Raw genomic sequence first — 72,089 nt, forward strand, 5'->3', positions numbered from 1 at the left:
GTCAGTTTTCTCCATCCCAATGTGCTCTGATACCACCAGCCACCATGTCAACAGATTTAAGGCTGTAATACAACAACAACAACAACAACAACAACAACAACAACAACAACAATTAGTCACTTTATTTTGCCCAAGGCAACTCAAGGCAACTTACAATCAAATAATCAGACATACACCCCACCAGATACATGAAAACCAATAGGAAAAAGAAATGCATTAAAAACACCTCACCTACTTCTAAAAGGTAATGGATAGTTAAAGGCCAAAGATTTTGTTTGGCACCTAAAATATATGTAATGATGAGCCTCCCACATGCATGGGTCCCACTCAGTAGGACTCACTGCAAAGTAGACATGTATAGGATTGCACCATAAAGGTAATTTCCATGTGATTGTTGTAGATGAAAATATAGGTTGGTCTTTAGCAGGAGAAGCAGAGTGGACACAGCCTCTGATGTAACTAGCCCTCTTCCTCACACCTGCATACCTTTGATCACCTCCCTACCAACCACCATAGGAATGGCGGTCCCACTCCCATCCCTTGTCTTATCCCAGCCAAGACCCACAATTTCCCTGACACACCTCTAGTAAACTGAATACATACAGTAGAGGATACTGTCAGGGGACTACAACTACGACACACACAAAGAAATTATATCGGATGTGACTCACGCTCCAGCTCTCACCTGGGATAAAAACTCAGCATTCCCCATTCCCATCCTGTAAGGGCACAGTTCCACGCAGGATTGGACTTGCACTCCGGGGACATGAAATCCATTTCCAATAACACACACAACTCCAGACCACTTCCAGCTCCTCGCATTAGAAATGGTAGACTCTAGAGAAAAACTTGACAAGATGAATTTTAACGGGGGGAAATGTAAAGTACTACACTTGGGCAAAAAATAATAATGAAAGGCACAAATACAGGATCGGTGACACCTGGCTTGAGAGCAGTACATGTGAAAAGGATCTAGGAGTCTTGGTAGACCACAAACTTGACATGAGTCAACAGTGTGATGTAGCAGCTAAAAAAGCCAATGCAATTCTGGGCTGCATCAATAGGAGTATAGCATCTAGATCAAGAGAAGTAATAGTACCACTGTATTCTGCTCTAGTCAGACCTCACCTGGAATACTGTGTCCAGTTCTGGACACTACAGTTCAAGAAGGATACTGACAAGCTGGGACGTGTCCAGAGGAGGGCAACCAAAATGGTCAAAGGCCTGGAAACAATGCCTTATGAGGAACAGCTTAGGGAGCTGGGTATATTTAGCCTGGAGAAGAGAAGGTTAAGGGGTGATATGATAGCCATGTTCAAATATATAAAAGGATGTCATATAGAGGAGGGAGAAAGGTTGTTTTCTGCTGCTCCAGAGAAGCAGACATGGAGCAATGGATTCAAACTACAAGAAAGAAGATTCCATCTAAACATTAGGAAGAACTTCCTGACAGTAAGAGCTGTTTGGCAGTGGAATTTGCTGCCAAGGTGTGGTGGAGTCTCCTTCTTTGGAGGTCTTTAAGCAGAGGCTTGACAGCCATCTGTCAGGAATGCTTTGATGGTGTTTCCTGCTTGGCAGGCGGTTGGACTGGATGGCCCTTGTGGTCTCTTCCATCTATGATTCTATGATTCTATATGATTATATGATCTAAGTCCCCCACCCCTATACAAAGACAAATAATACCACACATAAAGCCCTACTCTATAAAACTATTGGAAGAAGCTGCACCCTACAGCCATGAGTGATGCCTTTCCAACCATTTGAAAGCACCACCAAGTACAGCAATGTGGTTCCACAATTTCTCTTTTAAAAAAAGCTAGTTCAAATGTTGAACAATCAGTTGTTAATGGTGTCCAGCATTCCTGACAACCTGAGATATCGCGTACATAACAATGTCTGTAATATTTGTGTCTCTGCGTGGTTTTTCTGGCCATTTGATCTTCTTGCATAATTCTTTTTGGCACACGCAACGGCAATTGTCTATTCCAAAATATGCAGTCTGTCCTTTGTAATAAATAGCACTGGTGCCAACAATGTGCCTTGAGAACTGCAGTAGCTTATTAAAGTCTCTGATGAAGTACTCATGAGAAAAGTGAATGTTTTTGGACTGGGTTTTCAGTGTTGTGCTTGGGGAGTTACTCTTAATAGGAGCTGTTGTGTCGGGGAAACTGTGGTTGTTGTATTGGCTGTCGACGTTGCTCGGGGCTGCTAACTTGTATGGTTTGCAACATTCTTCAATCCTGATAAATTGGAACAAGAAAAAAAGAAAAGTGATGCTCTTAATTTATGCTTTCACATGAATATTTTTCTCCTTGGAAAGCTCATGTCAGCGACTGGGTAGAGAAGGAATGGTGGAGACCGCCTCCCCAACCTGACCCTTGCAGGGAGGAGGAGGAGGAAGAAGACAGTACAGAGTTACAACAGGGGTTTGAGGGAGGTAGCAGCTCAGAGGCAGATGAGGGGGAAAGCTGGGAAATCATGAGAGAGCCAGAACAACAACACCCAGCTAGCACGTTGTTATTAGAAAACATTCCAGACCCTCCATCTCCCAGAACCCAGCGAGCCCTAAAAGTAGGAGAGCAAAGAGCTCAAAGACAGAGGGCACATAGTGGCACCTGTAGAGGAGACGATGAAAATGACAAATGAGGAATTGGGAGAGAAGGTGTGTGTGTGTGTGTGTGTGTGTGTGTGTGTGTGTGTGTGTGTGTGTGTAGATTCATTCGGGGCAATACCATTATCCAAGAGGCTGGGCTCTATAGGCTCTCTCTGTAAAGATTGAAATAAAAAAGGATGGTAAGAAACTTTTTCTTATCTTTATACTTTCCTGGGCAACCAGCTGGGAGCTGCTGATAGCATCCTGGCAGCTCAGCTGTTAATATGGGAAATGGCTGTATCCCAAGCCAGACCATAAACTCATCTAGTGCAGGAATGTCTAGCAGCTCTCCAAGATTTCAGGCAGGAGACATTGGATTGGTCCTTTGATCTTTTGCATGCAAGGCATGTGCTTTACCAATCCATCCCTTAAATACAGGTGGGGATGCTCCAGTTATGGGGCAAGCCTACTGAGTGTATGAGTTTTCTCTGATGGGACGAGGTAGTTGAATTCTGCCTCAAAGATGTGTCCTTTGCACACTCACTTAACATGCTAAAATTTTAGAGAGGGTGCAACATATCCATTAGCAAATGTGCTGTGGGCCAAAACTCATTTTGGAATCAAGTGTGAAGGTCATTGAATAAATAATTGCATTTGATCCAAAAAATCTGACTGTTGGGTTGATGCCCAGAACAGAATTATTTTAGGCAAGAGGGAAAACCTACTGCCTGAAAGGATGACAACATGCATCAGGGCACAATAATGTTCTGACAGATCGTTGGAAACAATAATTCAGCTAAAACAGAGATTCTCGAGATTTATCATAATAAGCTGCCCTACGTAAGGAAAAACCCCCAACAATAACAGTTTCTAGCTTTCAAAATCCAGCTACACCAAAACAATTACTGGCACATTTGGACAGTAGGTGAGTGGGTTTGGGGAGAAGAAATAATGAGTAGGTCTGCATGGAATAACAACTTTTATGTGCTCCTAGGAAGTGGGAAATATATGAAAAGCAAGCTTGTTGAGTAAGAAGAGATGATAATGCTTATGATTTGAACAGCACCTTCAAGTGTTCAAAATGTGTCGCATGTATTATCTAGTTATAATACATAATTACAACTGCACTTTAAGGCCAAACTGGATGTCATCAATGGAGGATTCCCTTTTGTTTGGCAGTCTCAGAATTGTAGCCTGTGGGTGTAGCGGGAATGATGTGCATTAGGTGACGGTTTTGGTCAAAAACAACCCACAACTTCATTGATTATACAGCAGGTAAGTGGGGTTGTCATGGCAGCAGAGTGAGGATCATGCCATCATTCCAATCAGCCCTTCCTGTTGGAACCCGTATTCCACCTCCCAATGCACCCTTTGAAGTTGACCAGTGTTGGACCCAATGTGATGCAGGGCAAGCATCCAGGATCCAACTTGGCAAATGTGGGAAGAGTTTAGGCAAGGCTGAGCCCCACCCCACCCCCGGCTCCTTACAGGAGCCCCCAATGCCAGAGAAGGATGTGAAGCAGCATGAATCCCACCCAACCCAACTACTGCTGCAGCCAAACAAAGAGGCCAGAGCATAGGTTGCCAAGTCAAGGCATCATTGCCCATTTTGAGCAGGTGCACACCAAATGGGTGAAAGACCCTTGATGATCCTTTGCTGGTCACATCACCCATGCTTGGGTCACATCTAGGTTAAAGATATTGCAACACACTCTTTCTGAGGCTGCCTTTGAAAAATGTCTGCAGGCTTCAGCTGGCGAATGCTTCAGTTAGAGCATCGAATGGGTTCTATTTTGTGGAGGATGTTGCTCTGATCATTATCCGATCTTCCTTAGCTCCTGCTGTGTGTTCCAAGGCCCATGCAAAGTGCTGGTTGTCACACTTCCAACTGGGACTTAAGGAGCTGCCTTCTTCCACATTCTGATGTCTGATGAAGACTGTTCTATTCTGGGAGTGAGAAGTTGTCTACCCCACCATGGACTTGCTACTTTGTTGCTGCTTGTTCCAGCGACTTTTTAAAATTCTGGTTCTTGATCTTGTGCTGTCTTGCCAAACACTGTTGATTATTTTAGTGTTGTTGTTTTGCTATATTTATATGGTTTTATTCTATTGCATTTGAATTGTAAGTTGCTATATGAGCCCCATCATCTGAAAAAGCAGACTGTAAATTTACATATAAGGCTGCGCACATGCCAGACATTTAGGGTGGAATTCAACATAGTGTTAAGTAGGGTATGTGTGCACAGAACAGGGTCCCTGCATGGAATGAGACTCCCCCCCCTCCCAATGAACCCTTTTTTTGTGAGTGACCCTCATTCCATGCATGCAACTACTTAGTTGAATCCTGCCCTTAAAGGTCACCACCTCCTCCAAAGAAACCTAGGATCTGCATTTTGCTAAAGGGGCTGGGAATTACAGTTCTGTGAGGGGTAAGCCAAAGTTCTGGGTTGTTGTTGTTGTTGTTGTTGTTGTTGTTGTTGTTGTTTTGCGGGTGTGGGAAGTCATGCACTTTAAATGTATGGTGTGGAAGCGGCCTAAATAAATAAAATGCCATGTCACTGATAAATTAAAGCTGCGTTCCAAGGGCCATGTTCCAAGATGGGCAACATTCCAGGGGTTGTGTGCCAGTTGATGGGAAGAGCCAGAGGCAAAGATGTGTGGAGCAATGGTTGTGATTCTCATCATTATACAGTAGGCTACACTGCAACCATACAAAAGTCAGAAGTTTCTATACCTCCACCCACAAGCACCTAGACAACATCTCACCCTTGAGTGAAGTAAGCAAGAGACTTTATCACAGTTCTGGGATGCATTCCAGCTAGGCCAAAGCACTGAAGGAGGGTGTAGAGCAGGGCTAGGAAGAGTCCCTAGAGCCAGATGTTCAGCACCCAGGCCTGGGGTTGCCCACTTCTGGGTTAAAACATGCCCAACTAATTTTGCCAATATGGGAAGCAGGAGGCACACATTCGTCACCCTTAAAGCTGAATGGGAATACTCACAAATGTTCAACATTAAATGAACATTTCATTTTTACTGTTCGTATTGTATGCTTGACTTCCTGAATCAACAAAACAAACACATGGTTTTAAATTGAATCTTTAAAAAAATGGCAGACTGCCTAATTTGTTCTTGAAAGTTTTTGTTCCAAAACATTTCAAATAACAACTATTGTTCCATTAACTAGTATTTCTAAATGACTCAGAATAAGTACAGTTGTGGTGGCTATATTTCAAATCCTATAAAACCAGTCAGTCATTGTAGTATTTCTTCCAGTAGAACACAATTGCTGTTGCTGCTACCAAGAGATTCAAAAACAGTTCTAAATCTATTATAAGCTGTATTGTCCCAATAACCTAAAAAATACATTGAGCGGGATATTTTGTATCTTGTTATCTGTGGATGGCAGTGAGGTTAGGGACGGTCTCTGGTGCTTTCCTGCTTTTAAACGGTTTTGAGGGAAATTGACAGGATAAATTTACACCAGGTTCAGGGACATGTCAGGGCATCGAGAAAGCTATGGATCTTTTGGATTCATGCTTTTCCCCAGTATGCCCAGAAAACAGGGTGTCATCCACCACCACCCTTTTTGGCCCTACTGATGTCAAAGCTAGGGTACTAGGAGGACCAGATATGTGACTATTTCCTCTGTGCTGGGGATCCAACATCTAAATATCCCTTTCCAACATTGTGCCTCTCTCTCTCCACTCATTAAGAGGGAGATAGGATGTATGTTAATGGGACGCGGGTGGTGCTGTGGTCTAAATCACTGAGCCTAGGGCTTGCCGATCAGAAGGTCGGCGGTTCGAATCCCCGCAACAGCGTGAGCTCCCATTGCTCGGTCCCAGCTCCTGCCAACCCAGCAGTTCGAAAGCATGTCAAAGTGTAAGTAGATAAATAGGTACTGCTCCAGCAGGAAGGTAAACAGAATTTCTGTGCGCTGCTCTGGTTTTCCAGAAGCGGCTTAGTCATGCTGGCCACATGACCCAGAAACTGTCTGCGGACAAATGCCGTCTCCCTTGGCCAGTAAAGCGAGATGAGCTCTGCAACTCCAGAGTTGTCTGCGACTGGACCTAATGGTCAGGGGTACCTTTATCTTAGGATGTATGCTATGCCCCTTGAGATGCACTGGAAGAGATCATAGGATTGCAGCCCAAGTCCATTTAGTTGACTTCTATGTTGGCTTGAACACCTTCTGAAAAATTATTGCCAAGCTCCATGGACTGTGCTTGGTTTTGTGGGCCATTGGAGACTCTCAATTCTGAGCCAACAGACTAACATTAAATAATACTTGAAATCATGTTTGAGCATCCAGCAGCTGAATACTGGGGTCACCTTTCAAATCTAACATATTGAAGGAATATTAATTTGGCTTTGACTATAATTTATGGATTGACCACCAAAGGATGCCTCTGATTTTGCCTGGTCAGCTAGAATGGCTACCGATTTCCTAAGAATGCACCCTTCAAACAACATTTACAGGGAGTGATTTTAGATATTGCACTCATTTACTCCAAAGAACTAATGATCCACAATGGTGAGATTCTCACCATTGTATGATAGGTCTGACGCAGAACAACAAGATTAGAACTGAGCAAAAATTTTACTTATACATTCTTAGCACAAGCAATCTTAATACCAGAAGCAGCAGCAGCAGGAGGAGTGATATGAGCTGTGCAGGAATACTCGGTCCCACTCAAACCCTTCAATTTATGCTAGTCTTTCTTCCCACAGTCTGAGTTAAACCAGGTACTGACCTTTACTAAAACAGAGTGTTGGTACTCTGCTTTTTCTGTGGAAACTACCAGAAACCCCAACATTGAATTTCCATCCCTTGACATTTTGCTTTATCAGGCTAGGTTCACCTGAACTTTGGAGCTGGACATAGATTTGCATAATTTCACTTGAAGCTTTGACTTTTCCTATGTAACAATCATCCGTGCATATAAAAGTGCTTGTCTCTCCTTACCTTCAGACAAAACACCACCCTCATTATTCTCAATTTTAGACCCAAGATGTCACAGCAGTAACCACAAGTGTTAGCCAAGCGTGTCAACAGACTTTTCTTCTTCTTGCCTACATATATCAAGTTCCATTTTCTTGTTTCAGTCACCTACGACCTTTAAAACATATGTCAACCTGCTTGCCAAAAGTATAGTTTTCAAGAAAATAGCAAGCCCATACTTAGTGATTCCAATGGGTACATCCTAGATTGCTAGAATTTGTATATTGTCATGGACTGGCTGAATGCAGAGGAATGGTGGGAAGCAACAGCTATCCACTCTGAAGGAAATCAGCCCTGAGTGCTCACTGGAAGGACAGATCCTGAAGCTGAGGCTCCAATACTTTGGCCACCTCATGAGAAGAGAAGACTCCCTGGAAAAGACCCTGTTGTTGGGAAAGATTGAGGGCACAGAAAGAGAGGGGAATGACAGAGGACGAGATGGTTGGACAGTGTTCTCGAAGCCACCAACATGAGTCTGACTGGCGTGCTCTGGTCCATGGGGTCACAAAGAATCGGACACGACTAAATGACTAAACAACAACAGCAGCAGCAGCAGCTGGGGAACCCCAAAGGGAAGAACGCTCAGAGCTAGGAGATTGGTGGTGGGATAATGATGAGTGATCAGAGGGGGGAGATTGGGAGCAGGAGGTATATGAACCTGAAGAGATAACAGGGCTTAGTGAGCAGGGAGAGTCTGTGGCAGAGAGAAGTCTAGACTCAGAATCAGAAGTGGAAGCAGGGGAGGAGGGAGGCCAAGAGGCAGAGATGAGCTAGGCTGGTAAAGAAGCCCTGGTGTCTCCCTCCTGCGGTGACAAGCTCCCCTCCCCACTTGTTTCCCAGGACCAGGTGAGGTATGAAGCTGGAAGAGCAGAGGCAGGTGTGTCAGCGTAGCCGCATATTGCTTGGGAAGGGCCTTGGAGAGGAGGAGACTTAGGCAGCTGTGGGAAGGTGGGGACCTTCAGTCTCCAGAGCTTCCTCATAGGGACAAGACCTACCAAGAAGAGTAGCTGTGCTCATTAGGTTTGGCACTCCTGGGCAGACCTTGTTTCTTCTAATCAAGAGTTAGCATCACTTAGGTTGTGTGATTTATTGCTGGCTCGCTCCTGACAGATATCCAGATTTTATCAAAATGAATAAACATGTTCTCTCTCTCTCTCTCTCTCTCTCTCTCTCTCTCTCTCTCTCTCTCTCTCTCTGTGTGTGTGTGTGTGTGTGTGTGTTACGCACACTGCTACCAAGAAATATAGATGTACTTCTTTTCAAAAGTATGTTGAAATGTAAGTATATTCAGATGCTTAAGACACACAGAACCCTGTTTTTGGTAGTTTCTTTCTTTCTCTGTGTGTATTTGCTTGCTGTGTGTTTGGCAGCTTCGTCTCCTAACACAAAATGTTGCAAATCCTGTTTCACAGCATGCACGAGCAATTTCCATCTGTTGGTTGAGTATATGTACATAACTCCCCCCTCCTCAATGCCCACTGCTTCTGTGCCAGGACCCTGCCAGCTATATGAACTGGGCAAGAGCACGCCAGGGAGTTCTTTCCAGCTCTTTGACTTTCAGACCCAATTTTGGTTCTATCATTACTTAGTTTTCCTTCAATGCATTTTTACATCTCGCCAGTTCTGGAGTGTGTTTAATGGAGCCTTCCACAGCGTTGTCTATACATAGAACTGCCAAAGTCATCTTCTTAAATACACTTCACAGAGAGGAGGAGAAGGTTCAGATCACTCACATTTTGTACCAACAAGTCTTTTTTAAAACATCTTCAGTCACTGAGGGAGCATGCCATGAGTATGGGCACAAAAATCCACGAAGAAAATGTCTTATGCACACTCCATTGAAATGAATGAGAATTGAACATGAACCCTTGCACAGCTCCCGTTAATTTCATCTGTTAGTGGTGGCACTCAAGCTGTGGAATGTGCTCCTAAAGGCAGCTTGCCTAGAAACTACATGGCCATCTTTTCAGCTCACCAGAAAAAGGCTGTCTTAGTTTCACAGGTTAAGAAAGAAAGAAAGAAAGAAAGAAAGAAAGAAAGAAAAGAACGAAAGAAAGGGTTCAATCTTAATTTGATTTGTTTGTACTCTACTATTTCTTTTTTTTTCTTGATGCATTTTTGTATTTTTGATATATTTTTATTTGAAATTTGTGACATCTTTGGTAAAGGCTGTTTTCCAATTGGAGCGCTCGCAGGCAAGTGTTTCCCAATTGTTGGTGTTTATACTATACTTGCCTTGAGACAGTCTTTAAATCACTTTTGTTGACCACTAGCATTATGCTTTCCATTTTTAAGTTTCGAATAGAGCACAGTAGTTGCTTTGGAAGATGATAATCAGACATCCACACAACATGACCAGTCCAACGAAGTTGATGTTGAAGAATCATTGCTTTGACACTGGTGATATAGTTTTTTTAAAGGGTAGGAGGACAATTTATTAATAAAATAAAAATAGAACACTTAAATCTCCCCTAATGACACAAATGGGTTCTCTCCAGACACCCCTTTGTTCTCTTGATGCGATTGGAGAGGTCACATGTGATCTCACTTTCAAAACTATTTGTGCCTACAAAAAAATTGGGGTGGTCACACTGTGCCACTTCTAGTCAGTACATATCTGTAAGTTCCGGCAGAAATCAAGCAAAAAATTTATACCACCTATGTTCCTGGTTTATTTTTGTCCCACTTTTGTTGCACTCTAGCCCTTCCAAACAGCAATAATGTGGGAGTACAGGGGAAGTATCACAGAACAAATTGAAAGCAGAATAAATCTACCCATGATGCACTATTATTGTGTTAAGAACACATTGCACAATACACCCACAATAAAACACCCATCTAGAGGTGCCCAATAAAACGGGAGAAAAGTATCAATGTTAGATTTCAGTTCCAGTTTATCAACTGCACTCCGGATCAATTCAAATACAATTTGCAATGAGTCAGTGGAGACCTTACTAAAAAGGAATGTTTTGCAATATTTCCATAGTTGGACAAACTCAGTCCTCTGTTAAGAGCTGTGGGTCATATACTAAAAAATAACAGGTAGGTAGCCGTGTTGTTCTGAGTCGAAACAAAATAAAAAAAATCCTTCAGTAGCATCTTAAAGACCAACTAAGTTTTTATTTTGGTATGAGCTTTCGTGTGCATGCACACTTCGTCAGAACACGAAAGCTCATACCAAAATAAAAACTTAGTTGGTCTTTAAGGTGCTAGTGAAGGAATTTTTTTATTTTGCTAAAAAATAACAGTTCTGGTGTGAGTAAGCCCAGCTCTGTGCTCAGAACAGTTAGGTAGTTTCTTTATTTTATTTTATATAATGTATTCTGCTACCAAGACTTGAATTTTCAAGGTTTTTTACTTGTTTGTTAAGGGTTTCAGTTGCAGGGAAACGTGAAAAAGGAACACGGTATGATTAATAAGTTCTTTGAAGCAAGTTGATCAAAAAACATTGCAACACAGTGCATTCTATTGTAATTTTATGATGAGTGAAAATATTTGACAAAGTTAGGGTAGGAAACACAGTTTTGTAAAGAATGTGCACTTGCATAGATCAAGTGGCTTAAAAAAGAAACTGATTAATTTGTGATGGGAATTTTTTAAAGTGATATTGCTGAAAAACTAAAATTTGCACCTAATTTTGACTAGAACAAACTTTTAACATAACTCTCGCTTCAAGCATGGCAAGATAAGAAGAATGGCTCTCATCATGGTTTTATGGCATCTGTCTTGATCCATCAGTTTTTGATATAAATTTTGACATAAAATATAACAGGAGAGAATAAAAGCCTAATATAGCCATCTTCTTCTTCATCATCAAGTCTTGTTTTATGGTGTTGTTCCTGGCTGCTGACCAAAAGGAACAAGTTTATGGCCATACTTCAGAAAAGCTCAGAGATATTTGACAATATAGACAAAATATATGTGCATCAAAATATACCACTTCAGACCAAACAATTTGAGCCATCCCTTCTTTATGCCTAGCTGTATATTTTTTCAGAACCATAAATCCATAAACTATATGTAACAGGTATCTCTGGTTGAATGGTATTCTGAAAACATATTTAAAACTTCTACATCAAGTACAGTCCATTACAAACATGGGACTTGGCTTGTAACCCTGTGCTATACCTCTGCTCTGAGGAAAAAAGGGAAATACAAACTTGTTCTATTCCTTGCTATCATTTGCAATGTAGATGCATCGCCAAGCTGGGGGTAGCCGTGGGACAGAGGGGTAAGGCATAATCTTTCAGGAAGTGGGGACTAGAGAAATGTAATTGCTACCTTCCTCTAGAGATGACTTATTCCGACCATCCTGAAATTCACAAGATTTTTTTTCAACTGTTTCTTCATCTGACTGTTCTGTTGACACAAGAAGGGTGATACAAGTATTGTAATAGTGTTGATTTAAATAGTGAAGATTTATTTTAAAATACTTTTTTTTTTACTTCAGATTAATCAGTAAATCATAGTGCTCCCAGAAGCATCTTAAGTCTCTTATTATAAACTGGTTCCTCAGAATGTGACCTCTTTGGAGAACTGATCTGCCTTTCTCTTCAGCTTATGGTCTATGCACTATGTTGCTGTGGTATGAACAAATGAATGAATAGTATTTAAAGAAAATGATCATTACTAACAATAGCCTGCTTTAAAATTCCTGTGTTCACACAAGCAGAGGTATTGCTTTGATTTACATTTTTTTTTTTTGCTGTGCATATGAGACTGATCCCAATGTTGAATTTCACTGGTTTACTGGTACTGTTTCTCAAGCAAAACTCTTTAATAGTAAAATCCTGTTCCCCCATTCCCTCATGGCCAGTCATTGTTAGAACTGTGCATTTGCTGTTACTGCAACAAACTTTATATTCATATACTTTAGGTGTATTAGTGCTGCGTGTTACGAAAATTTGGAGACAAAGAGTAATCATACACAGACCCATTGAAATGAATATATATGACTAACTTTGGTCAATTGATTTAATCATAGAATCATAGAATTGTAGAGTTGTAAGGGATCCCAAGGGTCATCTAGTCCAAACCCCTGGAATGCAGGAATCTCAATAAAAGCCTCCATGACAGATGGCCATCCATTTGGTGGATCTTATTGACATCCAATGCCCTTTTAGAATGTGGCTTTTTTGGGGTGTGTCTGTGTGTTATTGGGTTACTACTTTTGGTTTGATTTTATATGTTGTGGTCTTGTTGTGAACCGCCCTGAGACCTCCGGGTATAGGGCGGTGTATAATTTGAATAAATAATAATAATCCAACCCTTTCTTTAAAACCTCCAAGGAAGGAGAGTCCACAACCTCAGCAGGTCTAACCTGAGCAGCCCCAAAAATAGGGACAGAAAAGTGATGAGTAGCATTTTATGTATGTCTTACAGTGCTGCCTTTAATAATGGCTGCATAACTGACCCATAGAGCAGATTGTGCTGAGTGTGTGATGAAATACTTCAGCATCTCCCAGCAAGTGGGACAAGCCATCTAAATAAAACCAAGGCCGCTTGTTTTCATGTTCAGCAAGACTTTCGCCTAAATGAAACATGAACAGGAATACTTGGATTGCTTCTCTATGCTTTGAGAAAGCAACATACAAATATCAAAACTTGCTTAGCCAGCTTTCTGGTTTTACTAATAGAGTGAGAAAAGGGTTTAATGGAAAGCCTCAGCATCTAAAAGCTATGGAACAAAGCCGCCACAGACATGTTAATGGTGTTTCTAATAGGCAGGCTGAATTACGTGGAATTATTCCCCCCCCCCCAGAAAGCCTAGGGACTGCATTTTCTATCACTGCTATAAATCTAAAGAGACAAGACGAATGGTATCAAGGAATAAGTAATATTATTGCATTAGGCTGGTTGTACCCAGCCTCATCGCCCTGCTCTTTACAGAACCTCTTTTGACTCATTTCAAAATGAGTAAAATGTTTGACAAAATATTTCCAAATGTCTGTAGTAACAACCAGCAATTAATTAGTGAAGCCTTCTTTCCACAGATAAACCCCTTTTTTGTGGATAGCTGGGAACAGGGCTGGTAAGAGGGGTGGGAAGTGAAATCAATGGAATCAAATCAAGAGACTGGGACACACGGAGGAGTAAGTGTGAAGGACATGCCCAAAGCTGCTGGTGGCATGAGAAGCAGTAACTGATACCCCATGTAGGAGCTGCTGGCAAAACAAAAACGCTGCAGAGGATCCCAAGAACTGAACCCCCATTGTCCAAAGGTTGCATTAAATTAACCTCTGGACCTCAGGGTGTAACTGAATTCAGGTCAGGGATCCATCTTCTTGCAAAACTATGCAAATAATACTGTAACTTAAGGGCAGAATTCAACTATGTTGTTGTATGCAAGGAATGATGTCATGCGTCCAAGTTCCCGGCTTGATAACACAGCAAGCATCGTTAATTAAAAAGCGGTTTATTGCAAAACGAAAAGATCACTCCGGATGGCTGTAACGCCGCCTCCGGCATCATCAATCACAATGACCCTTCTGACGTCTGCTTCCGGTGTGACCAGAAGCAACTGTACTTTCGCTTCTGACATCTTTTGTTTTGTTTCCGGTCTAACAGCCCTCCCCTGAGCTGACTCTTAGGAGCGATTGAATCAGCTCCAACTTCTTCCTGGTTGGACAGGCTACTTCCTTCTCTGTTCCCACCTAATTGAACTTCCTGAGAACTTTGGCTGGGTTCCACCCTCTCCAGTCCTCCCCTTATCATCCTGCATTCCAAAGGGTGGGGGGAGTTAGCTCTCTCTGCTGTTCATCCTGCATGAAAGTTAACCAACCCTCTCTGTTCCTGGTTGCTTCCTGCAGTTGGCTGTAAGCTACCACTGAGAGCTGGCTGTAAACTCTCAGAGGGAGCTGGCTCATTCCTGACAGATGAGGTCCACTCACACAATGGCACTTTCTTTCCCCTTCTTTCCTCACATGCTCAGGAGGGGAAGTGTGGGGGCAGAGAGGGAGCAAATGTCCTGCACTGTGAATGGACCTTGTTCTGTATACATGTACCCCACTTGGTGCTGTGTTGAAATCCACTTACTTATTATTGCTATGATAACATACAATGCTCTCCTTTGCACTCACTTCAGTTGGGTAACACCAGAGCAGTTCCTCTGGATTATGTCACCACATTTTTTTACATAAGGATTTGTCTAATAGCATCTGGTGATTTTATTTTTTGGGGAGAAAATAATTGTTTGCTTCTGCCTCTCCACACTTCTTGCAGCTCTTGCCAGCTCCATCTTCCCACTGAAATCTATAAATACTGAGAAAGCAATTACTATAACTATATAACTATATATAGTAATAATAATAAATTACATCGAACCAAATATTCTCAACTAAGAAATATGTTTTTTCCACTAAACGGTCAGCTAAATATATAGATTGTAATGGCACAGATTTTTTTTTTATTGGAAGTGACATAAAATATAAGCATTAATATGAAATGTTTTGCTAGCAGCATGATACAAGGTGAAAATAATAATTCTAAATTCTAAAACTATAAACTGGCTTCCTTGTCAACCAGGACATGCAGTAGATTTCCTTTTATGTGGCTTTCACGGCAAATGTTTAAGCTGTTTATCATAACCTTTAATTTACTCTCCCAGATTCCGTTACTTTTTGTGAAAACAGTAGCAAAAAACAAAGTCGTTTTGCAAAGCTTTTTGGGTGGGAGGGATGTTGTCCTCTTGAGGGGTTAAATTGTTTCAAGGGTTTTCAAAATGTTTGAATGAAGGTGCATGCTGCAGATTTCTAGGTGTGTGTTGCAGATGGTGTCTTTCCTGCAGGTGCTTTTTTATCAGCGTGTGCTGCACTATTCCACTGGAATTATTGAAATTTGTCACATGCAAATAACAAATGATTGGTTGGTTGCTATGCACCCCCCCACTCTCTGTCCCTTCTTCCTGAGGGTGCTGGTGATTCTAGAAGGAATCATCTTGGGTGTGCTTGTCTTTCCACAGTGGCCCCTGCAGGAAGGGCAAATGAAGTAGAACAGGTTCCTCTTAAGGTGTTTTCGCCAGTGCCAGTGATTTGTCAGCAGCCAGTCTGTATGGCGCTGGGCTCACATACTTCCCATTCTTCCAGCACAGAGATTCTAGCCTCTGGTCTGAAACCCCTTCATGAAAACACCAAAGGCCTGCGCAGACGCATTCCTACATATGTGCCTACATATGTGTCTATTCCTACATATGTGCCTACTCAGAAGCAGTCCCCAATGTGTTCAAAGGGACTTACTTACTGGTAAGTTTCTACAGGTTTGAGGATTAAGTTACAACTTTTAGTTATACGTCTCAGAAATCTATCTGTTCATTTATTAACACATTTATACCCCATTTTTCCTCCAAGGAGCTCAATGTAGCATACATGGTTCTTCCTTCCATCCAATGTTATCGTCCCAACAACCCTGCGAGGTAGATTAGGCTGTGAGACAGTGACAGGCCCAAGGTCACCCAGTCAGCTTCATGGCTGTTAAGGGACTTGAACCCAAGTCCTACTCTAGCACTCTAATCACTACATCACACTTGTAAGTGTGTGGTAAGGAGTATACATCGGGTTTGTGTGTACAGGACTACATGTTACATTATATTTCTTGGTCAACCTGTTCACGCAAAAGAATTAAAAGGCAACTAGTGAAATCGCTTGTACTGTTTTTATTTGACAATAGCGGTCACTTGGCCAATCTTGGTTTTAGTTTAAAGCAGTTGGACCAAAAGGGAGGGTGTGATTTCAGGAAGAAAGGGAGGGAAGAAGTGGCCAAATGATTCTTTGTGCCCAAGAGCCCCCAGAAGTCTGGACTGGTCCTGAGTTGAGGGAGGTTTCAAAAGTAAAGGATGAATTTAGGTATAGGCTACCAGTGGCTGTGCTCTGCCTCCATGGCAGGAGGCAAGAGGGGAGAGTGCTTTTGTGCTCAGGTTGATGGGAGCTGTAGACCAATTTCTGGAGGACCACTGCCCCACATTCTCAAGACTTGTCACATTTGCATTTTAATCAGGGCAGTCTCGAGCAGGTCGGGCGCCCTGGCGCTGAGGCACGTAGATTGCTCCGCCCCCCTCGCAGTGCGCAGCGCCCCACACCACCGGAACTATACCTAGAGCTGGCCCTGATTTTAATGCTAAATTCCCTCAATAGCATGCTAATTAAACAAGTTAGTCACTTCCTAAAATTCAAATGAACAGTAAATTTGAACATCATTTACTATTATGTGTAAATATATTCATAATTCATGAAACCATTACTTTTAATTCCTGAAATCAACCACCGTCTGGCTACCACTATATTGATTTATTCAGGAAAGAATTGTATCATAACAACATGCAATTAACACATCCTGTTCCACGGGGAGGGAGGAATTAAGCTTAATTGTTTAAATAAACTAAATTTTAAATAGGCTACTCTGAACTGTATTTCTGCACCACATTCAAATCCAGATTAGAAAGATTTTATGTCTCTTAAAAGACAGAAACAAATGCTGAGGCTCAGGCCCTGGGATTCAAATCTGCCATACCAAAACAATTTACACTTAAAAAGTTATACATTTTTCAATATGTCACAACCAGGAATGGATGAATCTGTCAATTTCAGTTTCTCTCAGTTTCTCACTTTTTTCAATCTTGAGGATCAGTTCTCCACATTTTCACATCAGTTTGCATTTCCCCCCTTAAAAGTCCTCATGAAAATCAACGTCTTGGGGTGAATTTTAATGCAATTTTGCCTAACGTACACATTTTGTCAATCAATTTCCTCTAATACAGTGGATTTTTGTATGTTTCCTTCACCAATGCAGGCGTTTCTATGCACATTTTGCCCAAGTCACATTTCTGTATACATTACGTGGTTGGAAACTGCACTGCAGAATTTGAAGAAATGCAAATATTAAAGGCCAGCTATGTTTTCGGAAGTGTGAATTAAGCTCATGTTTAAGTGAAAATACAGTCATACCTTGGTTTAAGTAGGCCTCGGTTTGAGTATTTTCAGTTTAAGTACTCCGCGGACCCGTCTGGAATGGATTAATCCACTTTCCATTACTTTCAATGGGAAAGTTCGCTTCAGGTTAAGTACGCTTCAAGTTAAGTACAGACTTCTGGAACCAATTGTGTTTGTAAACCGAGGTACCACTATAGAACCAAATTTCTCCTCCACCCTTCATAAACACCCCAAGTTAATATACATAGGATTGCACTGTAAACTCATTGGCTGGAAAATGGCTGCTAGGCCTAGAACAAAGAAAGTGCATTACAAGTCAAATAGTTATGGCTGGAGGGCAGAATTACTTATCATTGGAAGAGCAACAATACAGCAAGGCCCGTTACTTGGTTGCCATGCTGGATCTATGATGCTATGATCAGCTATGTGGTCTTTGATATAGGAAACAAAATGGCACATGTTCTACTGTTGAACAAATGGGGGTACCTCCAGGATGCAGGACAACAAGAGGCAGGGGTAGCTTGAGGCATTTTGGCACCTGAGGTGGAAAGCCCTGCTTCTGCCCCCTTAGTAAGGGGGCAAACTCCACAAGGAGTTCTCATCCGCCAGTTGCATGGTTCATTGTGTTCGAGCTGCAGCCTTTTTCTGTCCACAGAGCTGACTCCTTGTTTTTTCTCAGGGATATGTCAAAGATGCTCAGATTTATAATAAAACGTATAAAGGTAGACAGTCTGGGAAGCCTCGTCGCCTAAAACTAGATGTCTCAACCTAACACAATCACCAAAGATACTGGTCAGGGTTTTTCAATAAAGTTGTGGCCAGATTAAATTGACAGCCAATACATTCTAATCTGTTAAGTGCCTGTTTTACTGTAGTGGTATATCATGCTTCATGTCTGAGAAAAGTAGCCTAGGCTCCCCATTTCACTTGCTTTGCTTCAAGATTCAAGTACTTTGTTCCCATACCGTAGAAATCAAATTCTACCAACATTGTAGTTGCCTGAGTGCACATCAAGCTGCAGAGCCGCGTAAACAACAATTATGGAGCTTGAACTATTAAGTTAAATAATACTGATCAAGGTGTAGTCAATTGTGTGTATAAATGGTTTGTTGGGAAGCAAGCTGTGCATGAAGAGGTGTGCTACCTGTTCCCCAGGAAAATATATGATATGCAATTACAAGCTCCACAATTACAAGCTATAGTCTGATATCTTAATTCATGTCCACTTCCTTGGCCATCTTCAAATCTTCAGGAATTGTGATAGAACACTGTGAGTCATGCTGGGCATTTTATATTTTATAGAGAAAGGCTATATTTCATTATCTTTGTGTAGAAGGTACAACGACAGCACCAGATCATGTGTTGTAACCTCTAAATAGCTTGATAAGAGTCTAAACTTTCAGCCTAAAACTGTTAGGATGAAAGAGATGTTCTAATTTTTAATACTAATGAAAATGTGTAAGTAACCACACCAAAATTATGAATTATGAATTATGGCGCTGGATGAGACTCTTGAGAGTCCCATGGACTGCAAGAAGATCAAACCTATCCATTCTGAAGGAAATCAGCCCTGAGTGCTCACTGGAAGGACAGATCCTGAAGCTGAGGCTCCAATACTTTGGCCACCTCATAAGAAGAGAAGACTCCCTGGAAAAGACCCTGATGTTGGGAAATATGGAGGGCACAAGGAGAAGGGGATGACAGAGGACAAGATGGTTGGACAATGTTCTCGAAGCTATGAACATGAGTCTGACCAAACTGCAGGAGGCAGTGGAAGACAGGAGTGCCTGGCGTGCTCTGGTCCATGGGGTTATGAAGAGTTGGACACGACTAAATGACTAAATGACAACAACAACAAACCATCACCAAAAAAGTGACATTAATTGGATATATGCAGTTTTGAAGACTAACTTGACTGGATACAAATAAAGTATCAATTACGAAGAAGGATTGGCTGTATTAAAAGAAGGAGGCTCTACAATCTCAAAAGCGCTTGCTCTGGAATCTAGGATCACTTTGTGTTGTTAGATAGTTGTACTTGACCATCTGTTAACTGTCAAAAAATTAAGTGCACCCAGGTGATCCCAGCATTCACCTTGGGTTTGGCTTCCTTGAACTGAAGATTACTAGAGACTGGTGGCATTCTGTGATACAAGTTTTATCTACACGTATATAGAGGCTGAGAAGGAGATAGAATGCTCACTGCATTCCATCAGATTTCCAGGAAGTGTCCCATCACCATAGTGTTGGTTTCTCACAGACAACAAGTCAGGTCTCTGTCTCTCTTTCAGTTCCAGTTCCAAGACTGCCTGGATATTGTTCTCTCTTAAAATTGCTAAGACACATTGATGGCATTACCGCTATTCAGGAGGGAAGAAAAATGTGTGCCTCTTCTGCTCACCTTCCTGATCTCCAGCTATTTACCATAGTTTCAGTGGATTTGGAGTTGTTGGGTTTTTTTTTAGCATGAAGACATGTGAAGAAGAATCCCAGCAAGTCAAAAACTGAGCTACCATCATGCTCTTAGTAACAAATGAATCTTCATAGACACACACGCAAAAACATGGATCGCCATCTGTCAATAGTTCCATCAGCATATTTGCTTACGGACTTGAGGATAGAAACAGATTCAAAGCCTTAGAAAGATAATGAAAAATGAGATTGCTTTGACGTTTTGGAATATTGCTATAAACATACACACAGATCCAATTGTCTGGCTGACAGTGGGCCAGCCTTTTTAATTGGCTTTAGCAAGAACTTGCAATATTGTTGAAAGAGGAATCCTAAAGTTCCATCCCTTCAAGACTAGTAGATTTATATAGTTTGCTCTAGCCCTACGGCTCAGGGTGACTAACAGCAGTGTTACATTAAAGAAAGGAAGGGAAACTGTCGTGTTCCTGAAGGACTGACAGTCGAAGCTAACTGTCAGACAATAAACTCTGGACAACGACGACAACAATAAAGCGGTTGGAGGCTGAATTGTACAAAATAGTATAATATAGTGCTCTGAACTAAAACCCAGTCAGTTCAGAGAGAAATATAATTTGCAACACAGTTTAAACCAGGCACCCCCCCCAAACTTCGGCCCTCCAGATGCTTTGGACTACAATTCCCATATTCCTGAACCACTGTTCCTGCTAGCTAGGGATCATGGGAGTTCTAGGCCAAAACATCTGGAGGGCCGCAGTTTGGGGATGCCTGGTTTAAACATTTCAAACATTTAAACATTTCAAAACAACATATAAGTTGCAACGTAACAAACCATTCTTGGGTGCAACTAAACTCTCTGTATGCATCCATCTGTTTGTTTTATTAAAAAAAACATTTTCCCCACTTCTGTGTGACTATAAGAGCACTTTTTGTGCTACATGCATTTCAATATTTCAAATCTCTTTTTGTTTGTTTTCTAATCTAGCAACTATATTGATTTGTGGTTGTGGAAAGGGGTCTCCTTTGGCTGGATGCTTTGCCGAGGTGCTGTTGTGTAAACAGAATGACTGTGAGAGGCTGTGGAGTCTAGGCCTGTGGAGTGTCAGGCACTTGGCCAACTTCCTGGTTTTCCAGTCTTAGGCAGCTGGCACATGTGAAGATGGAGTCAGTCCCCTGGTTCAGTGCTTGGTGTCCCAAGTTGTACTGGCCCGCATATACAGGGATATGTATGGGAGGGGCATCCCAAGCTGAAAGCATCACCCTCTGTTGTTGTTGATGGTGGGTGGGTGGTGATCTTATATCTAAAGGGTTGTAAATAGAACTAGGCACTAGTTTTTAAACCCTCATATTGTGCCTTTCATAAGAAGCTCAAGATCGGGTAGATGGTTTCCCTCCTTCACAACAGCTTTGAGAGGTAGATGAGCTTGGGAGACAGTGACTGGCTCAACATCATCCAGTGAGCTTTATGGCTGAGTTAGGATTTGAACCTGGAGCTCCTCAGTTCCAGTCCCATAGTCTGATCACTACTCCACACTTGGTTGGATGCACAATCAGGTACATTAATGTCCTAATGCAGCGGTGGCCAACTCCCAAGAGACTGATCTACACACAGAGTTAAAAATTGGGAGTGATCTACCCCCTTTTAGGGGGTTCAGGTCAAAGCTGTTGAGGTTTTTTTAATGAAGGGAAGCCCTGTTTATTTGGGTTTAGGTCAAACTTGTTGAGCTTCTTTTAGGAGGGAGGAAGGCTCATTTTTGTTTAGGGCTTCAGGTCATAGTTGTTCAGCTTTTTTAGGGAGGAGGAAAATTTTGGGTGAGCTTTTTTTTGGGTGCCAGTGATCTAGCAGTGATCTACTACAGACATCCAGTGATCTACTGGTAGATCACGATCTACCTGTTGGACGTGCCTGTCCTAATGTATGAAAGACATTGGGATCTTATATGTTTATAGGGAATTAAGTGTTTGGTGTTTTTAAAAAGTACTTATATATTTAAAACAATTGTGTTTATTTGGCACCATTCCATGCATAATTTTATAAACTCTGTCATGTCACCTCTTACTTGCTTTTCCTCTAAACTAAAAAAATCCTGAACACTGCAACCTTTTCTCAACCCCCTTGATCATTTTAGTCGCCCTTTTCTGAACCTTTTCCAACTCGGCAATATCCCAAGGGAGTGTAATATCAGCATCCAAGTAGTAGTTAATTTACGAGCTTTGTTGCCACCGTTTAACCAACTGATTCTTTCCAGAATAACCTTTTTTTTCCCCCACACTCCGGTTTAATTGAAGTGCTTGGATTCCAAACGATTTGCTCCCTTCAGCTTGAAAATCGCCTCACTTCAGTTTCACTGGGTTATGGCAGTGATTCTTACCCTTTAACGTACCGAATAGCAAGTCACGGCAAAGCAGCACAACAGAGAACACGATGACATGATTTTAGGCCCAGGTGGAGGTCAGGCAGAAGAGATTAGATTTTTCTTCCTTCCTTTCAAAAATCGATGTATATGTGTTTGAGAGCATGCCTGCACTATTGAGGGAAATGTTAACAAATTTAGTCAAGGCGTTTAAGGCCTGGTCATAAAGGGCAGAAAAGAGCAAACTGGTCAAATGAAAAAAAAGGTGGGGGGGAGGGTTCTAATGATGCACAGGCTGCATAATAATATCTCTGTGAACCGTAAAAATAATAAAAGCTGAGGCCATTTCCAACATAATCTCTATCAGCAAGATGCCAGTGCTTTTCCAGATTTCCTAACAGGTCCCTGCTAATTCCATGCCAAAACTAGCAGTGGATTTCTTCCTTTTAATCTCCCCTAATGCCTTATTCGATTATTGTCACTGCTCTCCGACCCAGCACCGTCCCTTCATACTGTAATTCCACAACTGAAGCACTCAGATGAGCCTGAACGACGGTGGGGGAATATCAGGGACCGACCACACACACACTCACACAAACACACACAGAGAGGGCGAAGAGGAGCCCCTGGAAGGCGGGGCTGGCAGGGAGAGGGGGGGGAAACCAGCCCAAGTCCATCTGCCCATCCACACTCCTCTAGAGCATTAGGTCTACGGGTATACTACTGGTAGTAAGGAAAACACCGAGTGGGAGGACAAAAACTGAAGAAGGAAGATGGGTCCTACTCAGATTTGCTCCAGTTGACCAGGTTGGCATCCAGGTCTTGGGCAGAGCGCAGGCATGGCTTGGTGGTTTCCTTGGATTTGCTTCACTGCGTGGTAAGTAAAGCAAACTTGGGCGCAGAAGAAGTAGGGGCCAGTCTCGCTCTCCTACATCCTTGGGACAGCAAATGGCCGGGAGGGCTGCTTTGCTGTTGATCCAAAGTGAAGCAACTTTTGGGGGGAGCGTGGGAGTGGGAGTTTGTTTGGGGCAAGAAGGGACCCTGTGGGTGACGGCGGGGCTCTCTGCTTGCCTCTGCAGCCTCCACAAGGTGCTGGCGGACGACCCCGCCGCCGACGAGGGCGACCTCTACTCGGAGAACATCTCCCGGATCCTGGACAAGCTCCTGGACGGCTACGACAACCGGCTGCGACCCGGGTTCGGCGGCAGGGGCAGCCCAGGTCCTTACTTGTTGTCTTGTGCACTTTCCCTCTTTCCCCACGGCGTTTGACCTCTCCCGTTGAGCTGCATTCTGCGAGCCACAGTTGCCTGCAAGGCGGGCTGCGACCCTAAACGTCCCTTCAAGGGAGCCCCATCGGACACCGCGGCGTTGGGGATGTGGGACTTGGATTTCCGAGTATGCGCCGCTGGGGTCGCGCTGCAAGCGGGGGAAAAACCCGGCTTGCTCCTTACCTTGGGGCCGTTGTGGGGTGGGGGCATCTTGGGGGGGGGGAGATTTCATTGAGGCAAGACCACCCCCGTCCACCTCCTTCCCAGGATTGCATCGCCAAGACACCCCTTCTCGAAAGTCCTGTTTGGGCAACTGGGGAAGCCAAACAAAGCCTACTTTTTGCTAACTACGTGCAAACAAGTTGTTTCCTCCCTTGGGGGAGGGGGAGGGGGAAGCACCCTAAGAATAAATGCCACCCATCTCACTGAACTCTCTCCTTCCTCCCCTCGACGGTGCGCACGCAAACTTTCGCCCCCTGGAACCGCTTCTCAGGAGCCGTGACGGAAGTCAAGACAGACATATACGTGACCAGCTTTGGTCCTGTGTCAGATGTGGAAATGGTAAGGACCCCCCCCCCAGCAACTCACCCCCCCCAATCCTAGCTGTGAGAGGAGCCTTGGTGTCAAAGGGGGTCTCTCCCCCTCCCCCTTCTTCCTCTCTGCCTCTCAAGCCCTTCGGCTGCAAGGGAGCTTGCTCTGCCCCTGTTTTCTAGGATTCATTACGGTGGCATCTGAGTGGACTGTCATTAGAGCAGATTACTCGCTTTAATCTTCTTGACAATCTCTGCCTTGCAGGGACCCGGCCGTGCATTTCCCGTTGGGGCTGCACAGAGAAACGGTTTTGCACGACTGCGATGGGCCGGGAGGGCAGTTTTAGCATGCATCTTTTTTCGAGGGGAGGAGAGCTCTCTCTGTGTGTGTGTGTGTTCAAGCACACTTGCAAATCAAATATTTAGTTCATAATGCAAATGTCTGGGTTCACTCCCCCCACTGCTCTCTGGCCTTCCTGGGTGGAAAGCAGGGTTTGTTGGTTAAGAGGGCATCAGAGCTATAAGAAGATTGCCGCCGCTTGCACCACAATGCGGAGAATTATACACAGCGGAGCAGGGGAAGTAAACTTCGCCAAATGCACGTCAGGCAGGGAGTGCTCCTTTTGCTCAGTGAAAGAGCAGATGGCAACAGGCACTCAGTTATGGAACCTGGGGTGGGCACATCAGTATGTTGTGTGTGTGCCCTTGCTGTAAACTTCCTTCCTAGTATTATTAGGATCCCTTATATTCTGGAGTAATGCACACATGACATTTTATTCTAGAATCAATGGAGACCTTGTTTTTTGCATGTACAGTGGTACCTCAGTTTAAGAACAGCCCTGTTTACGAATGATTCAGATTACAAACTACACAAAACCAGAAGTAGTGTCCCGGTTTGTGAACTTTACCTCGGTCTAAGAATGGAATCCGAATGGTGGAAGGGCACTGGCGGCGGGAGGCCTCATTAGGGAAAGTGCTCCTCGGTTTAAGAATGGTTTCGGTTTAAAAACGGACTTCTGGAACGGATTAAGTTCGTAAACTGAGATACCCCTGTAGTTCACACACAGTCTAGATCTGTTGCATATTTTTTGCCCCTGAGAAGCATTATTTGAGAAACTAGTTTTGTCCCAAAAATGGAAGCTCATTGCAGAGAAATTCTGCATTACCAACAGTGTATCCATTTGAAAACCGATATAGGTGGTTCCTGGCAAAGGAGCCACACATACACACTTTCCCAATGACATTGTGGGTGCTTGTATACCAAGATTGCAATCCCTACTTCCTTCTTCATTTACCTGGGGCATGTGCAGGGAGGAAAACACACAGACAACTTAATGATTTTCAAACATGTATTAAGTAACCTCACCCACCCTTGGATGGCAGGATCTAGAATCTAAATTGAAAGCAGCATGTTCAAGACAAGCAAGAACTATTCCGAATTGGGGGTGGGGAAACGTACATTTTTATGCTACAGACTCAGTAGGGTGTATGCATCTAGAATCTCCTTAGAATGTTTTGTTATGTCCGCACAATCAATTATCAACCATCTAAAGGCTGCAATTATGTTTGTGGTTCCCGCGGGCATCATTGAGATTTATTGTTAAGTATATAGGCGAATGGCTGGTTGGTAAAATAAGGTGCTTCCAACCTCAATCCTGGGTTTTGTCTGTCCATTTAACCTACCTCGGATTTTTTAAAAGTTCTTACAAAATGCATAGCAATGCGCTGAGAAGGGAAGTGAAATATGAGGTACAATCTCACAAATATGGACGGCATAAAAGATTGTTAAAAAACAAAAACAAAAACAATAAATAATGCCATGAAAGTTGGTGAGGCTTTTGATGAGCAGGGATATAAGTTATAGGGGAACCACAGAAGTGAAGCTTTCTATAACCACTGTTATAGAAACCACAGGGAACATGGAGTGGTGTATTCAGACCTAATGCTAAACTTTGGTTAAGCGTCATGCAAACAACCTTTGGGCTTGACTGCTCCTCTCACCTCTTCTGGTGTGGCTGTGAAGAGGATATCTTCCAGTTAATGGCATAATTTCCAAACTTCAAACTGTGGTTACTGTTAATTATAGTTTAAAGAAACAAACCAGGATCAGAAACCATGGTTTAAAGTTGGCTTTCAGTAAACCATAGTTAAGACTAAACACAGTTTGCCCAGGTTTGGATGTAACACTAAACTGTGGCTGTACCAGAGGAGAATGGTGTTGATGAGCCCAAGGATTGTTCACATAAGGTTAAATCATACTTGAGTGTTGTGTCTGAAATAAGCTAATGAGTACATCAGTACCTGCTGGGAACTTGCTGTGTAAGCGTTACTGAAATTGAATGGGAAGCAGCCAAAAACTAAGATTCTTATGTACGTGAACTGGGGTTTTGAAGGCAAAATCTTTATGTTTTTTTCCCTTCAGATAATTTTTATTCATTTTATACCACATACAAAAGTCAAAAATATAAAAAATAAAAGACAAAAGACAAAAAAGACAAAGACGAAGAAAAGAAAAAAGAATCCAATATCAAATCTTATTTCTTAACATTACGGACTTCCTCGCATCTCCCTCTTGATTTCATTTTTATAACTAAATCATGCAATTTTCAAATATCATCCATACTTTCTCAAAATCTCTTAATTCTAACATCATACCTTATATCTTAAACGTTAATTCTTAAACATTTATCATTACATAAACCCTTCTCACTTAAATTCAATCTATTACTAAATTATACCCCTTTTACTTCTAAACCCTGATTTTAATAACATTCTAACAACCTAATTCTCTTAACTTTTATTTTACTCCAAAGCCAATATTCCCTACCCAAAAATGTCCATACAATCAATTTCTATATCTTCTATTTACAACCCCACAAAAATCTTTATGATCCAACAGCCCTGGTGTTTCCAAGAGGACAAAAGTTAGGTTATAAATTGCACCGTTACCAGAATAATAAAACACAGTGTTCGGTCCTGATGGCTCCAATCTCCCCTCCAAGTTCGTCATTATATTGGATTTCTATAGGTGTCTGGAGTGTTTGGGTTGGGGGTTGGATAGGGAAGCTTGGTGGGCTGGGTTAAACCCCCTTGCTAGAGGTTTACCACTCCTCATCTACAGTGGCCATGGCACTCTTGATCCTACAACTGCCTGTAGGGGGGAAGGGACCTGGTTCAGGAAGTACTATCAGTGTGAAGAGAGGGGATAGAAGAAGGCAGGAACTGATGTTTGAATAGCACAGCAAGCAGAGGGGCACCATTTGGGCTCTGCTTCAGGTAGCAAATGCCTTGGGCCGGTCAGTGTTGACTGTCTTGTTTATACTTCAAGCCTCCCGAATCTCTTCCTCTTCTTATACATTATTTCAAAAACAAAACTATAAAAATTCACTAAATCTCTTCCCGCCCACTCCCTTGGCTCTCACTCCAGGAAAGCTTTTACCCAACCACAACCCAGTTAAATCCAAACCTCTGCTAAGAAATAAAAAGAAATGTCACCCTAAATCAATACCACATATCTGTTATAAGGCATTAGTTTCAGGAATTACATTCTGTTTTATGAATACATATCAAGATATCTGGTTTTTTTGTGATAGCAAATTATCCATTATTCACTGATTAATTTGGGGCAATTTATTATGAAATAGGATATGTTTTCCTTTCATAGGCTGGCTCCTTTATAAGGAATTACTTAAAGATAATAGGATTAAAGTGATTAAGTAGTGAATGGAGTGTGGTTAACATGTGCATGTAAGCCTTCCTACTAAGTAACCATATATTGTTACTTAGAGAGGCTGGGTCCTGATCTTCAGCTCACTTGTTTTCTCGATAGGAATATACCATGGATGTTTTCTTTCGGCAAATGTGGATTGATGAGAGGTTGAAATTTGGTGGGCCCACTGAAATTCTGAGATTGAACAATTTAATGGTCAGTAAAATATGGACACCAGACACCTTTTTCAGAAATGGGAAGAAGTCAATTGCTCATAATATGACAACTCCAAACAAACTTTTTAGGATAATGCAGAATGGCACCATCCTCTATACCATGAGGTAAGAAGGCACTCTAATGGCATGTAATTTTGTTCTGGCATGTATTCCCCCCTCCCACATCTGCTGGTGATTTAACTCAGCTCCATTCTGCTCTCCTTTGTAGACTTACCATTAATGCTGACTGTCCTATGCGTCTGGTAAACTTCCCTATGGATGGACATGCTTGTCCCCTGAAGTTTGGGAGCTGTAAGTCTGCAAATAGTTCCTATCTTTCAGTAGAAGCAAAGTCTTAGGCAACATAATATACTGCCTCTTGATATACTGTTTCTTAGCACAATCTCTTATGCAAGTATGTTTCTTAAAAATGGGCCCTTCATGAAAGAATTTGCTGTGGTAGGATCTTCTGGGCTAGGCAACTAGGTCGGCTGCTCAAAGCAATGCTTTCTTACAGAGTTCCTGGACTGCGCTTTCCATTGTGCTTTGCTACCTCAGCTGAACATGGCCTTGGTAGTAACTTGTAATGATTGCTGACGTGCTAATACAGTGGTACCTCAGTTTACAAACAGTCCTGTTTACGAACGCCTCCGTTTACGAACGCCGCAGACCCGGAAGTGTTTACATCCGGGTTCCGCGGCATCAGATGCGCAGATGCGATTTGCGCAGCCCGCGCATGCGCAGAAGCGATCTGCACAGCACGTGTGTGCGCTGAAGCGCTCTATCGGCGCTTTGCGCACGCGCAGAAGCGTGCCTTCGGGGAGCGAATGCCTCCGTTTACGAATGCCTCCATGGAATGGATCGCGTTCATAAACCGAGGTCCCACTGTAAAAATAAATAAATAAATAAATAAATAAATAAATAAATAAATAAATAAATAAATAACAGGTAATAGTTTTCAGTGTCTGTGGTTGTAAGTCTGGGGTCCATCAGAATTGACACTGATCCCCACTTTCCTTATTTATTTCTTTAAGAGGCATTTTATATTTAAGGGACAGAGGAGAATGAAATGCTGATTCCAATCTTAAGTTACAACCAGGAGTGCAATTTCAGTCATTGCTGTAAACCTTTTAGAGAAAATCACTTGGTAAAATTTGGCTATCCTCAAGAATGATACCTGCTTGGGTCAGTAGGCTTTACTCTAAGATAAGGACTCATAGGCGGGGAACCTATGTTGTTGTTCAACTCCAACTCCCATCAGCCCCAGCCAGCATAGTCAACGGTAAGGGAAAATGGAGGTGTAGTCCAGCAGCATCTGGGGAATCAAAGATTTCGCACCCTGTGCTAGGTGCCAAGGAAGAAAATGGGCACGCACTCAACCCTTTATTCTTTCCCAGCCAAACTATTTGCCTGGGAGTCTGCTGCACAAGGGCAAGTTAACAGTGGGAGAGAAACTTGGCCATTGTGCACAGAACTTACCTATCAGAGCTTGTGTGAAGCCTTGTAATTGGCAGCTGGGGATGAAAGATGCCATGTTTCAGATCTCAAGTTTTAAAAAGCTGTCTCATGGCATTTGATTTAGGATGTGAAAACAAGTTTCCCTCGCGTCTCGCTTCAGGGTGCTTTGCCTAAGTTGATGGAAAAACAAAGGATCTTTCCTGAATTTAATTCTTAGTTTCACATCTCCCTACCCAGTTCTTTGGCAAGGGAAGTGATATTTGTAGCCCAGTCTAGTAGGGATATGGAAGATCTCACCTGCTGGTGTGGAAGGAGGGAGAGTACCTAAAGACAAGGCTAAAACACATGATGAATGTGGCTTCAAGATGCTCTGTGAAGGATACCATGGCTTGCTTTTTTTCAGCCACAGTTTAAAAAGTACTAGCAACATTTTTGGGTTGGAGAGAAACTTCAGTGACTTCTGCATAATCCTGGATATCATCACTATTGCTTAGTTATCATGCATGATAGGAATAGTTAGGTGGGTGTGTCTTGTTGGAATTGCAGTACTGTATAATACCTCTTGATGTTTCATCTACTTTGAAAATTAGAATGCAGGGGTGGCATTAGCCTGTTGCAACAAAAACGACAGTGTCTTTTGGCACCGACAAATAGATTTATTATGGAGTAAGCTATTGTGGACTAGAACTCATCTTATCAAATGCATAAAATGTTGGTCACAATTGGCAGATAGCTGTCCATTCATCGACCACCCACCCTAGAGAGAAAAATGTATAGAACATAGGCTTGGATCAGTGCTTAGTTAGTTGCTAAGTTGGTCCCACTGAAATTAATGGGACTAACGTGTTGGATTGATTTCAGTGGGTTCTCTGTTCAACCAATTTCATTTGGAACTAATCCACTGGGGCCAGGTGACCATGAAATGCAAGAGGTACAAATGGTGACAGTTCTGTGTAAAGAATAAATTCATGGAAGATAAGCACAGTGACCATATACAACAAAAGTGAGGAGCAGGGAGAGAGAGATGGTTGATAGCTGTGTCCTTTTTGAGTCTCTTCTCCATCCACCAAGACCTAGGTTGTCCTTTCAGCCACTCTGGTATGGTTTCTTAACTCCAGGTTGGTCCTTAATAAAATATATGTCACTCACAATTTGGTCATTGATGAGGGAGCTAAGCTGGTATGCATTACCAAGACCTCTGTGGACTAGCTGGGTGGAATTGGCCTGGTGCAGTTTTATCTACCTGAGTACTTTGGTAAACAGCAGGGCAAGGAGGATGTCGCTGTGGTCCATAAGGATTCTGTCTCCCTCACCAGACTGTTCCACTCCTGCGTAGAATTCAAGGGATTGCATCTAGTGTTGGGACAGAGAGGCAAAATAGGGATGCTGCTGTTGCATCACCCACCCCAACTCAGGAATTCATGGCTACCACAGCAGCCATGGAGCATGTTGCAGTGCATGCCATTGATTTGGTATTTGTGCCAGAACTTAAAGAGGATAGTCTGGAGCAGGGGCTTGTAGTTTCTTTCTTTCTTTCTTTCTTTCTTTCTTTCTTTCTTTCTTTCTTTCTTTCTTTCTTTCTTTCTTTCTTTCTTTCTTTCTTTCTTTCTTTCTTTCCAGTTGTACCTTGGCTGTCAAATGCCTTGGTACTCGTCTGTTTTGGCTCCCAAATACCAAAAATCCGGAAGGAAGTTTTCTGGTTTTCGAACGTTTTTCAGAACTCGAACATCCGACGTGCATTTGCTTGAGTGCAGGAAGCTCCTGCAGCCAATCAGAAGCCGCGCCTTGGTTTTTGAACCGTTTTGGAAGTCGAAAGGACTCCCGGAATGGATAAAGTTCAAGAACCAAGGTTCCTCTGTATCTGTTTTCCACTTAACAACAGTCTAAGTGGTGTACAGGAAAGTTAATCCACTGTCATGGTCAGACCATTCCTTGGTGAGGTTTGGTCTGATGGCATCAGTTCCCCCTGCAGGGATTGGGGACACATGAAGATGGTCCACTCCCAGAGGCTAATGGAATCTGATGGATTCCTGAATCTGAGGGATTTTGTGACAGAGGGGCGGTGATCTTATTGAGCCCTATTGTTGTTGTGGAATGGTGGCAGGTAATCAATGTGATCTCTCCTACGAGCCCTCTCTAGTGGCACAGAGCCCCATCTTCTCCCTTATTTTCAAAGTGGCTTAGGCAATTTGAACAATGGCTGGAATGCAAGTAGAGCAAATCTCAGCAGGAAGATGACACAATGTTTGCTAGAGCATATGATTGTTCCTACGACATGGTGGTAAAGGTGGCAAAGAAGGATCTCTGTTGCATCCTCAGATAGCCATGTGGCAGAGTTGTTCTGTGTTGTATGGGGATTTTTCTTTCTTTCAACTTTGTATTTGCAGTTGTAACAAAAGAAGAAATAAATAATAATAATAATAATAATAATAATAATAATAATAATAATAATAGAAAAATAACAAAAACCATTGCCAGCTGCCATTTAAATTGAAATACTCCACCATAGGGGAATTTTTAAGATTGATCCCTGTTAATATTATTTTTGGAACCCTTAGAAAGCTGCTGTGACAAATTTTTGAGGTACCTTGAGAATAAAATTGATTGTCCATAGGCTGAAATACACACCAACATTGAGACAGGTTCCCGATAAAATGGAGACTTGGTTGGTGGCTGGTTCCCAGGTCCAGGAACTGGGCAAGTTACCTGTTTTGCACAGAGCTGCACTTCCTCTGAAGGAACAAATACATATTCCAGGGGATGTTCTGAGATCCATCACTGTCATTGGAGGCACAAGTGGTCTCCATGGAGAGAAACACATTTTGCTGGCATTGGCTGGTAAGGCAACTGTGGCTTTTCCTGGACAGGGGATAGTCTTGCCAAATTGATCCATGTACTGGTAACCTCAAGACTGGATTAATGTAATATGCCAGGCTGCCTTTGAAGTTACTTCGGAACAGCCATGGCAAGGATGGCCACCATGATCATATTGCACCAGTCTTGAAAGAGCTCCACAGATGTTTTTCTCATGCTACTGAGCAAAGTTCAAGCTGCTTGCACTGACTGAAGATGAATAGTCTTCACTCTATAGACCTGCCTGTGAATTAAGATCTATGGAGGAAGCTCACTAAACCATTTCTAGACTCCACTCCCTCCCTGGTTGGTGCTGATTCTGCGGATTTTTTGGCATCAGCTAAATGCCTACTTTTTTGCGTTGCTATTTTACATTGCTGGTTGCGTGCTAATTTGGATATCTCCCTGCCTGTTTTTGTTTAAACGTGTACGTGATTTTAATGTCAATGCGATGGTAATGGGATTGCTCTGCTAATGAAAAGCGGGTAAGAGAAATATTATAAATAAATAAAACCGTGATGGGGGAATAATATTGCTGTTGTGACTGGCTGCTGTGCTAATCTGGTGCACGTTTAAATTTTATGCTGTGCCAGGAAGGGGAACCCTTTTCAGCCTGAGGACTGCGTACTGCATTCTGGGCAAGCTGCCAGCAGCAGTGAGGCCAGCGGCAGAAGTGGGCAGAGCAATTAATGTAGATTTTACCTTTGTAGAATAGGCTAGTTTCTACACCCACTCACATACCTTCGGGCATCTCCCACCCAGGCAAACAAGAGGCAGTAACTGAGTTCATGAGCAGATTTCAGCCTGGCAAAAACAGTGTGGTGTAGTGGTTAAGAGTGGTGGACTCGTAATCTGGTGAACCGGGTTCGCTTCCCCGCTCCTCCACATACAGCTGCTGGGTGACCTTGGGCTAGTCACACTTCTCTGAAGTCTCTCAGCCTCACTCACCTCACAGAATGTTTGTTGTTGGGGAGGAAGGGGAAAGGAGAATGTTAGCCGCTTTGAGACTCCTTCGGGTAGTGATAAAGCAGGATATCAAATCCAACTCCTCCTCCTCCTCCTCCTCCTCCTCCTCCTCCTCCTCCTCCTCCTCCTCCTCCTCCTCCTCCTCCTCCTCCTCCTCCTTCTTCTTCTTCTTCTTCTTCTTCTTCTTCTTCTTCTTCTTCTTCTTCTTCTTCTTCTTCTTCTTCTTCTTCTGGTGCAAAGCAGGGTAAGTGAGAGATGTGACCTGGGGGAGGGGTTGTGGCCTGGGCAGAGTTCCAGAAGCCAGACAGAGAGGCTTGGAGAACTGCATTGTGCCCTGGGCCTGCATTGTACCTCTTGCATTTCACAGCTATTAGGACCTCCTGTCCACAAGTGTGAAAGTGGCACGGAAACTAAAGAGTCGTGCCAGAGAAGCAGAAAACGTTGGTCGCCTTGTTGGTTTTTCCTTCAGCAAATGGAAGACGTGGTGTCCATTTCTCCCATACATCTCTAGACTGTGAGATAAGCCTGAAGCAAACCCCTGAGTCTCTTTAACCAGGAGAGTTTGCAACATCTCTCCTTGCATTTTCAATACTCAGACCGTCTAGCCCAGACAGGGAGCCTGCAGAAGCCCAAGTATTCTCTGGCCATTCTGAACTAGAGCATGTGATGGTTCTATAACAGCAGCGGTAACAGTGCATAGAACATAGATCACACCACATTGTGTGCTTCATCAGCAGCATCTACCAAAGAAGAGATTTGCTGCTTATTTTGGCACTAGGAGTTAAGTATAATTAACACATGACAACCCTCCTCCTCTTTCTCTCTTTCTCTCTCTCCCTGCCTGACTCAGATGCCTATCCTAAAAGTGAGATTATTTACACCTGGAAAAAAGGACCATTATATTCGGTGGAAATTCCACAAGAATCTTCCAGTCTTCTCCAGTATGATCTTATAGGGCAAACAGTCTCTAGTGAAACGATAAAATCCAATACAGGTAAGATCACATCTGCATGCAGAGCGCCAACATTAGAAAATGACCACTGAGATTTTCAACATGGCACTTTTTACACGCTCACAGTGTGACTTGTGTATGTGTCCAATGGCATACTTGCTCCAACTGCTAGTCCTTTGGAGAGTAAATGATAATGAATCTATTGGTGGGAGTTCTGATCGCTCCTCCCAGTTCCAGGCCAGATCTCTTTGCTGCCATCCAGAGGGCGGTTATAGGCTGAGGTGCAAAGGCAAGGAAGCTGGTGTGTTATGGGGCTCTGAATCTACACTTTGCCTCGAAGCTTCCTAGGCAAAACTAGCTAAAAATACCATTTTATTCGCAAGGTTTATATACAGCAGGAACACTTGGGAAATACAGGATGTTGTCCTGGGTGTAAAATTCAGCTTCCTGTGCTCTCTTTCATTACTCCCCCCCCCAATTTTTTTTTTTGTTTAGGCCATATGGTTGTGAAGTTATGCCTGGAAGTTTGTGGGGCAATGTCTGTTGAAATCTAAGAAGCCCAGCATTTCAAAGGGATGTGGACAAGGCCTCCCTAATATAATTAAAACCTGAATTAATTGAAAAATGGGGGTGGGGGATGCCAAAGGGTAGAATATGTTGCAAACACAGCTTTTCCTGATAACAGAATTGTTATTTTTTTTAATGATGAGTACACACAGTCCTCCCTATGTGTTTATTTAAGACATTCCAAGATTCTCTAATACATGGACAAAGATAATGCTGATATACTTGTTTCCTAACAGGTGAATACGTAATAATGACTGTTTATTTCCACTTACAAAGGAAGATGGGCTACTTCATGATTCAGATATATACTCCCTGCATCATGACAGTCATCCTCTCTCAGGTGTCTTTCTGGATTAATAAGGAGTCTGTTCCAGCTAGGACAGTTTTTGGTATGCTGGTGTTATCATATCTGCCCCAAACCACTCTGCATCATTCCATTTATCCACCATTTTTCATTGCTTTGTGTGTTTCTCACAGGCGAGTACTCACTTCAGGTACTCTATTTCCATCTGCAAAGGAAAATAGGCTACTATCTCATTCAGACATACATCCCATGCATCATGACTGTAATCCTGTCCCAAGTTGTGTTTTGGATCAACAAAGAAGCTATCCCAGCAAGAACCGTGGCTGGTATTCACGCTTTCTTCTCATGACCTTCATTTGTTCGTTGCTTCGTTCGTTCAGGGTATTGTACTGCGATAGAGATTAGCATTGTTTTTAATTAACGAATGTGACAGAGGAAAATTATGCGCTGAGGATTAACCTGGGGGTAAGTGCCACTGAATCTTCTGTGTAGTCATGGATCTCTTGCTAAACTCTTGCTGGGGAGATGGTTTTCTAATGAATATCCATAGGATCACATTGTAAGCCTGTAGCTCTGCAGCTCTAGGAATTGAGTGCCACTGAACGCTTCTCTGCTCCTGCCAGTGGAAATGAATAGGACTTGCTGTGGCTTCTAGCTCAGGCTGTAAATCTGTTTATTGGCTACATAGCAGTTACACAAAGAGAAGTTGGTGTGTGCGGAGATTGGAAGCCTGAAAAAGGATACATGCAGAGGCCTAACAGCTTCCTTGTCACCCTTATTTTGCAGGGATCACCACTGTCCTCACAATGACTACGTTGAGCATCAGCGCCCGCCACTCTTTGCCCAAGGTGTCTTATGCTACTGCCATGGATTGGTTCATTGCTGTGTGCTTTGCCTTTGTCTTCTCTGCACTTATCGAGTTTGCAGCTGTCAACTACTTTACCAATCTCCAGACTCAGAGAGCAATGAAGAAGGCAGCCAGGGCAGCCGCACTAGCAGCCGCGCTCTCAGCAGCTACCGCACCGGCGGAGGACGAGATAGTCTCGGTAATTGCTCACATTTCTGATAATAAGCATCGTATAGGAAGAGACAGCCAAAGTAGTGAATGCCAAACAATTGAACAATATTAAAGTGATCTTAGTCTGGGAGAGATTGCATAACCAAATCGTATCATCAATGCAGGAGCGCAGTAAGTTGTTTCCCCAAACTTTTAAAAGTGAAAGCGCAGGGATTATATTGTGTGTGTGTGTGTGTGCGCACGCACATGCATGTGTGCATTTATATGTATGACTGTATTCCATATCCATTTTACCAGAATATTAATTTTCAGCCTATCCAGCTTGCACGGCAGGAAATATTGCCAGGTAAATTTCTCCAGCGCTTTCTGTGTCACTGGCATGGAAAGCAACACAGTATACCCTTCAAGGGGATATGCACAGGCCACATATTCTTGTATCAGTTTGTAACTGGCATTCTTTAAGTGGGTCACTGGGGGGGGGGAAGAGAAAGGGGGATTAGACTTTACAGAAACTTGGCATCTTCCCTTATGCTTGGCTGTCTTGGACACAGCCCAGCAAAAGTTATGGAATGGCTGGAATCTCACAGTGCCCAACTCACATGAGATATTAAAGGGCTTTACTTCACAGAAGGAAAATCTGATGCGCTGGTAATTTCAAACATCTTGCATTTCCATCATGATAGAAATGCAATTTAAGAACTGTTTGGCAGATGCAGCAGTGAGAGAGACCCTTCTGGGCAAAGTCCCACTCCTCTCTTTGATTTCTCAATGCCCTCATGGTTCAGAGATTCTCTAGATGGCCCCAAGATACTTCTTAACTTCCTTCCCTGTCTCCTGAACCTCTATGCAGAGTCACAAGGACAGAGCCATCTCCTCTGCCCTGTTTCCTCCACATGGAACTGGTACAGGAAGAAGAGCGAGAAAGTCTGCAGTCGACTTCACTGAACAGGGAGCCCACAGTGTAGGGATGGTGAACTGATGGGACCCTGAGTTGAAAAATACCTGGAGGGCCACAGGTTCCCTGCCCTACAGTGGTAGCATGAGAAATTCTTGCCACAGAGATGGAAAGGACAATAGCGCAATGGTAAAATATATGCTAGCTATGCAGAAAGTCCTTTGTTTAATCTTTGGCATCTTTCAATAGGGCTGGGAAAGTCCTACAGACAACAATGAGCTAGATCAGGGATGGGGGGGACAGCTTATTTATTTATTTATTCCATTTGTAGACCACTCTTCACAACCCTGAGTGCAGGTAGTCCTTCCAAATGGCCCATGAGGCCATTTCTTGCAAGCCAAACCCACCTATCCCTGAGGTGACACCATCTGACGTTACCTGTAAACAGGGGCGGAACAAGGTGGGGGCGGTGAGGGCGGACCGCCCCGGGTGTCATCAGAGGAGGCATGCAGGAGGCAGGTGTGCAAACAGCGGCGGGTGGAGGGAAGGAGAGAAGCAGAAGCTCCCTCAACTCAGGACCCAAACCCTGCAACCCCCCCCCAAAAGCCAACCCTCCCCTTAAAAAAGCTCAACAACTCCTGGCAATGACAATGGGTAGATCACAGCTAGTCTTTTTATACTGTGAGTAGATCGCAGTCTCTTGGGAGTCCAACTAGATTTCAATGTGGGATGGGGGGGGGTGACAAGAAATTTTCCACACCTGGTACCACCTGACCTTGCTACGCCACTGCCTGTCAATCATTCATGCTGATATAAGTGCTTTCTGTGCCACAGCACATTTCCATGCCTTACTGCAGCACCTCCGGTTGATTGTGGCTTCAGTTGTCACTTGTCTCAGTGGCCTGGCTTAGTATAGCTGATTTCTGTGTTCATACTAGATCAGGCCCCAGGAAGTTGGAAGATGGCATACATAACCTGTTACGGGTTTCCCCCTTATTTATTTCCTTGGGTAACTTCCCTTAAAGTGGGTTGCTGTGGTAAAGTAAACACAAGGGCTGTTTTACCACATATTGAATTCCATATGGGTTTATGATGCTACGTACTATATGCTATGGTCTTTAAATGCCCTGAAAAACATCTGTTGAATTTTATGCAGGTGCCTAAGGTACAGGAGCTCTACCAGGAAAGGGAGAAATGCTCTTTAATAAACTTGTCCTTCCTGTTCCATTAACGCCTGCATGACAGGCAAGCAACTGAGGAGCTGAAGTTTTCCCTGTCATTAAAGGTTCTGTTGTTGAAAATTTACTGGTTGTACAGCTGTTCAAAGTACAGGAACCCTGAAAGAAAAGAAAAAAAGTCTTCAATGCTCTGAAAACTTTTGGAGTCCACATTATGGAGTTGACAGCATAATTCAAATCGTGCTTACATAGAAGTCCTACTGTGCAGTTATGGTAAATATGCCATAGGAATGTAGCTGCAATCAGGGTTTACGAGAGGTGCCAACCTTTGGGTGGGCAGATAAGCTCTGCCCTATGTAATAGAACACAAGACACAGCACATGCACACCATTTGAATGGCAGTGCTCATCAACTTTGTTCCCCACCCCCCGTCCCTTCAAATATTTTGTTGGGGAGCAGATGGACCTTGGCCCTCAGGAGTTGGCTCCTATGGGGTTACAGAAAAGTAAAGAGGCAGACTTCTGCCAGCTTGATTGTGGGTTATGAGGATACCCCTCCAATTAGGGCACCCGGAGATACCATTAAAATATCAAACTTGAGTGATACTGAAGTTTACACCCTTTCCTAGAACACACACTCAAGACCACTGAATGCAACCTTTAGAATCCATCTCATTATTTTGTACTCATAACTTGCCTTCATGTCTTTGAATTCTGCTTGCTTTTGGCGAATGACATGAGACACCCTCTTCCAGTTATGCTATGCTTTCATAGCAGAATTTAGGGTTTTCTCGGATATGTGATATTGGACCATTTGCTCTCTCTTTCAGTATGGAACATGATCCAAGTTCAGTTTGCCACTGAACTGTTGGGCGGGCAGGGGCAGGGGACCCTTAATAATAGCCAGATGCATACGGACAGGTTAAGTGAAGGAAGGGGAAAACCCTCCACTCCTTCAGATATTAGAACACCCCTAAATAAGGTGCCGCTCTTTGGCTAACCCAGGCTTTGGTGCTTTAAGAGCTACTGCTAGTGGGTTGGAGCGTGACTACAGAAATGAATTCCACCCAAGAGGAGTCATGATACTTGGAATGGGATAGTGCTGAGGGTATATATCCTACTCCCTACCCCAGTTGCTTTCCCTCTTCATTTCTACTCCTGCTTTGTAGTCCTGCATGCCAGTTATTCACTGTATAGGCTGCTGAAGTGTAGGAGGTCAGCCATGTGCTTGATGATCAAGCTGTGTAGGTTTTTACTAACGCTGATATTGTTGTTTAGTCATATCTGCTTGCGGTGGAGAAGGGAGGTGGGTTTAGATTGCACCTTGTGTTCATCTCTTTTATGGACAAAACATTCCATTTCTTTATGGATGCAGAAAACCAGAAGCAGGGGACATTTCCTCCACACTCACTGCATCACTGTGTTGAGGTGGGAAGAAAAGCTTTACCTGAGTCTCTGCTTGTTAAATGGCAATTTTAAAGAACACAAAAAGCAAAGGAAGTTGAACTCTGGTCAGTGCACCACACTCAGGGGGCAGGTTTTTTCCACTGATTTCTGCAATCAGCACATTCCATTGATAAGGCTTTTCCCTGGACTGTGGCTTTCCTGCATGTTTGAATGCTTCACCATCAAAATCTCCCTCACCTGCTTTTGGAAAAATAGCATGTTAGTACAAAAGTTAGGCTAAATATTGCTCCCTAGCATGCTGTTTTCCTATGCACATGTTTTGGAGTTGGTTGCAAGGTGGGGAATATAGTACATGCTTGTATGTTATTATTACTGTTATGGACCCTAGCATGTGCTTTTTTGTACATATTACCGAAGAACTCCATTGCCAAAGTGCAGATTTTGAAAGGTGGCTGTGTTTTGGTTTGTGAACTTTCTAGATTCGCCTTTAAATGCAAACTAAATCAAATCTCTCTCCCATCCCTACATGTGATATAACAATGTTGGATTTAGGATGGGATCAAGAGGGACAGAAACCCTACTCAGGCATTTGTTCCTCTTCATATAGATATGGAAGGGGGGATGAGCACTTTTACTCAACCGGTTCCATTGCATTTCTGTTCACCCTCCATGAGTTGGAGGGTGATGGTCCATAGCAGGGAGCTTGCTCAACTCCTGCAGACTCCCTGATACACAGTGCTGATGGCCATCCTCCTACTGTGAATGGCTGGGAATGTGCCAAAGAGCACAGGACATGAGCTCTCATCCCTGTTCCTACAGTCGTACCTTGGATCCTGAACGCCTCGCGAGTCGAATGTTTTGACTCCCGAAAGCCTCAAACCTGGAAGTGAGTGTTCCAGTTTGTGAATGTTCTGTGGAACCCAAATGTCCAACACAACTTCCACAGCTTCCAATTGGCTGCAGGAGCTTCCTGCAGCTAATCGGAAGCTGGGCTTTGATTTCTGAATGTTTTTGGAAGTCGAACGGACTTCCCGAATAGATTCCACTCTACCTCCTAGGTACCACTGTAGTAACAACTGGTTGGTGAGGCTTAGGGAGATAGCAGGATGCCACAGTTTCTTGAAGGGGCTGTTATTGCCATTGGGAGTGCTCAAAGAAGAGGGAAAGCTGGCATTTTGCTTATAGATATGCCTATGTATTTTAAACACACACATGTGCAAGCTTTAATTTAGATTGCCTTTTGGTAACCACATAACCCCTCTCCCCAAGTTCAAGATCAGCTCAAGGAGCAGAGATAAAGCCTGCCTGCCATCCGGCTGAAGCTGGTTCCAGCTCTGTTGCCAGCTGACGATAGCTGACAGTGCCTGTAGTTGACAGGCCCCAGTTCACGCCTAAGGCAGCCCCTTAATGCTTGCATTTTTCATTGCAATGCCTTATAGACACTTGTAAGAATAAGCGCACATAATAGGCTTGCTAGCGTTCAGAAAATGCTATATAGCTTTTAAAAAATGTCATGACATTTGAGAAGGGCTCGGTAGAAATGACTGAAATATCATTTGATTTGTCGGTATCATATTGCTTATTAGGTACACAGTGCAAGAGCAAAATAAGGTTTACAAAAGCAACATGATTCAATGCCAGACAACAGGAGCGGATGGCCATTTTAATGACTAGGGCTGGATCCTGCACACATTTATCTGGGAGTGAGACATGCTGGACTCTGTTTCTGAATTTGTAGGCACACAAATGGAGTGCAATTTAATAGCACTAGCGTTATTCATGTGCCACTTTTCAGAACCGAAGCTCTCCATGAAATGGAGAGTTGAATGGAGTATCCTGGATAAGGGAATGGCTGGCTGGCTAGAACACATAAGCAGGAACATTTCAAATCGGAACATTTTTATGTGTTTTTATGTAGAAAAACAATGACCAACATGCAGAAGGGTATTGGAGCCTCCATGTGTGATGGTGGTGATTGGCAAAATATTTGGTTGGGCCCCCAACCAAATCTTCTAAAAGGGTATCGAGTAATATCAATTCCTTTGATGCATAATGCTGCAAGTCAAGTACAGCAAGGTCTATTTATGGGAGTTATTTTAATTTTGTACCCCACTTTTGAAGCTCAGGTAGCTTCCATCGTGGCTGTCCCGTTATCCAGAAGCACCACTGTCACAACCCCCATATTCACTTCATATGGACTAAAAGTTTTGGCATCAAGAGCAGTGAATTACAAAAGGAGTGGTGGAACTATATATATATATATATATATATATATATATATATATATATACCCTGTTTGGAGGGATCTTTTAAAAAACAAAAACAAACAAGCAAATATTCATTCTTGCACAATAGATATTTCTGCTTACAATCCGATTTTGATCTGAGCTATGTGCTATGGTTGTAGGAGACTATATTAAAATAGAACAACTGCCCCATTTACTCGGGCTTTAGAGATGCAATGCTGCAAATTATACCCAACTCTATAATCAATCCTGAAGATAGAGTAAAATTTTTGTTAGTTGATGCAAACCCACGTATTACCCATGCGGTAGCGGTTTTTGTGATGAAGGCCATGAAAGCCAGGGAAAGATTTATGGATGACAATGTAAAGACCCCTTCATCATCTGTTTAACTCGTTGCTTGTCTTCCTTCTCTTCCTGTTTTGTGGGATGAAGGTTTTGTTGGGATAGCATGCAATGAATTTTAATATTTCTAATTATTTTTCTTAATCATTTAATATTTTTAATTATTGTTGTGTTGTTATTTGTGTACAGGCATGGTCCTCACAATAAACGGATTTGTTGTTGTTGATAAAAAATAGAACAACTGTGAGAGTAAAGAACATTGAAAGAATATTTCAATTCCTCTTAGAATTGCTGTACACATTTCACAGTAATACTGGGAGCAGGCAGTATACTACATTTAAATTGCTGGATTTGTCCTGTATTTACATTCTCTGTATATATACACATAACAACTAAAACAAGGAACCCAACCCCAGAAAGTGATGCATCAGGTTGACTAGTGTCTGTGCAAATCTTGATCTGTTGCTTCCATGAGACTGCAGTGACATCAAGAGATAATGCATCTTTAAATGGCGCATGGAAAAGCTTTTTATCTGCCCAGATTGTATATATCTCCTGCTGCTAGTGTTACTGACATTAATAGCATCAAGAGACCAAATTGCAGAAGTTTCTTTCCCCAATATAGAAGCAGATAATGGGTAAGAGGGAGAGAGAGAAATGAATGTAGGTTGTCCTTTAATTAATTTAGACTGGAGATTTGAATAGAATTCTGGAACAGGCCTGGATAAGAAGATCAACACTTGTTTTAAAATTTAGCAGTGTTGTGGGTTATTAATGTTGCAATAATAACAATAATATCATTTAAGTGATTGCCTCTCATATTATCAGTCAGTCTTTTATGCTGGTATGGTTTATTGTTGGGTTGACTCTTGATGGAGAGACTTTCCATGTGATAGGACTGGCCCACCTATTGAGAGGCTTTCTCTTTTACCACAGTTGTAATCTCTAAGTGTGGCTGTCACAATGTGGGAAGTGCTGCTCAGATATTTGGTAAAGGGAGATCCTCCCCTTTTATCCCTTTCTAAGAGCTGTTTCAATGCACTTGTTCGCCAATAGACTGAGTGCACACAAGGAGACCACACTTTTTCATGGAACACGCAATTAAGTTATATCTTCAACATAATTCAAGATATAAACTCAGTTCTTCTAAGATGCTCTTGATTGGCAGCAATCATAATAGTATGAGACCTGAGATCATTGTGGAGGAATAATCTATCAATGATTATTAGCTACACCACCTAAAATAATAATAAAAGGGATTCCTGTATATCTCTGATTACTAAATAATGGAGACCAAGAAGGATATTACCCACCATCCATTGTTTGTGAGCTTTCAGACTGCTTGATTAGATTGTGTTCTTGTAATGATATCAATTTCACACAGAACTCATGCTGTTTAATGGTAATATTGTCACTTGCAGCAATTTCTGTTTAACCGAATATGGGTAATATCAGCTTTCGCTATCCATGTACTTGCAGTTGTAACAATTGCTGGAGCACAAAGACCTCTGGTCCTATCATCCTGGAAACCCCAGCCAGGGCTATCATCGCGCATTGTTCAATGTCAGTGACGTCTTGTGATATTATACTTCCTGAGGCGGTGCAGCAAATAGCAGCCTCCAAATCGGCCAAAATGCATAGTAACCCAGGCCAGCCAGTCACTTATTTTCTGTTTCTCTTTATTAAATTTGTTTGTCGCTTTCCACAAACAAGACTGCTCCAAAGCAACTTACAGCATAAAATGCGTAAAAAATGTATAAAACAGTACAATACCTAAATGATTTTAAAAGGACAAATGCTATTCACCTGACTAAAAGAGGAACACTAAAAAGGTGAGAAAACAACTCACTACCTTCCCAACCAACCACCAAAGGTAGGAGAATGGAGATAGACTTCAAGGGCCTGAGAGCTGGAAGCTCCATTTCATATTATGCCATCAAACTAGGCATTCCATTTTTAAAACTGTGAAGCTGATCTGATCAGTCACATGAACCAAAGGAGAGGATTTGCTGTTTCACTTATGAAGAGAGATTTAGTGAAATATAAGAAGTTTCTCGGGACACAGGTGGCGCTGTGGGTTAAACCACAGAGCCTAGGGCTTGCCGATCAGAAGGTCGGTGGTTTGAATCCCTGCGACGGGGTGAGCTCCAATTGCTCAGTCCCAGCACCTGCCAACCTAGCAGTTCGAAAGCACGTCAAAGTGTAAGTAGATAAATAGGGACCGCTACAGCGGGAAGGTAAACGGCATTTCCGTGTGCTGCTCTGGTTTGCCAGAAGCGGCTTTGTCATGCTGGCCACATGACCTGGAAGCTGTACGCCGGCTCCCTCTGCCAATAATGCGAGATGAGCGCCGCAACCCCAGAGTCGGTCACGACTGGACCTAATGGTCAGGGGTCCCTTTACCTTTACCTTTAGGAAGTTTCTTAGTATCATAGAATTGGTAGGTAGGGGGCCCAGTCCAACCCCCTGCAATGCAGGAATCTTTTAGCCAACATGGGGCTTGAACCCACAACCCTAAGATTAAGAGTCTCATGCTCTACTGACTGAGTTATCCTGGACAGTAGGAGTAGCTGAGAGTGAACAGGTAGCTTGTAGACACTGGAGATAAACTGCAGATACATTTTGATCCCAAACTGAGGTCCGGCATCGCAATTGGAACAGGAAGCTGTTCTTTCCGTAAACTAGTTAAATGGATTAGGAGGTGGGAATTGTATTTTTTTTTCATTATTCTTTTAAGAAGAACTGCAAGAATGGGAACTCTATTGGCAATCTATGACAATTATGCCAAAAGGCTCTTCTAGTGGTATATCCGCTTGTTAAATGTGAAGCATGCATATTGAGCAAAGGTAATAATCTGATTTTTCCCCACAATAGCATTACAACACCAAACACCTATATCCTGAATCTAATACATTACAGAGGAAATAAGAGAGGTCCATTTCCTGACTGCCAATTTGATGTTATTGTAATTGATTTCTATTAACTTTACTGGAGATGCCACTAAGGCACATAATTCGCAAATATATGGAAAGTAGAAATAAAAACTATATTGATGTCTTGGTGTAAACTTTTAATGGCATCATCTAGGAACATAGAGAAGTATTCATTTTATGGGACTGCCTGACTACAAGTTGCACTGATAGCAGGAATCAAATATCCATGGCAGAAAGCGGACACAATTTGGTGATATTTTACTATGAATACCCCTTGAAAGTATTCCACAGAAATATAGAATGGTAGGTATAAATTGCCTCTTTAAAGTACATTTAAATAATGCCATCAAAATAAGTCAGTACAAGTGTTAGCAAAATGCAATGCAATGAAGTATAGTACAGTAGTTGAATTTTAAGACCTCAAGCCCCCGTCTGCACTTAGACATGTCTAAGAAATGTGCTCAAATTTATTGCCCTCTTGGGGAAAATATTAGCATATTAAGAAGAAATAGAAAATCTCACAGAAATTCAAGTTGAGAACACTTAACAGCTAAAACCAACAGTAACACCCCAGCTTAACTGTCATGGATGGAAGTAAGGGTCACTATTTATATAATATATGAATTGACCCAGTGTCCATGAGATTTCCTTTCATCCAATAGAAATAATTCCCACTAAGAAACCATCTGTAGTTGCTGTTATGGCATGGGCAGTGTTTGCAATAGAAGTGGATATCCATTCTGAATTTTTGCTGGAACGTGAAAGTCTAAAGCTTTCCTGCTTATCCTGCCATTATTGATCCTCCTCCCCTCCCCTCTCCATCATAAGTAGAACTGGAAGAAGGCCCAAGAAAAGCTGGAATCCTGGGCCTACCTGTGTGTGACACGGTGCTGTGATTAGCATGCGGTGTAACTCTGTTCATGGGCAGAAGGGACAAGGATTCTAATAAGGCAGGGCGCAGCGCTTTCATTCCTTTTGTAAAGCAAAGGCACCTCAAGCCAAATCTGAAAGTGACTGTGACTGAAAGCAGTGGCTCAAAGACTCCATTTATAGAGCAGGATTATTATGATGATTAGTGCAAGTGGACATGGATAACCCTCTTTCTGCTTCTGTGACACATCTGTGGATGATCTCCCTTTAAATCTGTCTTCGGCTTGCTGTGTAGGAGGGAAAATAGAAAATCAGACATCTGTGTTCCTGATAGGCAGAGCCCCATCGTATATACATGTAGACTTTAGAACCATCTGCAAAGCATTTCCCCTGCCAGTTATTTGGGTTAATGTGAGTGGTGAAGGAATGACGATTCAAGAAATGGACATTTTAGAACGGGGAGGTAGGGGGGCGGGGAAGGGGGAGCGGCTGAGTTTGTTCGGTCTACAGTAAAGTAGGTCACTAGAAGATCTCTTTCTGAAAATCAAATATGATGGGAGAACACCCAATTATCCCCATCACTGGGGATCCTGTGCATATATCCAAATGTTGTATTTTCATTCCATTTCTGAAAGAGGCCTCTATTAGGAGGGGCTGCCAGTTGCTATTGAAATGGGAACTCTCTCATAATCTGGTGAATCGGGTTCACAGCTGCTGGGTGACCTTGGGCTAGTCACACTTCTTTGAGTCTCTCAGCCCCACTCACCTCACAGAGTGTTTGTTGTGGGGGAGGAAGGGAAAGGAGAATGTTAGTCGCTTTGAGACTCCTTCGGGTAGTGATAAAGCGGGATATCAAATCCAAACTCTCCTCCTCCTCCTCCTCCTCCTCCTCCTCCTCCTCCTCCTCCTCCTCCTCCTCCTCTTCTTCTTCTTCTTCTTCTTCTTCTTCTTCTTCTTCTTCTTCTTCTTCTTCTTCTTCTTTTTCTTCTTCTTCGTCCTCCTCCTCCTCCTCCTCCTCCCCCCCCCCCGCTTAGCTTTTTGGGAGTTTGTCTCAGGAGAGCTGGGATATGAAAATATCATTGTGTTCAGGGGACGGAGGAGCCGTGGGAGGAGGAGCGGTGTGCTGGCCCTGTTGGCACTCTGGGACAGGTAACCTCTCTAAGAGTGTGGGGGGGGGCTCCCCAAAGCGGGTGCACGAGCCCGTCTTGGGGGCCGGAGGGAAGAGACGGGGGCCGGAGTCCCAGGCTGGGGACCTCCTGTTGTGCTCCATCGAGGCGGCGGAAGGGAGGGAAGGGTGTGGGGGGTGCCCGAGGGATCCCTGCACCACGGCGCCAGGTCGGATTAAGATGGACCTGCTTGTGTTCTCTGTACCTCCATTTTTTATGCCAGTCTGTAGCACATGAGTGAATATATGTGCAATGAGAAAGAGGATTGTAGCCGAAGCTCCATCTCTACTTTCAAAAGTGTGAAGGCTTCATGTATGGATAGAGAGGGAGAGAAGGATCATGTCCTGTATACCTCTTTACGTGAATATTCTAACCAAATATGCAATAATACAGTGGATATTTCAGAACAGGCTTGCCTCCCGTATGGCTGATTTGTAACTCTGTGGAGCCAGTGCTTAAGCACAGCACTTAAGCCAGCCTTCTCTAACCTGGCAAGTGCTTTGGTGTGCTATCAGCCCCTGCTTGTATGTTCCACAAGCAGGGATGAATGGAGCTGGAGGGGACTAGGTAAAGGGATGCCGTCTTAAGTTGTCAGTGGCATTTGCTGTGTAGCACAGGATGAAACTTTTGCTTGTGCAATGGAAACGCTTGGCACTATCACTGTATCACACTATCAGATCACTGGCAGGGAACAGCAGTGGAGATGAGCTTCATAAGCTTTGCAATATTCTCCCACGGCCAATTCAGGTAAACAGATCACTTGCTAATAATCCCATCATGTGCCAGCTTTCTCTATCAACGACCATGGCCTGCATATGACAAAGAGGTCTTTCCTGTGGAAATGTGGGCAGTTACTAAGGAAAGCAAGAGACCTGTCTAAGAACAGGCCCATTTTCATTTTTATTTGCTACTCAGACAGGTGCATTTACCTTTCGTTTTCCTTCAGTCTCAATTTAAAAATCTGCATACATTTAAATAATTGAAAATATGTGCTTACGTTTACTGCAATTAACATGTTGCGTTAATTCTTTTTCCCTGTGGGAAAGTTTGCATCTTTGTTTGGTAATGAGTTTGCCACCATGAGTCTGCACCACAGCCAGCGAAGGCCTAGGAAGATTACGGTATTCTGGTACTGAGATAGGTTTGTTAGTGAAGTGGGAGGTTTTGCAGAGGAAAGGCCTACGTGCCTCAAATCCACCCTCAGCCTGTCTCCTCCACTATTCCCTACTTTACACAGCACTGATTGCTGCATGGTGGGAGTGGGTTTTACTTTGGAAAAGTTCAATATATATATATTTTGTTAACTTTGCTGTGTTAAGTGTGCGTTCAGTATCTGATTTCCTTTGTAAACAAACAAACAAACAAACAAACAAACATTTATTGTCACTACACCACCTGTGTGCAGTGAAATTAAATTATAATGCTTTATTTTGAAATCTTTATGATAATATTTGTGTTTCTTGTTCATTATATTGCTTGGAATATTTGCTTTATATTTGACTTTCTCCAGCAATGTTTTATTCTGGATTGTTTTATTTCATGTTTTCATGTAGTTTGTAAACCGTTTTGAACTTTTTTCTTAAAAATATAAAGCAGTATAAAAATGATATTAATAAGAATAAGAATAATAATCTTAATGGAAATAACTATACACTCATATCCAGATTGTATTGACCGCTGAAGCATACAACTATCCTTTCTACATCAGTAAAACATAGAACAAATCAAATCTTGATGTAATCCTTAAACTGCTGGCAGCTGTTTTTTTAAATAATGTTTTGTAAAGCCCATGTGTACATCATCAATACAGCGAAAGGGAGAGGGGGTGTCCCAAGAGGAACTGAAATCTGTGGCAAACTGTGCAGTCATTGCAGTTTGCAAATTTTGAAAAAGCAACAGGGGGACAAAGGAGAACCCGGACGGCATTGGCTTCACTTCAGAAATAAGACCATATAATCCAGAATCTTGAGAGAAATTTAGACTGGCAAAATTTTCAAAGTGTTTCTAGTTTATGAACAACACTTGGCAAAGCAGAGCAAAACCAGGTCAAAGCACTTAGCCCAGAACCAGTGTTGGGGCTCCCATTGCTTTGAACCGAAAGCTTCACACTCCTGCTTGCATACATGACTGTATCCCCTCAGTAGTGAGCGTTGAGGCGCCGTTTGGTTTCTTCCACACTTAAATGTGTTTGTCCTCAAGCCTCCCTTGCAGACCCTAGAGCACAATTATGTATCCTTGCTGGGTGACACACAACATGAAATGACTCTTAAATATATTTGCCCCCAACCTCTATTGTAAATGCTGCAGGCCATAGTGAGATGTGGAAAACAAATCAAAGACTCAAGCCATATAATAGAATCATAGAATCATAGAGTTGGAAGAGACCACAAGGGCCATCCAGTCCAACCCCCTGCCAAGCAGGAAACACCATCAAAGCATTCTTGACATATGGCTGTCAAGCCTCCGCTTAAAGACCTCTAAAGAAGGAGACTCCACCACACTTCTTGGCAGCAAATTCCACTGTCAAACAGCTCTTACTGTCAGGAAGTTCTTCCTAATGTTTAGGTGGAATCTTCTTTCTTGTAGTTTGAATCCATTGCTCCGTGTCCGCTTCTCTGGAGCAGCAGAAAACAACCTTTCTCCCTCCTCTATATGACATCCTTTTATATATTTGAACATGGCTATCATATCACCCCTTAACCTTATCTTCTCCAGGCTAAACATACCCAGCTCCCTAAGCCGTTGCTCATAAGGCATTGTTTCCAGGCCTTTGACCATTTTGGTTGCCCTCCTCCTTAATAATTTGTGTTTGGTGGAGGTGGAAATTGAGAGAGCAAAGTATTCTTCAAGTCCAGAAAGGAGAGGTTGCTAGCGAATTATAGGAGAGGGGGACAGCATATGGACACCATTTCGGTCCAGTTTTTAAGTGAATGCAATATTTGATGCTTGAATTTGTCCTCGGAAAATTACAGTTTATTAGAAGAAAGTGCAGTTCGCTACAGAAATAAAACAGTTGTTGGCTTTCTTCCAATCTTCCTTTTTTAAAAACACACACACAACAAAATATGTCGTCTCTGGCTTTTTCTATAAGGAAATTTTCTCGTTTCATTTAATGTTGGAGCATTCCACCAAATATAACCTGCCAACGAAGAATGGAGATCAGAGGGATGAGATGCAGATACATAGATTTCAAGGGTGACAACAGTGACTTCCAGTGTTTCTGTGCTTGTTTGTTTCATGTTTATTTTAGAGCAGGCAGTGGCAGCTAGTGGGTGGGAGAATGATTAAGAAATGGAAGAGTGGGAAAACAAGAATTTAATATTCTTAAATATTAAGTATGGTGAATAAAACCACAGAGCCGAGTTTCTTGTAAACTGTGTCGTAACCATATTTCTCCTTGCAGCACTCCGACTCCAACTGCAACTTGAAGAAGCGAGTCAACTCTATCACATCTCAAACAGATCAGTCCCTCGAAACAAGCATGTTGTCTAATAGTGCATCTCAAAGTCAACAGACGTCTGTTACTACGCCGCCGCCGCCACCACCAGCACTAATTGGAGGCACGAGTAAAATAGATCAGTACTCCAGGATCCTCTTTCCAGTGGCATTTGCAGGATTCAACCTGGTATACTGGGTGGTTTACCTTTCAAAGGACACTATGGAAGTGAGTAGCAGTATTCTCCAGCAATATGAAGCCTGAACCTGTATTGAGCTGAATTTAGCACTAAAGGAGAAGTTTTTGAATGAATAGATATACTGTGGGCCCACCACATACAAGTAAGAGTTCAGTTCCAGGGGTCCACACACAAAGGCCAAATTGCACAAAGCCAGGAACCCCTGGAACTGCCTCCACAAAGTGTGACCTGAGAAGGTCACGGGAGGGCCCTGAGTGGCCTTCCTTACCAGCCTCTGGGGCACTTCCAGAGCCCTCACATCTCCTTCCCAAAGCCTGGTAAGCAAGGAAAACCTGCTGGGTGGATGGAATTAAATAAATGGGGAGTGGAGAACTTTGGCTTGCGGGTTTACTGTAGTTGGTATCTTAATGTCATGGTCAAGGCCATGACCAAAAGGGATTTACTTTTCATTTTGATGGAGGAAAAAAATCAATTCATGAAAAGGGAGGATGCAAGCATGGATTTTCTTTTTCTATTAAAGTGACTGGGCAAGCTGGCTCCTGCAGGAGTGCCTTCTGCACAGCAGTGTATACACAGTGTGTGTGTGTGAGAGAGAAAGAGAGAGAGAATATAGCTTGACTCCTAAGAGAAGAAAGTTTCATATTCCTTTTCTCCTGCAACACCACCTGCCAGCCTCTCTGTAGGGTCTGGGGCCTCTCCTGAACAATGGGGCATGGGGTGGGGTGGGGCTGTAGGCCAGGGATGGGATAGGAAACTTTCCGTCTGTAAATTTCCTCAAGTTGACTTTTCCTTAGGATCCAAGCCAATATGTTTATTTTGTTTTTATTTGTTCAATTTGTATCCGGCCTTTCCACCAAACAGTACTTAAAAGTGGCTAATGATGGCAATGGTTGTTCAGAAGTTAAAGCCAGATGAACACCTGGTGGGAGTCACCAGCTAATCTGACCAGGAGATGGGGTGAATTGGGGTGATCAATGTAGTGCCCTTCAGATGTTGTTGGGACTCCAAACTTCCATCCAGGCAAGGTGGCCAGAGGTCAATGTTGATGGGGGCTGTAGCACAGCAGCATCTACATATCATCATATTGGCTGCCCCTAGGATGGATAGAACAGTCTGCTGCCTTGAACCCTCATATGATTACCATCACCTAGTTGCTTCCTAACTGTATGGTGGTAGCCTAGATCTTCAGCCACGGTAAAAGAATTCCACTTGAGGAGTAATTGGTTGGTTGTGTGGTTTAAGAATCCCACATAGTGTTTCTTCAAAGTGTAATTTATCTGGGGCAAAGTGACAAATTCAAAACACAATCTCCAAGGTAAAATTATAAGCGGAGGTATTTAGACTACAGCACGTTGTGAAAGTCAGGTTTAGCTGCCATGGGTTTACCACTGAAATACTGACAGATGTTTAATTGCGGAAGCATGCATGGTGATGTTTATAATTTGCAAAATCAAAGTATTAATATCATTGTTTTAAGAGGACAGACATCCCCTTCTACGCAAGATCAATTTGCAATTAATTTAGATGGAATGTTGCAGTACACAGCTTCTCTATCATACGCACATGACTTTGGACGAATGCCATATATTTCATAGTTTATCTAATGCAAACACACACTTCTGGTAATCACAGTGGGATTTACCACTCTGCAAACTAGCACAGACAGTCACAAGCCAAGTACAGAGATTGATGGAGTAAGGATTTTCCATTCCATTCCATTAAAGAAGCTGACTGTGTGAATGTAGAATTAGGGACAAAAGAACATTAATTTTTGGAAATACCACAAATAGATTCTCTCACTCCAAGAAGATTTGCTACAATAAAATGTGGACCTAAAATAAAAAAGTTTATAAGCATATTTTTTTAAATAGACAAACGAATATTTTAGTCTTCAAGCCACCACTCATCCAGGTCTTTGACTGAGCTTTTACGATGCCAGGGAATTTCACTATCAGAATGTTTATCAACAGCACAGTTTCTGAGAGAAAAGCATAAGATTATTTTTTTGCTGAAGATAAACTTCAGACTGTAACTGTATGCTTTGTTGGGCAGGAGAGACAGGAGCCCAGGGAGGCAGAGCTGCAATGTGGGGGCTGAGTGGAAAGAGGAATTCAAGAGCAGACAGAAGGGTCAGAAGAGGCAAAATGAAAGATAGGATGGGTAAAAGAGTAAACAGGCTAGATAAAGGATGGTATGAGAGAACAGGAAGTTATGAGTACAGTACAAGGGAAAGTGGGGGAAGAGGGAAAGCCTTACACAGAGGAGGAAGAATATACACTGTACTATTTAATGCAGGCATAGGCAAACTCGGCCCTCCAGATGTTTTGGGACTACAACTCCCATCACCCCTAGCAAACAGGACCAGTAGTCAGGGATGCTGGGAATTGTAGTCTCAAAACATCTGGAGGGCCAAGTTTGCCTATGCCTGATTTAATGTGATGAAAAGAACAGGAAATGAAGGTTGGGAGAAAAAGGTCACGGACCCTGTTGACCAGGAAATCCAATGACAAAGGAATAGTAGGAAGCTGGATTTTACACTCTTATTTGAAACAACCAGCCACAGAGCATTGTTAAGTATAAAGTATAAGTATACCCACAGTATATTATCTAATTTGCAATGATGATTACATATCCGCTGGGAGGAGTGCAGAGAACACCATGGTACATCTGCAGCAGCACAACTGGACACCTTCATCTGCCCCAGCTACAACAAAACATGTCTCTCCCACATTGGTCTCTACAGCCACAGCAGCCGCTGCAACCTCCCAACAGCTTGACTTCACCCCCAAAGGCGCGCTCCTCCATTGTCCTCCGAGGCAGACAGACGCCAGCACAATAACAATGGAACATATTCTTGTTTGCACTCTGTTTCAAAAAGATAAAAAATAAAATAAAATAAAAAGTTGTGTGTTATAAGCAAGGTGGAGAACTGGATCTGACTGATGGGCTGGATCCTTGTCTCCCCCACCCCTAATGGGCCATGTTTGACAGGTTGGTGCGGCTCCTCACCTGACGTCACTGCGATTCCCCCATGTGCTTTGAAAACAAGGCATGTGGACAATGGCACAGTTCTTAAAACTTTTAAGCATGAACTCCAGAATTATTCACATGTCGAACTACATTTCAGTTACTAGGAAGGTGGGAGCGGAATGTGTAGAAAAGAAATAGCTAGAGAGTCATTGCCATGCACACTTCGTATTGGGCCTTATTGAGTCACGTCAGCTATGATTCTTCCATACAATAAGTTGCTGATTTAGGTCTTCTGAGACAAATGAAAATCAATAGCACCCATGTTGCTGATTGACTGCCCTGTAGGGAGTATTTTACTGAATTTTCCATTGACTCTTTTCTTTCAGTTTTTTGAACCTACTGCAATGCATCTTCGAAATGACCATCAAACCAACTGATGGCTGCAAACTCAGGTGTGACAACGGACCAAAAGACTCACCGGGCTAAGTGACTGGTTCTAAAGACAATTGTGAGGCTCTGGTCACTGAATGTAAAATATTTCAGTGTTTGAAGACATCGCTATGAACTCTTGGCACACAGACGGCACAATCCTTGTATAGTATGTACCCCATGGAGGGTGATCACTGGAACAAGTCCTTCTATTGATTCCCTTTGTGTTTTAGCTTGTTTGCTAAATAGCTCAGGGCTGAAGCTTGGGCTTAATTATTCACTTACGCTCAAATTGTTGCTCCCTACAAGGTGCTGTTCTAGGCTGTGTATCAAATTGCATAGCATGGTGGTGGCATAATGCTGGCACAAACGTCAGGGTGAGAGGCTGCCACTTAACCAAAAAATTCAGACAAGCACACTTGTAATTAAGCTGATCTAAAGCCTGATTCTATGAGCACTTACTCAAAAGTAAGTCCTGAAGAATTTAGTGAGGCTTACTCCCTGGTAAATGTGCATAGGACTGCAGCCTTTGCCCCACCAAGTTAAATGGGAAAACATGAGCTAATGCTGTCTTTAAATATTCCAGGGATGGTAGCATTTTAAAGCAAATCAGACTCAGAATAACACCTTAACATCCTTTATGTACCCTGCTTAAGTCAAGGTCTTTTAGATTTTTTTTTAAAGTGATGTATAACTTTTGATAAATAAATAAATGAAATCCATAAAAGAGCAGGATCTGCAAGCTTCCTTTCATGCACAACTTGGGGCCAGATGCAACTAAGCTGATGTGCTGGTGGAAGCCAATGCACAAAGACTTTCCTTTGTGCAACCCCTGCACTCTCCAAGTTTTAGAATGCAGGTGGGATAAAAAAAAATATTAACCACCAAGAACATCTTACTGGGAGAATCTGGGCAGGATAAGGATGAAACAGACTCTTTCTGCTCTCTTCCATAAAAATGTGCCATCAAACCTCACACATTAATGTTGCTGGGTGTTTCTGGTGCTTATGCTGATCTTTGAGTTCCTTCCAGTAGCAGGGCAAGACAGGCTGCAAAGTGAGGTTCTGGGTGGGCGGGCAGGAGAGATAAAGGGGGAGGAATCCATATCTTAATGATTTGAAAAGACTTTTTTTAAAGAGTTGACCTTAACATAGGGGCAACATTGCCAATAGGGCTCTGTTTCAGACAGCCAAATGTGCTGGGCTGAAAGGGGTGGGCTGTTTCTCCCTTTTAAAATTTTACTCCTCTTCAACTCCAGTTTAACCAGGAAGCTTTCTAGAACTCAATCCAGAACTGAAGCATGCACATTGTTTTTGGTTCTTCCAGCTCACTTGAACCTTTCCCCCCTTACATGACACCCACATCTTTGGGGGCAATGTTGCATTGAAGTGCACATGTGCTCCTGCACATTAGTAAAACACTACATAAAAAAGGATCTTGATACACCAACATATGTCGTCGCATAAAGGTTGGCTTTTTAAAAAACATAATGTGCATTTGATAAAATAACACAGAAAAAGATTCTTGATGCAATCATGAATATGTTCGCCTCAAGATGGCTAAAGCACAGCATTTGCAGATCAGTAACACACGAGGAACAGGGACCGAGCAACAGGAGCTCACTCCATTGCGGGGAAAGTGCAAGTAGATAAATAGGTACCACTCCAGCGGGAAGGTAAATGGTGTTTACGTGTGCTGCTCTAGTTCACCAGGAGCTGCTTAGTCATGCTGGCCACATGACCCAGAAGCTGTACGCCAATAAAGCGAGATGAGTGCCACAACCCCAGAGTCGTCCGTGACTGGACCTAATGGTCAGGGGTCCCTTTACCTTTACCTTTTAACACATGAGGAGATCCCTCTAGTCCTGCCACCTGTAATGTCTAGAGCCATCTAGTCTGGAGAAATAAACACACTGAAGTTCTCATGCTTCACCTTAAGTGAGTTGTAGATTAAGATGCATGCTATTGCTAATGGAAAAGTTATAATTCTACTGAGATTAATGAAACTGTTGATAAACACCAGGTGAAAATTTGGCTTAGAACTAACAAAAGATTAATATATATATTTTAAAGATGAATGCTGCACATTTCATTCTGCTATGCATTTTCATCCTACTGTATGCATCCCCCCCTGATTAATTTTTTTAAGAAGATCTACAATTATGATTATATAAATCGCTTGAAAGAAGCTGAACCATTCATTGTTGGCATTCTCTGTTCAGTTGCATCTGTATTTCTCGTGTATCTTTATATAACATACAAAGTATTGCCAATAACTTTAGTGGCTCCCTTTTATTTTATCTGGAGGTATTCCAGTCTGTTGTAACACTTTTATAACACACATTTTTGGGACATGCTTCTGAGATTTTATGATCCTGAATGTAATGGGAGAAACTTTTGCTAACCAAATTGTTTCAGCTCGTTTTCCTTCCAGTGAATGCTAGTTTGGGAGTCCGTAGCGTGACAAATGGCACAATGTACTCTATATTCTGTTCAAAGCACTGTGCGGCTAAAGGCTCTTTAGTACAGCACAGGAAATGACGGAAGAGAAAATGCAAGTGATTCTCACCTCTTCCTTTATCAGCTCTGCTGCTACATGCAAAGGGAGGGAGGGCTCTCATATCCCAACCCCCAAGAGAACGCACGTGCTGCACACTATTGTATATTACAGTAGAAGAATTTTAAAAAGAATGATCTCTTAATTTATTTTACTATTGTTAGTAAAAAGTCACTTTGGAAAATGAATCTAATTTAACAACTGTAATGTATATATATTATATGTACATCTGTAAATATTCAATCACAGTTTTAAAATGGTGTGATATAGCTTGTTACAATAAAATATAACTAAGGATATATTACATTTGGGGGGGAGGTGAATGAGAATGAATGTATTTATTTCTGTATTTTGTCATAATAATTAAACATAGAAGAAAATAAAGCTCTGACAGCAGTACAAAAGACTAAATAAAAATCATGAGCTTTTTTAAATGTACCCAATTATAGATAGCACGTGAATTCCCTACTTTTATGTACAAAACCTGCATGACAACCCTATAGGTTTACCAATGGAAAGGATAACTGGAACATTATACATGGCACGCTTTATGCTACCAGTCATAATAATAATTTAAATAATAATAATAATAATAATAATACACGTGTAGCCTTCATTTGCGTAATTGGAAAATCTCAAAAATAGAGGCTCTCTGATGCATCTTAGATAGACTACACAACTTGTACACAAACAGGTTTAGTTTGCAACAGAACTTTCAATAACTGAGAAGTTATGGGCAGGATAGTGGATGCAATCTCCTTACAAGCATTCAGTTCCCCAGGCATTTCAGCCATCTGTGAAGGGCTACATAGTTAATTTTGTATGCTAGATCAAGGATGTGGAAGCTGTGGCCTTCCAAACATTGCTGAATTACAGCTCCCATCATTCCTGACCTCTGACCATGCTGGCTGGGGCTGATGGGAGTTAGAGTCCAACAGCTTCCAGAGAACCACATGTTCCCCACTCCTGGATTAGAAGATGCATAGTCCACATGACAAGTACTCAAATAACATAGTTGCATTTTTCCTGAAAGGGGAAGAAATGGAGGCAGTGAGAGATTTTACTTTCTTGGGCTCCTTGATCACTGCAGATGGTGACAGCAGTCATGAAATTAAAAGACTCCTGCTTCTTGGGAGAAAAGCAATGACAAACCTAGACAGCATCTTAAAAAGCAGAGACATTACCTTGCCAACAAAGGTCCGTATAGTTAAAGCTATGGTTTTCCCAGTAGTGATGTATGGAAGTGAGAGCTGGACCATAAAGGAGGCTGATCGCCGAAGAATGGATGCTTTTGAATTATGGTGCTGGAGGAGACTCTTGAGAGTCCCATGGACTGCAAGAAAATCAAACCTATCCATTCTTAAGGAAATCAGCCCTGAGTGCTCACTGGAAGGACAGATCCTGAAGCTGAGGCTCCAATACTTTGGCCACCTCATGAGAAGAGAAGACTCCCTGGAAAAGACCCTGATGTTGGGAAAGATTGAGGGTACAAGGAGAAGGGGACGACAGAGGACGAGATGGTTGGACAGTGTTCTCGAAGCTACGAACATGAGTTTGACCAAACTGCGGGAGGCAGTGCAAGACAGGAGTGCCTGGCATGCTATGGTCCATGGGGTCACGAAGAGTCAGACACGACTAAACAACAACAACATTTTTCCTGAATCCTGCTGCAATACTCATACACGGATCAAGTTTTCCGCAGTGAACTTATGCAGAAGATGTTATTGGCAGTTTGTATCTGATGCAATCGATCCAGAATCTATCTTGGGTATCATCATCAAATGATGCTAAACAGAGGCTGAAAGAGAAATCCAATCTCTGCATAATTCTGAAATGAGAGACAAATGGGAGTGTGGGAGTGAAGCTAATTACACAATTCTGTCATCACTGAATAATATGATACGAAACATGTTGGCATCTTCAGCAAGAGAAGACAATCAATTCATTTCACCACCAGACAGCGATATATTTTGATCCATGGCTTGTCATAAATATGATACCTTTAGATCTGACCACATGCTCAGCCTCTTCAATGGACCTTGATTCTATGGATTGCCACTATGGATTGCAGAGTGATGTCAGACTAAGGGCTACAAGGAACTCCATGCCAAGTGAAAATGATGAAGATTGCAATCTGAGAGGAAGCCCCATTGAGCTCTATGCACATGTATAAGATTGCGCTGTAAGGCTCTGTCTGGAACAGGCCTGCACAATGTGTGCCTCTCAAAGCTGTTAGCTGAGCACAGCCAACAAGAACAACAACAACAATAGTATTGTTCATATGCTGCCCATCCGACTGGGTTCCCCCAGCCACTCTGGGTGGCTCCCAACAGATTATTGAAAACACAATAAAACATCAAACATTAAAAACCTCTCTGAACAGGTTTATGATGTTCGTTCCCACCAAGACACCCCAATGACCTTCACAAGCAGCCATCAATAATGGCCTAACAGTGACTAGATAAACATGCTCTGGTTTCTCACCTAGAGTCAAACAGTCAAACTGCCGGCACAACTGGAGGGGGCCGGCCCCCTCAGGAAGAAAAAAAACATTGGGGCCCTCAAAGTGCCTCCATCCCTCGGAGCTGGTGCCTATGGGCACCGATGACTTTCTTCTTTTCCCTGAGCATTTTATTTCTGCTGGTTTAATTTTTTATTATTATTCTGTCATGTTTTTATGCTGGAAGAGCCAATATAGTTTTAAGTGTCTTTAGTATTGTTTTATGCCTTGAAAAGATTTGTGCCCCGAAAGGTGGTGTATAAGTGATTCTAATAATAAAACACAATAGAGAGGGAACTTTAAGAATAAAAATAAAAATGTGAGGCTCTGTTTCACATGCATCCTGGCGTGTGAGGAAGGCCTAAGTTGACCATGCTCAAGGAGAATACCTTTACAAAAGAATGGCTTGACTTCAAAAGACAGATTGGATGCAGAGAGAGGTTGTTATTTTTGTTTTAAAGACAGCCATGCCAATTCTGTCTTAAACTGTGAAAATTGTCTATAAAAATGGACTATTTTACAACCACATGAATCTGTTCAGTTCTGCTGAGAGGCAAAGTGTAGCGAAACAAAGGTGCTATATTTTAATTGGATTGGTTTCAGTTAATGCATGTGTGCAAGTTTGTGCTAGCAAAACTTGCAACACCCAGCAGAGGTGGGTCTTATAGTAGATGTCATCTTGCCTACTTATTTTTTTTGCTATCATTCTAAACAATAATGTTGATAAAAGAATGGTTATTTTCATTGTTATAAAGGGAATGCATTGTATATTAATCTGCCAAGCTTGCTGCAGCAATTGATACTGAAATTCAGAATCAAGACTGTGTGATACTGGTGAGGCAGAAATCATAGGGCTTTCTACTTGATTTTCAGGTATCAGAACTGATCATTCTGATAGTTAAAGGGTTAGACTGTGACAGGCAGAGATCCCTTTCCCATTATTTGTCTTCAGACTATGGATGGGTGAAACTTTGGTTTTGGTTTCTCATTTATCCAACCTTAAGTTTTTCCTCCACATTTCTGTATCAGTTTGAGAATTTGCTAAAAGAAATTTAGTGCGTTTTCCACTCTAATATACCACTTTTTAGGCAATTTTGTCAAATGTACACATTTTTGCAAGCAAATTTCTCTAATGTCATGCATTTTAGTGTCTCATTTTCACTAATATATGCATTTTAGGCACAATTTACATATGCTTTTGTACCCATTTTATGTTATTAGAGAGCTTGCAAAATTCAGAGAAGTGTGAGTTATGAAGGACGAATGTGTTTCAGATGCATCTTGTTTCAGGTACAGTTCACCTTTTAGGTAGATTTGCCTTTAAATGTGAATGGAAACAAATTTCTCACCCATCCCTACTCCACACACACCCTTTAAAAAACACTATCAGTAGCCTAGCAACATAAGATGGTCATTCTATAAATGTAGGAAACATGTAAAAGAATATAAAGTTTGGGAAAATGCGCATTAGGGGTTACTGAGCCTGAGATAGATTTCATAGAATTAAGGCGGAATCATGGTGTATAGAAGACTGTTCCATTTTTCAATGCCTGTCAATTTGAAAACAAAATACCACAATAATAAGAAAAGCAGCACAGTAGCAATAAATGATATTGTCCAGGCCAACTACAGCAATTTCCTATGGCTAATTTAAGAAAACCTGAAGGAAAATGGGATGGATCTAGGAATATAACGTGGCCCAGTCTGCTCTGCTACATCCAGGTTTCTCTGCAACCCATTCTGCTATAGAAAAAGAAGAAGAGTTGAGTTTGGATTTGATATCCCGCTTTATCACTACCCCAAGGAGTCTCAAATAAGCTAACATTCTCCTTTCCCTTCATCCCCCACAACAATCACTCTGTGAGGTGAGTGAGGCTGAGAGACTTCAGAGAAGTGTGACTAGCCCAAGGTCACCCAGCAGCTGTATGTGGAGGAGCGGGGAAGCGAACCCGGTTCACCAGATTACGAGTCCACCACTCTTAACCACTACACTAAGGTTACCAGATGTCCCCATTTCCCGGGGACACTCCCCGCATTTACAAATCAGTCTCCATACAAAATCCATTGAAGTTGAAAAGTGTCCCAGGATTCACCAAAAAAAATGGTAACCTTACACTTCACCACACTGAAGAGTGGGAGGGACAAGGTGCAGGATGCTTGGGGATGTGCAGGTATCTTGCCTAATGGTAGGACATGCTCTGAGAATGAGCTTTCCTTTTAAAACATCTGTCCTACATGTGGATTCCCCAGGGACTAGGAACAGGGGATAGGAGAGATTTGGTTTTGTTAGCATTTTAATGAAAAACACATCTTGGGTTGTACGCAGAGCAGACCCACTGAAATTAATGAGTATGACTAAGTTAGGTACAGCAATTCCAATGGGTCTACTCTACATATAGCCTAGCTGAATACTAACCCTGATATGCTGGAACAAATATGCAAGTGCAGCTATCCTTTGAAATTAATGCTATTTGATTTATGTGATAAAGTACTTTAACCAATGTGTGCAAATTTGCATGTATTCGGGAAAAGATGTGCATGAAAATGCACATATTAGTGAAAGTAACATACTAAATGCATTCATGAGGGGAAATCTGAAGGAATGGATGAATCTGTCTTAAATTCAGCTCTCTCCATTTCCTCAGCAATATGTGAATTTTTCTTTTTAAAATCCTCATGGAAATTCATCAGCATTTCAGTGTAAATTTCTCCTAATAAACACGTCTGTATATGCAGGTTTTTTTGTTTTTAACATTACTTGTTTGTTTGAAATACTTTTTATTTAAGATTTTCTTAGTTTACAAAAGTACGTGCATTGTCTCCTTTTCAGGTTGTGTTTTCTACAGATCAATGACATTTGTTGTGAGACATGAATGTTAAATTCAATTTTGATTAAAATTCTCATTCTTGAAAGTGATTTATCAAGTATCACCTGGGTGAGACAGATCTGTAAGAAATGCCCCATCATTTGAGGCATCTTTCATTTATGTAGTTTCTGAAAGTTGCTTTGAGTCACTTTCGTAAGGAAAGCGACTAATGTAAACGATATCAACAATAACAATTTGAGCCGCATGAAGGGATTGAGCATTCCTGTCTGGAATTTCCACATCTAGACTGGACAACCCAGAGAAACTTGCTTAGTTCTCTACCCAGGAATTGTGGGAGGAAAGGGCAGGGGGAGCAGTGGGACTTGAAAGAACACAGTAGCCCATCAACTACCTGCAGCTGAGCATATGTTGAAGCAGTCACATGGCTGCTTTATCAAAAGCCAGATCCCACCTAGTTCCATACAATGCACACTGTGCCATACCACATCAATTGGATCAGGAGAATTGGCCTTTTGTTGCTGGATCATTTCTACAAGCGGAGCATTAGTGCATGAAAGCACAACCTGTTTTTATTATTACCAGTGCACCCTGTGGCTTTTCTTTCAAGCTACCTTTTCCTTGCATAATCGTATTTACTTCCTATATACATCCCAGCAGTCATCTTTGAATCAAAGCAGTGCACCAAATTCTCTGTTTAGCAGGAGGACTTCTTGTTTTGTTTACACACTCCTCTCCTTGCAGACCCCCACATATCCCATTGTCAACAGTTGTAATATACAACCGCTACACTTGACTGACCTCAGCTGTAGCAAAGTCTCTGCAGGCTGCATGCGAATCACAAGGAACAGATGTAACTTCTGGAATTGTTCCTACCTCAACTAGTTTTCTAACTAGTGTTATTGGCGCCCGCCCTGTGGAATGCCCTCCCATCAGATGTCAAGGAAATAAACAACTACATAACTTTTAGAAGACATCCAAAGGCAGCCCTGTTTAGGGAAGTTTTTAATGTTTGATATTTTATTGTGCTTTTAATATTCTGTTGGGAGCCACCCAGAGTGGTTGGGGAAACCCGGCCAGATGGGCGGGGTATAAATAACTTCTTCTTCTTCTTCTTCTTCTTCTTCTTCTTCTTCTTCTTCTTCTTCTTCTTCTTCTTCTTCTTCTTCTTCTTCTTCTTCTTCTTCTTCTTCTTCTTCTTTTCTTCTTCATTTAGGCTTTGCTTATTACCAGGTGCAGAGTATGAGGAAGCTTTTGCTTATGCCAATGCCTTCCTGCTTGCTTAAATGGACAGCCCTCTATCCTGTGCTTATTGGGCTTGACCTCCTAGCAGCTTTTTAACACAGGGGGCTATCCTCTTCCTTTACAAACCCATCTGCCTCTAGGTTTTGGGATTCTGTTCTCAGGGGTTTCTATTCTCTCTCTACCAGGTTGTCATGGAGACCAGGCATTTCTAGCAGAGTAATTACTCCACTTCTACTCAGGCACCCGAGGGTGTCTTTTAATCGGGATCATGACAACGAGGGCAATTGGATGGGGACTTGGCTAATAAGGGTTCAATGCTGATGCTAAATCCCAAGTTAAAAATGCAGCGCCCAACACCATTACAACATGAATAACAACAACAACTATAATAAACATTAATAATGATAAACCGACAAGCCAAAACAAGTGTTGCATTTATGTACATTGCACATCTGATGTGTGGAGTATGGCAAGTTTTGACTGTTCTGTTCAATATGCACTTTTAGTTCTTACATTGTGACATGCTAGTCTGGGCTGGGTTAGCTTGTTCAGTGGTGGCCCAAAATCATGTTTGGGTGGTATTACTTGGTGGAATGGTAAGGCAAAGTGGTGCAATGATTAGGTCACTATAGCCAACATGGCACCCTCCAGATATTGTGGACTACAACTCCCAGCATCCCTGGTCATTGGCCATACTGGTAGGGGCTGATGGGAGCTGTAGTCCAAAACTTCTGGCTATCCCTAGTTTAGACAATTGGCCTAGGGCAGGCATCCCCAAACTGCGGCCCTCCAGATGTTTTGGCCTACAACTCCCATGATCCCTAGCTAACAGGACCAGTGGTGGGATGGGAATTGTAGTCCAAAACATCTGGAGGGCCAAAGTTTGGGGATGCCTGTCCTAGGGGCTACAGAAAGCCAGGCTCCAATCCATATTCATCTCTGCTGCTTACTGAGTGGCCTTTGGCCAGTCAGCATCTCTCAGCCTAGTGTCCATCAAAGGCTTGTGAGGATTAAATGTGTGGGAGAAAGCTTGAGCTTCTTAGAGGTAAACCAGAATATAAATGAAGGAGCTGTAGATTTTATAGCAGGAATGCAGCATCAGTGGTTTTCCAGGTGCTGCTGGTCTCCATTTCCCACCAACCCCAGCTAACATGGCCAGGAGCCAATGATGGCGGTTTTAGTTAAAGTGAGCAGAATGTTTTCTGTGGATTTTCTCTCTCTTTGCTTTAGGGTTCTTTACTTTACCAGTAGACTGTACCCAAGACTTGCAGGACACCTAGCTATTATTCTTCCTGATCAAGTCCCTGCCCCTGCCCAGGTACAAAAAAAAAATATTTTTCACATTTTGGTAGTCTTACCTTACATTTGCATCTTGTACAATGCCAAAGAGGTTTTACATATGGGTTAAATCCGTATCAGTGGAGAAAATGAATGGAATAACTATTGGGGGGGGATATTAACCAGGACTTTCAGTTTGTCTGTAACAGATGGACATCTTTTGAGATACCTGGGAATAATAATAAGGCAAAGTCTTCCAGTATCTAAAATGGGGTTACATCTTTAAAAGGCTACATTTTGATTCAGGTTAAGTACAGATGTTAACAGTACAAGAATACAGTATGTTGGTTTTACAGAACACAAGCCTTCCACAATCTTGTTGTGTGTGTGTGTGTGTGTGTGTGAGAGAGAGAGAGAGAGAGATGCTTAATCTCTTTCTGTTCCTGTCTTTAAATTGTATCAGTCTCCATTTGTCTACCTACCCCCTGCTCGGTTAACATTTCTTTGGGCAGTTACTGCATCCCGTGGCTCTAGGTGTCATTAGGATGCTGAAAATACTCAACTCTTGCTTGACTACTCTTGCCCTGGTCTCTGTGATTTAGTCCTGCAATGCGAGCTGCCTTTCAGATTTACCAGCATGGATTTCTTCCTGCAGGCTTAAACTCAACATGTAAAAAAAAACCAAAAAATCCTGCTCTTTCTACTTTACTACTCAAATTGATTCAGCAGCCCAAACCTGCTGATACTTCTCCCTTCAGAGCATTGCTGAAATCTCTGCCTTTCTAGGTTTCCCCACGGCTAAGAACTTGGCCCTTGCTTTAGCTCTTTCCTGCCTCTCTTACCACAACTGACTTTTCAATTGCTTCCCTTTCTGCCATCTTGAGCCATGCATTTCTTTCACCAAATTTATTACTTCTGCTACCTCTTATAAACAAATGCTTGCACTCCTATTTTCTTTCAATAGTTTATTACCCATTTTCTCAATTTTCTTCATCTTTCTGCCCTTATTTGCAGAACCCTTCATGGTCGCACCCCTGATAATTTCCTGTTATGGCTGCAGTTGTAAACTTTGCTTAGAGTCCCTTTCCATTCCACTCATGCTCCTAATAATAATAATAATAATAATAATAATAATTTATTATTTATACCCTGCCCATCTGGCTGGGTTTCCCCAGCCACTCTGGGTGGCTTCCAACAGAAAAATAAAATACAATAATTTATTAAACATTAAAAGTCAATAATAATTTTTTATTATTATCATTTACAAATGTTTAAACTATCCTTCTCTTTATTGCTGCCCCTTACTTTTGAAATATCTGCGATGTCTCCTCTGTTTCTGCTTTCAGCATTCAGTTTTAAACCCCTTCTGTTTAATTTTTTTGAGAGATCTTTTCACTCCTAATAAGTCAAGAGAATCCCTCGCAATTACAATTTTAAATGTGGTTTCCCTTGCAGTTATGTAAATACACATTACCCCTGGCTCATCATTTTCCCCAACCTGCCATTTGCCTTTCAGACAGAATTCTGGTTTAAAACCTTTGTTTGTATAAGGCCAGGCACACTGCTGGCATAGAATCAAAGAGTCATAGAACTCCAGAGTTGGAAGAAAACCCGAGAATAGCCTAGTTAAACCCTCTGCAATGCAGGAATCTCCATTAAGCACCCATGACAAATGGCCATCCAATCTCTGCTTGAAAGGTTTGACTTCCGGCATATAGAAAGATCCCTTTGCCAGCCTTTAAAACATTTTGTCCCAATAATTATCGGGATCGTCTGGAAAAGAAAGAACATTTTTTGGGAGAATTGACATTTTTATCAAGGATATCCTACCCCATAAATACAAGTTCAATTTATTCAATTTATTTAAATATCCTTTAATTTCCTTCCACTTCATCACATAATTATACAATTTGGTATTTTTATTTGCAATCCAGATTCTCAAATATTTTGCTTTCGTGGCGATTGTAAGGCCTGTTACCCTTTCCAATTCTTCCTGTTCCTTTCCCCCCATATTTTTCATTAATAATTTAGATTTTTCTTTATTTAACTGGGTCCTCCGTACCCAGTCAATTTCTTTAAGGCTTCTTGTATACTTTCTTCTGGATTTTCTGTAATAATAATTACATCATCCACAAATGCTTTAACTTTATATTGTCTATTACCTAGACTAATCCCCTTAATTTTTGGGTCCTTTCTTATCGCTATTAGGAGTGTTTCCAGCATCACAGTGAACAAAAGTGGGGATAGAGGTGCCTCTTTCAATTAGGAATTCTTCAGTTATTTCATTATTAATTATTAACTTAGCTTTCTGGTTTTCTTAAATCGGTTTAATACCATTCAAGATTTTGTTCCCAAGTTTCAAACTTTCCACAGTGTGAACCAGAAAATTCCAGGCCACACTGTCGAAAGCTTTCTCCGCATACACCAATAACAGTGCCACTTTCTTACTAGGTTTCATATCAATAAATTCTAGAAGATCAACCACTACTCTTGTATTATTTTTTATCTGTCTCCCCACGAAAAAGCCATTCTGATCCTTACCTATTATTCTGTTCAAACATTTCTTCAATCTATTTGCTAACACACCTGCAAAGATTTTATAATATAGGCTTTACAGATATCCCAAATGATTTTCCTACCTGTCCCATGTCTCTCGTTAATTTCGAAAAAATTCCTTCAACAATTCCCTCATTTTATTCACCTTTTGCTCAACTCTCCATACCTCATCATTCATCCTCCACCTCCCTCTCGTATGGTTTTTTTTTTAAAAAAAATTATGTGTATATTTACTGGATTATGATCTGAAAGAGATTTGTTCAAAATCTCTGCTTTTACCAGACTCAATGTCAATTTTTTCAAGGCCCAAATTGCATCTATTCTCCCTCCCGATTTTTTTATCTTTGGAAAAATAGGTTATATCCTTTTCAGTGGGATGCTTCAGTCTCCAGGTATCAAATAAATTAAGATTATCTGTCAACTGGGAAAACGATAGTGGTAGTCTGCCTCAGTTTGATTTTTCCCCTCTCGCTTCTATCCATTTCAATAGATATAATTCCATTCAAATCTCCCATCAAAATTATCTTTCCATTCTCAAGTTCCAAAAGCTTCTCTTCCAATTTCCTGTAAAATTTGGATTTGTTATTATTTGGGGCATACACTCCTACCACAATGATCTTTTCTTGATTTATTTGTATTTCTACTCCTACTATTCTACCTTCTTCATCTTGAAATATTAGTTGTGGGGTTAAAGCTGGTTTTACATAAATTACCACTCCTCTCTTCATTTTTTCTCCCACGGCTATAAACTCCAGACCCGGGTTCTTATTTTTTTTTCATACCCGTATATGATCTTTAGATACATGGGTCTCTTGTAGACATATTATATCCCATTTTCCCTTCTTTAAGATAATTCTACTTTGTTCCTTTTCAATTTACTATTCGATGGTTAACGTTCAGTGTGGAAGCACTCCTCTAATATATACCACAGCTCTATATTCTGATATAAACAGATTCTATAATAGAAGTTTTCATTCCTCTCTTCCCCAAAGTAAAATGCCCCCATAAAGACTGTTTTGAGCTTTCCACCACTTGGGAAGGAGGGGGAGGGAGACAAAATGCCTGCTATTACAATCAATGCAGCAGCTTTCATATAAAAATAAGGCCTACATGCTGGCCAAAAACACATTTAAAAAAATCTCTTTGGGGAAACAGAAACTGAACACAGAAGCAGGGCCATCTTAAAGAAAACTACACATGATTAATCTATTAATTTCCTTCTATTTTCTGTGCAGGAAGAATTATAAGAAACTGGTCTCACTACACTCCTTAGTAGCTTCATTCAGAGCAATTCTGCTTCTCAAAGAAATTGAGACCAGCTGGTAAATAGGATTCATTCCACATCAATAAAAATCACAGAAGCAAAAATAAAGTTTCACATTCTAATTCTAGCACTGCAGTTCTAGTATTAAGTCTCATGATCTCCACACCCTGCATTTATTTTTACACTTGTCATTTGTTCACTCCCCCTGCATTTATTTTGCTACATTTCTTCTCTCCAGAAAAGACTTGCCACTTCCATAACAAACACCTTTCTAAAATTCTGCATTGTTAGAAGCACGCGTAAATATGTGTGACTATGACACATTGTCTAACTTAATAATTCTGCTAACAGCTCCAAGTTTTCTTTCATCACATACACTTGCGTGTGCACCAACCTCACCACATTTCCCCCATTTTTAACGAGATGAAGGAGGAGATGGGCTTGAAGGCAGTGATCCTCCTCTCATTGGAGACTATGACTCCATTCCGGCTGTAATGCTTGACACCAAGGCTGTAAAAGTCAGAGATTGAATAAAGAGCAGCAGGACCACAGTAAATGATTGCTTGTTGAATCTGACATGTTCCCTACGATAGGAGCCAAAGGGCAGCAGTTGGGAGTCTTGGAAAAGACTATCCATCCATTCTAAGTCACTCATTCTAATGCAGAAAAAAATCGCATCGAGGTACAGATAGAGGGAGCCCCGCGCCGCATGGAGCTTGATACAGGCTCAACCCTGTCCATAATCTCGGCACGGACATTAAAGAAATTGTGTCCCAGTGGTGGCCCCAAGCTTAGGCTGGCCCCATCCACCCTCTGGGACTTCCAAAAATGCAAGGTCCCCACAATGGGGGTGGGAACCTTCAATGTACAATATTGAGGGCAGAAGCGGCAATTGGACTTGATCGTGGTCAAGGGGTCCTACGTTAGCTTACTGGGGTTGGTGTGGTTTGGGCCACTGGGGCTAGCCATCACCAGGGTGAACCACACCAGCTCCCACGTGGGCATGGACGCCATCTGCAAAGAGTTTCTGGAGGTTTTCAACGGGGATGATATACTGCCCCCCATTGGCCTGCAACTAGACCCCGGCTTACGACCCATCAGGTTCAAGACCCGTCGGGCTCTTAAACCCCACATTGACAAGGAATTAGATCAGCTCGTGGAACAAGGAGTGCTTGAGCCGGTGCCTAATGCCCCCCCGGGAAACCCCAATCGCCACACCCATCAAGCCCAATGGCTCAGTCCGCATCTGCGCAGACTACAAATGTACCATAAACAAGGCCCTTGCAGCTCATGCATACCCGGTGCCGGTGATCAGCCATGTCAAATAAAGAGCAGCAGGACCACAGTAAATGATTGCTTGTTGAATCTGACATGCTCCCTATGATAGGAGCCAAAGGGCAGCAGTTGGGGGTCTTGGAAAAGACTGTTCATCAATTCCAAGTCACTCGTGCGTGCTTTAACTCAACATAAATTCTGTTATTCAGACAACTTTACAGTCCTGTTTTGGATATGATCTCCAAACCAATTAAGCCAGAATATCCAGTTTCAAACACTTAAACTGATTGTCTACAGACAGGTTGTATGTTGGCTTAAATCCAGATACTTCTGCCAAACTGAGTATTGGCACCCTCAAAGACAAAAAATGCCACCTCCATGCCAGCGTTTAAATATGAAAAAGAAGATTAAAGGATTCTGACAGATCCCTTAGATTCCTTGTTTCAGACTCTCTCTAGGCATCTTGGACCAGGTCGATGGGGGATAAGTACATAAGGGTTCATAAGTGTTTCCTTCTGTGACGAGATGGTTCTGCTGAGGGAGGATATAACAGTGGCAGGAAAAACTCTGTTGTGCACAAACTGCTCAAACGTGGTTTTTGTATTCAGAAGAGTGGTAAACAAATAAAGTGACTGACTGACTCAGTATCAAAGAAGGCAAAAGGGAGATTAGTTTGGTGTATTCTCCAGTCAGTTCTGCCAACTGTACAGGAGGGAGAGTCAGAGATTGAATAAAGAACAGCAGGACCCCACTGAATGATTGCATCCAGCATTGCATCCAATGATTGCATCTGGCAGGAGGCTGGCTTACATGTGGTCATTAGTGAAGGATAATATCAACTAGCCCTAAATCAAGCTTGTTGTGAATTGTACCTAATGACTTCTCATTCATTGATGTGTACTAAACAAAAACAAAGATGGAAAGTTCTATGTCCTACATAGAACCATTTAGTTGTCAGAACAGATTCAAAACCTAGTTTAGCTGGTAACATGTGGTAATGATTAAACTTGCTTTGTGTATACAGATCATTTCCCCACTTCTTAAAACTGTGATATACCAAGACTGATCTCTTGCAGAGTTTATCTTGCTTCCTTTAATTTGCAAAGAAACTGATTACAGTCATACCTTGGTTTAAGTACGCCTCGGTTTGAGTATTTTCAGTTTAAGTACTCCGCGGACTCGTCTGGAACAGATTAATCCACTTTCCATTACTTTCAATGGGAAAGTTCGCTTCAGGTTAAGTACTCCGCGGACCCGTCTGGAATGGATTAATCCACTTTCCATTACTTTCAATGGGAAAGTTCGCTTCAGGTTAAGTACTCCACGGACCCATCTGGAACAGATTAATCCATTTTCCATTACTTTCAATGGGAAAGTTTGCTTCAGGTTAAGTGCGCTTCAGTTTAAGTACTCCACGGAGCGTCTGGAACGGATTAATCCACTTTCCATTACTTTCAATGGGAAAGTTCGCTTCAGGTTAAGTACAGACTTCCGGAACCAATTGTGTTTGTAAACCGAGGTACCACTGTATAGGTTGGGAATTTATGGTCTTTATCTGAATTTGCCGCACAACTTTTTAAAAAAACAACAACAACATACATATACATATACATATACAGTACATATACACATAGAATAGAATCATAGAATCATAGAGTTGGAAGAGACCACAAGGGCCATCCAGTCCAACCCCCTGCCAAGCAGGAAACACCATCAAAGCATTCCTGACATATGGCCATCAGACCTCCGCTTAAAGACCTCCAAAGAAGGAGACTCCACCACACTCCTTGGCAGCAAATTCCACTGCCAAACAGCTCTTACTGTCAGGAAGTTCTTCCTAATGTTTAGGTTGAATCTTCTTTCTTGTAGTTTGAATCCATTGCTCCGTGTCCGCTTCTCTGGAGCAGCAGAAAACAACCTTTCTCCCTCCTCTATATGACATCCTTTTATATATTTGAACATGGCTATCATATCACCCCTTAACCTTCTCTTCTCCAGGCTAAACATACCCAGCTCCCTAAGCCCTTCCTCATAAGGCATTGTTTCCATTTGACCATTTTGGTTGCCCTCTTCTGGACATGTTCCAGCTTGTCTGTATCCTTCTTGAACTGTGGTGCCCAGAACTGGACACAATAGTCCAGGTGAGGTCTGACCAGAGCAGAATACAGTGGTACTATTACTTCCCTTGATCTAGATGCTATACTCCTATTGATGCAGCCCAGAATTGCATTGGCTTTTTTATCATCATCACTTTTAATTTGTATACCACCTTTCTATCATTCAATACTCAAGGCGGTTTACAAGCTGAAGAAACAGAATATAATGAAATACAAAACAACCTTATAACAATCTAATGCAATACAAAAATGTGATAATAA

The 72,089-nt window shown here is 42.1% G+C and overlaps 1 protein-coding gene across 1 annotated transcript; it reads left to right on the forward strand.

Annotated features, from left to right (window-relative positions):
* Nucleotides 1-23,141: 23,141 nt before the first annotated feature.
* On the forward strand, nucleotides 23,142-54,220 carry GABRA6 (gamma-aminobutyric acid type A receptor subunit alpha6). Its single transcript, XM_035107994.3, has 10 exons — nucleotides 23,142-23,179; nucleotides 23,382-23,521; nucleotides 24,064-24,131; nucleotides 27,930-28,150; nucleotides 28,254-28,336; nucleotides 34,152-34,295; nucleotides 35,057-35,209; nucleotides 35,911-36,170; nucleotides 50,582-50,842; nucleotides 54,170-54,220. Exons 1-10 carry the CDS (start codon nucleotides 23,142-23,144, stop codon nucleotides 54,218-54,220), a joined length of 1,419 nt encoding a protein of 472 aa, XP_034963885.3.
* The last annotated feature ends 17,869 nt before the right edge of the window (nucleotides 54,221-72,089 follow it).

The sequence above is a fragment of the Zootoca vivipara genome, chromosome 2 (genome assembly GCF_965207765.1).
Source record: "Zootoca vivipara chromosome 2, rZooViv2.hap1.1, whole genome shotgun sequence".
NCBI classification, from domain to species: domain Eukaryota; kingdom Metazoa; phylum Chordata; class Lepidosauria; order Squamata; family Lacertidae; genus Zootoca; species Zootoca vivipara.

What these genes read in the sequence shown, in the direction of transcription:
- GABRA6 (XM_035107994.3), top strand. Translation starts at nt 23,142, where the DNA reads ATGGCTTGGTGGTTTCCTTGGATTTGCTTCACTGCGTG. An exon ending in CGGCGGCAGGGGCAGCCCAG is followed by an intron (nt 23,522 to 24,063) that starts GTCCTTACTTGT and finishes ACCGCTTCTCAG; the next exon opens with GAGCCGTGACGGAAGTCAAG. An exon ending in TTTCAAAGGACACTATGGAA is followed by an intron (nt 50,843 to 54,169) that starts GTGAGTAGCAGT and finishes CTTTTCTTTCAG; the next exon opens with TTTTTTGAACCTACTGCAAT.